We start from the raw sequence: 60,948 nt of genomic DNA, 5'->3' as shown, positions 1-60,948 counted from the left end.
GTCCTGCAGACACCACTCAGTCCTGGGAGAGAGAGAGAGAGAAACATACAAAGGGGTGAGAGACAATATAACGTGCACATCAGTGAGCAGACGAGGTGGTATGGGTTCGGCTGGGTTAAATAGTGTGACACAGGAGGTAGACACAGGTGACTTCTGTTTAGTGTTTGATTAACTTAATGGGGAACAATACTGACATAGACACACTAGGGGGAGACAAAAGCCACGGCTCAGTAATCCGGTGAGCCCGATCCCCCAGGACTGAGGTGGCCCAGATGTGACACTAATGCATTAAAATTGACGATCACTTTTAATATTAAACAGGTGGGAAACAATTTGGCAGCAATACAGCGTGTTGTTGTGCTAAACTGAAGACAAATTTTCCTTTGGCAAAACTTCAGCCTTTTTCATATTTTGCCTGAGATGGCTATTTAAAAAAAAAAAAAAACGTTTTGCCTTCCAATGCAACAGATTATGGAGCTTTTTGACCTGCTCAGACTTGCGCTTGCCAGGCCAACGCTTCGTACTTACGCTCTACGTCCCGATGTCCAGCTGCTTTTTGTTTAAAATATGTTTCATTGATCATTAGCCATCATTCATGACTGGATGCGCTTTTCTTTTAACACGTTTTATTTTATAAAATTTTATTTATTTAAATAAGAAAATAAACTTGGGAGTTTCAAACCCCGCATCCATTAATTTTTCTGAGTGATTGTAATGCATAATACCCCTATGTCACCTATGCGGTTTGACTCGCTGTGAGATACGGTGTTATATCTCTATATCACCTACGCGGTTTCGCGCAGTGGCCATAAGTAGGGTTCATCATGATTCACCACGTGTTTTAGCGCTGTGATTACGTTTCCATCTTTCCGCGTGAATAAATTAAACATGTTGGTTAAAAAACATGTTTAATTTTTTTGACAGGCCTCGCGGAAGCTTCTGGACCTTGCAGAACTTCGCAGAACATTAGCGGAACATCGGCGGGCAATCGCGGCAGCTCACGGTGCCTAAAATCGCATCTCACCGTGAGTCAAACAGCATAGGTGACATAGGGGTATTAGGCACCGTGAGCCACCTCGATTGCCCGCCCGACGTTCCGCGAATGTCGCATGTTAAACATGTTTAATATTTTGCGTGGTAAGGTGGAAATGTAATCACGGCACCAAAACTCGCGCTGAATCATGATGAACCGTACTTACGGCCACCGCACGAAACCGCATAGGTGAGATGCGGTGTTATTAAACCTCTAGTCTGGCATCTCATCGTATTAATTCCAAGTGCGCTAATGCAAAAAAAGTTCACATAAGTGCGCTATACAACCCCAACCACTGGCATGCTTCACATTGTTTCTGAAGCTGGTGAAGAGTGTTATCAGCTGTTTGTCAATCAACTATGATTGTATACCCGGTTCGTTTCACTGCCACTACAGGTTACATGAAAATATTAGCGACAGTTTGGTGATTTAATTTATATATTTGTCTATTATGGCATGTTATTGAGAAGTTAACCCATGTCGAAATAAATGCTATTAAAAGAATTTAGTGCAATGTTTAATTTGCAATGTCATGCAAAAGGAGTCCAAAATCGATTCCTGAGCAATCGATATCAGCTAATTCAGGACCTTCACTGTACTGTAGACAGCGCCTTGTAACGTCGGACGTAAGAGGCAGCGACTTAAAAAGACTCCTAAGGGACAGTTCGAGTAATCACTTTACGTAAGATATATCTTAAGAGTCTTCTTAGCGCGCGAAGAGTGTGTGTTATCGAGAAACCGGGCCCTGTTCTTTTAATTTTTTAGTCTAATCTAATAAACTTTTAATCTACAAAAATAAAATGGACAGTAACATTACTGCAACAATGTTCTGGATTTGTGTTATCAAAGTTTTCATAAGTTCTCAAGATTTTTCTAATCAAGGAAATAATTTATTTTTCTGATCATTTTTGACACCCCATAAATGCAGTATTTAAATTTTACTAGAGATCATGTGTGTTGATGAATCTGATGCTTATTACAACTGCGTCATCATAGCCCCAGAGAACAAATATTACAATCGACAGTTCAAGCATTTAAGTGGCACCGGCACTGTGGCAAATGATGCACCGAAATTTGCGTCTGGTACATACCAGTTATAGAGGTTTTCGGTACACAACCCTATTTTTAACCAATACCAGGTTTTTTTCTTTCCCTAACCAGTCTTTGGTACCATAATGTTGACGCGCATGTTGGAGCTCAAAACAACCCTTGTTCCAATGCCTTGGTAGTACTTACAGTTTCCTGAAGTTCTTACCACCTTTAGCGACCATATTTCTATAGCGATGGAGAAACAAATCCAGCGGCTGTATCCACGTGTATAACCATCCAGCAGATTCCTGTAACAGCAGGAAATCCTCAAGTGTGATTCGTTCATGTTCTACTGGGCGCGCATTCGCAAATCATCGCAAAACCTCCGTAGGTTATGTACAGGAGGAAACAGAATTGGGCGATTCTTTCTCAATGACTCTTTTACTCCAAGTAGTTAGTTCTTTTGTCACGTGCCTCCCATTGTCACGTGCCTTCCTCACGCTATGGTACACAGGAAACAGAAAGAAACGGTCCTCGACGAATCTTCAAGTCCTGAATTGTTCGTTCATTTGTCACCTGCCTCCCATAGACGCTATGTGGTGTAATAGAAAGAATGAACTCAGACTATACGATATGAGGTGAGCTACTCGTTCTGTTTATTATAATATGTCCTTAGCTGCATTGTAATATTTTCATTACTGGAACTATAGCCAAAATTTGTGTATGTAGACATATTGGGGGTCTGTTTATTGAAAATGCAACATTTTATTTCTTATCAAAAGAACGAAATGAACTAAATGACTCAAAAAAGATTCGTTAATTTTAATGAACAAGATTCAAAGAACCGAGTCACTAAAATGATTCAAACTTCCCATCACTAAAACAAATCCTGAGGCTTTGCTCCTCAAAAACAGACTCCGCTTCTTTTTTAGCACAGCAGCTTACTATTTCTCTCTTAAATGGAACTCGAAAGTGTTCAAAATGAAATAAATAAATAGGATATGATGAAATAAATACCCTTTATAAATAAATAAGACACAGATATGTAATATGAGAATGATATTGTAAAATAATGGAACACATTTAGAAAAAAGCTTATTATTGTGAAATATATTGTTCTTTGCTATATAAATTTACTTATTATTATAAAATAATATTTCATGGTCATTATTTTTCCTAATAACAGAGATTATTGCAGAGGCATTTTATTTAATTCCAGCTGTTTTTATTTCAAAATGTAATTTTTTCAAAGTCAGTTTTTATTTCAAAATCCCGTTTTTCCCAATGGCCTATATATTTCATAATGCGACTTTTGCATACATGTAGTTAAAAGCAAGTATATTTCTGCCATAAACCGTAAAAAGGTTTTAAATGTGATTTTACACTGCCAGTTCTATGCACTACCTGGCCAAAAAAGTCATTTCAGAATGGTTAAATTATTGGCTTGCATCAAGCACTAAAAACAATTAAGGAGATTTTAAATAACTGAAATTGAGTTAAGAACTGTCCAATACATTATTTAAACTTGTAAGGATTGTGCTGAACCTTCAACTTCTAGAAAGAAATGTGATCAGAAAAAAATAATAATAATAATTAGCGATCACTTAAATGGCAGAGAATTGTTTTAATGTATGTAGTTCACTGGAAATGTTTAATAGTTAACTTTATTAGTAATGTTTCAAGTTTACTTAAAGTCCAGTTAAAGGTAAATTTTTACTATAAGAAGTTAAATAGAAGCTAAATAGAAACCTAGCACTATACTTGCAGTTTTTTAAGTTTACCGAGTCACTAAAATGATTCAAACTTCCCATCACTAAGTTTTAAGTTTACTTAAAAAACTCCAAGTATATTTCCAAAGTATATCTGGTAGTTCATTGAGAGTATACTTCAAAGTATATGTTTATAGATTAAAGAGTGGACTAGAAGTACATACTGTAGCTAGTGATAAAATGGGAGGGTTGTGTCAGGAAGGGCATCTGGCGTAAAACTTGTGCCCAGCTTGTGTGCGGACCAGATTGTCTGCTATAGCGACCCATTGCCGAAAGACCAACAACAATGTATTTGATTTGCAGCAACAACAACAACAAAAAAATGATACTGTAATTGCTATTAAATAGTATGAGTTAGGCTACTCAATAATGCAAGTAAAGAACGATTAATATGAATGAGTACAACAAACTTAAAAACGGAAATAGTTCCTTTTACTTAAAACTGGAAACATCACCACTTAAAAAATATGATTACCTCAAATTGTTTGAGTTTTGCCAACTTATTCAGGTTTACAGTGCAGTATACCTCAAAATACTAGCAGTGGAAAAACTAAAACTATTTGTGTCTTTTAAGTGTACTACTCCTACTAAACTAAACTATATTTCAAATTATACTTTTATAAACTAAAACGTTAGCCTGTCTAGTCCTAAGTAGTACTAGTATATTAATATGAATAGACTAGTACTACTTAAATAATTACTATATAAAGAATGCATGTGAATTAATGTATACTTGAAGTTTACTTAGATTTTCTTTATAAAATAATCTTGAGGGATACTTTTTTTTCATACATCTCTTTGTTGCAACACTCACTCTGACAGGTATTTGCAGCTTATTAAACCGCATCTACATGCATAACCAACATTCTTATGGTACTTTTAGCCATTGTGAACCACTCAGCATGTCAGAGTGACCACATCATTGTGTCCAGGGCATCATGAGAACTGATGCGTGAATGACTACATCCTCTTTCTCACAGCACCAGTTAACCAATATTGCTCCATATTCATACATACCATGTAATACTCCACACTTAACAAGCACGCTGTGATGTCCCTTAACAAACTATAAGGAGAATTAGAATAATTTCACAAAGACTATTCTCAGAAAACCCATTCAGTCCAGGCAGACTTTCCCATGACACAAACAGGAACTTCTATAATTATCTTACACAAAACAGGGTGATGACAAAAGCCATTTATAATTTTTTTTAATACTGCTATAAGAATTTAACACAAAAAATATAAGATGACATGTACACCCCAATATTATGTGCAACAATCCATAAGCACATAAAATATAATTAAAAGACATACATATGATTTAAAAAACAAGTATAATTAACAAAGAAAATATTGTAAATCATGTGCTCACCATGGCATGTATTTAATATACTGTATGTTTTAAGCATTATTCTATATATTTACTGTGCATTAGTTTGTTATAATCCTGGCATATTCAGTTTCCTCTCCAGCATTGATCTGGACCCGTGCTGCTCCGGCTGTGTTAATGTGAGTTACAGTAGAGTACATGACATCCGGTACAGTCTGTAGATAGACAAACACGGACATTATGCACACAACAATCATATCAGATTTTGGATTAATTATTCCTCTTCAAAGATAGAGGATGCGTGCTGGAGTGGCCAGGAGAGAAAGAGGACAAGGTGTGTGTAAGGGTGGGAAAGACTGCAAAGAAGGTGACTACAAACATTCAACTCTCATAAGATTAGAGCTACTATACTGTAATTGTTATTGTGTAAATCATGGTCTCTCTGTGAAAATGATGGATTGCATTTGCAGCCAAATCTATCAGAATTAACAGTGGCATCTATTGTGTGAATATTCCAACAAAACAGCTGGAATTATTTGACATTATGCAAGGGCATGTGACTGAATTGCATTTTACAGTAGTACTGTAAACTGAGTTAAACAGATGCTGCCTGCTGATAAAAACACAACTGGGTTCAGGCCTTGTTCACTAACCTGATCGTTCTGTTTTCTCTTACAGTCCTGACGTCCTTCAATAATCACATTCTCTCCACATCTTCCTCCTAAAGACAAAAGACCTTAAAGGTCACACCTCTAGTGCTAACTACAAAATGTAATCAATTTAATGATGAAACAATTTATTGTGTGTGTGTGTGTGTGTGTGTGTGTGTGTGTACAGTATGTGAGTGTGTGAGCGTGTGTGTACCTCTGCATCTCCAACAAATAAATGTCACTACACCAGATATGACCAACAGCAAAACTCCCAGAATGATAAAAACTGTGTAATAAAACACATACAGTAGAATAAAAACGAGTTTTTTTTCTGCTGAATTTTTTTTTGTGATTAATAACAAGTATTTTTCATTACTTAATACTTAACATAATCTTCATAGTGTTAACACAACAGCATTTCATGTAGACTTGAAATGTTGTAAATTATTGTCATTACTTAGACACAAAATGCATTCAATCTGGATACATTTCGATCACATTAAAGGATATGGGAAATCTCAACAAAAAAGAGCAAATAAAAATAGCCCAGCCATTCTCTTTTAGCTACAATCCTTCCCTGGTGCTATGTCTTCGCCTTTATCATCTTTACACAAGGGCAAGGGGACAACTTTGGTTTGACTCATTTTTATCCAAACATGGACCCTCCCATAGATTCTCTTAAAATACTTTATTACATTGAGTCATGTAGTGAGGACATGATATGTTTTTTAGATCATTCTGTTGTGAGTGACAAAGTGACCTTGTTGGGAGACACATCTTGACTCAATTGTATTTTAGAAATTATGAATTGTATTGTTACACTTAGTACCATTTTGCATGCAGGACTGTTGTGCTGATCTGCATTTTGGTTAAGAGAACAGGGTTTATAAAAAGTTTAGAAAGAGTTTTTTAAAAGTGTTCTCAGGAATGAGAGCTGGATATAAATCAAACTGTAAAATTTGAAAGTTTTGGCACCTGGCAGGAGGTGTGTTTGCTGTGTATCTTGTTCCAGTGTTGTTGATGATGATGATGATGATGCAGATGGAGAGTGTGTTGTTTTACTCTGAGGCTGTTCTAATGGAGGTGTTGTACCTGTTTTCCTTGAGTGTGTTGAAGTTTCTTTTTTTCCTACAGAAGACAAAACCTATTAAAACTGCTAGTAATACGTCACATTAAAATGTTCAGCGTGTTCATCGTCATTAATGAAAAATTTAAACTTAAAAATTATTCATTTAATAGAATATTATGTTTGCATTTCCTTCTTTAGTAGTTTTTATCCCTCATGTCACTTTATCTTTGACTTCACAGTAGAATGTGTGTATAGATTTTTTATCTGTTTATTTCTGTTTTTATTTTGTGACTTGATTCTGAGCTTCGGCAGTACGAGTGTATGCAGGAGCCGTCAAACATTACACATACTATTTTGTGTGGTTTGTAGAATTCTCTCTTAATGTGTTAACCCCTGAATGTTGTCATTAATATAAATAGTGATGTACAGTGTTGAGTATAAAACTCAATGCAGATATGGTAATTTCCGCTGTCCTCCTAAAATACACAGAACCTGAGCCATGCAGGGTGAGTATGTGCAGTGGAGGCGTCACATGAGTGTACGCAAAGAAAACAATGCTCTTATTTAAAATCTCACTCCAAGCTTTTGTGAAAAGTTGGCAGCTATCCAAGTACATTTTAGGAATAAAACTATATGGTATATTTGTCATCAGAAATGATTAAACCAAAAACATCTAAGATTAAAACATTTCTATTGTGGATCGGATTTTAACATTAATTAGAATATTTTTCTTAAAATATCACTTTTTTTCATCATTACTTCCATTCACTATGAGGAAGTATTATTTTTGGCTGCCAAATGCTGCCGAACAGGTCAGGAGGCAAAAAAAAATTATAATGACTCCATAAATGCAGTTAAAAATTGATAACTCAATAATGGCGCTTAATTTATACCAAGGCATTATTGAGACATTAATGCTGCGAGGGGGGGCAGAAATTTTTCAACAGTGGAATGGAGATATAACACAGTAATATGACCACAGGATGTGTCTTCCAACACGGCTGTTTATGAAATGAGAAGCTTTTTACTGCATCAGTTGGGGTTAAAAGAGTTGTTGTGAGATGAAACATATTAATCACTGCAGTAATTACAAAATTAATGGCTCTGAAATATTTGCTTATTTAAATCTATTTTTATCCATGGCAGTGTAGTGTGACAAGGAAGGGTAAAATCATGGAGAAATGTACAAAGGTGACATTTTTGTAACGTGTTTTAAACATGACAACTTCTCTAAAAAGAGATTTTAATATGCAGTGTTTCATTATCGTATTAATTCTTTGTATCAGATATAAAATTACCATAAAAATTAATTAAACAACTTGACACTAATACCTTATCTAATAATATCTTGGCTGATGTGAGCTGTAATGAAATCGACTCTTTACCTTGTTCCAGTGTTGTTGTTGAGTGTGTTGTTTTACTCTGAGGCTGTTCTTTTGAAGGTTTTGTTTCTGTTTTCCTCGACTGTGTTGAAGTTTCTCTTCTTCTTACTGAAAAGAAACAAAATGTATTAAAAATAAAAAATTTTTAAAAAAATTATTTTTTATTTGATTATTATTTTGTTAATCAATTTGATAATATAGCAGAAAACGCTGGAGTAAAGCATGCTCACAGTCATTAATAAACAAGTGTACCTTTAACATATAGTCTGATTTTTTCTTTATTATTCTGTACAGAACATGTGTATTCTCCCTGGTCCTCTTCAGTCAGGTCTGATATAAGTAGAGAAAGGTTTCCTGGAGAGTTGTTACTGACCAGTTTGACTCTGTTTCTGTGATGTCCAGTCTGTTTATGGTAAATTTCCTGATTGTGACTGTTTCTAATAAACTCCCATTTTAGATCCTGTGGTTTGTCCTGTATGTCAGTGCAGACGCAGGGCAGAACTACAGACTCTCCTGTGAACACAGTCACACGCTCTACCTCTGTCTTCTTCACCAGCTCGCAGCCTGTAAACATAACATTTACAGTTAATAACAGAAGTACTGTGATTATTAATATTCCCTGCTTGTAAATCACAACATTTTCTGCTGCAAACCAGAAGAGATTTTTAAAGGATGGTATTTATCTGTTAATGCTCTTATATTTGGAAATAACAATTTTAATTTAGATATAGATCTTAGGTAAAAAAATATATATATATTTATTTACATTGATGTTCATGGCATGTACCTTATGAATAGAGTATAAATAAAAGTAACACTCTGATGTACAGACAGTGTTTATCAATGTTAATGTTAAGTTGATATAACACCGAGTCTAGTGACAGATTTCTGTAGACATTAAATGGTGTTATGACACTTTCCAGGTTCACTTACTTTAGATCATTATATAAAGTGTGTTATGTTGATTTTTCTTTGACTGTAAATTTGGTTTAAAGTTGCGTGTCACAATAATGTATAATTTTGATGTATCAGGTATTAAATTAAAATGAAGAAAACATGGTGACTGTGACACCTACTGAAGGCTTTATTAATGTTTATGTAGGATTATGTCAGGTGTCATGAAGGGATTATACAGGTGCACAATAGCTCTATAAACACTACAAAGTTACAAAAAATATTGATTTTAAATATTTCAAATCTAATATGATAACAGACCAAAGTTTCAAATCAGTCTGATACACATAATCAAAATGTATTGCCATTTATAACTTGATACTGACATTCACAATATGACAGAGATTCTTCCCCCTTTAGTTATTGTAAATGGAGTAGACATGTTTGTAATAAATGTGACTTTAATTAACAAAATTTGAAGAGTATTCATTCACATTAAATATCATGTTTTTTGTGTATTTAAATACTTTACCATCAACATAAAGCCAGATGTCTCTGTGTTCCTTCTCAGTGCTGCACCTGTAGTCTCCCTGATCCTCTACTCTCAGGTCAGATATGAACAGAGACAGATTAGCAGGAGAAATGTTATTAAACAGCTGAACTCTGCCACGGTAGTGCTCATCATTTAACACTTCTGTCAGACGTCCTGTTCTTCCAGTCTCCCAGGTGAGTTTCTGAGGTTTGGTGTTCAGGTCAGAGCAGGAGCAGGGTAACAGCACTGAATCACCTCTGTGTCGTGTGATTTCTTTCTGATTATCACCAGAGAGAGCGCAGCCTACAGGAACAAAGATACAAAACACCCAGAATCTACTGAATAGAACATAATTACAACATTTTAAAATTAAAATGGATTAAAATTATTAAGCTTCAGTACATTTAATTCCAATCTCTTATTTTTTAGTTCAGTTTCGAAATGATGTGTGTGTTACTGTATCTGGTGATGTGTGTATTTTACCCAGAGAGCCACTTATAGTTAGACAGCTGTGGTTAGACACCATGTTACAACTACATCTAAAAATAAAGACCACATGGAAAGAGAATTTCTTCAATCTTCAAACAGTTTCTAGTTTTTATTTATTTACTTTTGTTATAAAGACACACACACACTGGTTCAATATATACCAATATAAAGTCATGCACTGAGTTGATTCAGATGAGTAGATCATGCAGACATGAAGAGGAAATGTACAGTGGTAGTGGGAGCTCAGTGGTTAAGGCACATTGGGCTACTGCTCAGAAGGTAATGAGTTTAAGTCCCAGCATCATCAAGCTGACATTTAACCTTCATCTGCTCAGGTGTATCCTGCTGCTTTGAAAAACTGCATCAGACAAATGTACATAAAACACTCTTCGGTTTAGTTACTTTAGTATATACAGTAGTTATGTTTATATAATGTTTTATATTGTACCTCAGGTCTTCTCAACACACAAACACATTTTACATTTATTAATATTTTTGGTGTGCCTTATTGTAGGGATATTGGAAGTGTTATTGTTGATGATGCCCATTATAGGGGCATCTATTTGTTTGAAATGCAGAAGTACACACACACACACACACACACACACAGAGTTTACGTGGACCACTGCTGTGAGATAAAAAATTTAAATGTTTTGAATGGTTCAACTAAAAGTTCATGCTGGTGTTGAAATTTGCCATTTTAGTTACGATACATTTATAAAATATAATTAACCGCTATACCGTTAGCATGCTAGCTAGGTTACCCTGAGGTATCCCACTGCTAGCATTTGATTCAGTTGTAAATGTATAGCCCAGTTTAACTAAGTGCAAGTTGATTTCTTAATGTGTAACACTACACAATGTGAGAGGTATTAAGAAATAGGGTTGGGTACCGAAAACCGGTGCCAATATGGCCTATTTATACCTATATATCCAGTATGTACTGGACCGAAATAGAACGCGAATTTCTGTGCCTCATTTCGGTGCCACTTAAATGCCTGAACTGTCGATTGAAATATTTGTTCTCTGGGGTTATGATGACACAGTTGTAATAAGCATCAGATTCATTAACACACATGATCGCTAGTAAAATTTTAATACTGCATTCATTGGGTGATCATTCAGACATGAAGAGGAAATGTACAGTGGTAGTGTGAACTCAGTGGTTAAGGCACATTGGGCTACTGCTTAGAAGGTTATAAGTTTAAATCTCAGCATCACCAAGATGACATTTAACCTTCATCTGCTTTAGATAACTGCATCAGGTGAATGTACACAAAACACTGTTCTGTCTTTCAGTTTAGTTACCTTATTATATACTGTAGCTATGTTAATGTAATGTTTTATTGATGTTTTATATTGTGTCTTACAGTATGTGTTCTGTAATCGTTTAATCCAGATTAATATAGATTAGTCAAATCGCCCCCAACACACACACACACACACACACACACACACACACACACACACACACACACACACAGGCTGCTGAGTTTTAAAAAGGTGAACACGGTATGGATAAAAGAATGTAACTGACTGTTATGAATGATTAATGATGTATGATGTATTGCATAGGAAGTGAAGATGGTGGTCACTGACAGAGAGAGCAGAAAAAGGTGTGAAATTCACACACATCTATTTACAGTCAAGAACAGAATGAAGGAGTGACGTACAAGTTACAGGAAATGTACTTTTCCATTACACTTTATATATGTTATTATAGATACATTTAATAGTACAGAGATCGTGAGAGATGTAATTCAGTAAATGTGTTAAAACATTAGTATTATAGGTTTACACAGGCTGCTGATGTGAGTTTTGAACAGTTTAATTAGAAGTGCATGCTGCTCTTGATCTGTAGCATTTTAATAACATTACATTTATAAAATCAAATATTTCCATTGAATGTGTTCATCTCTGTTGGTCCTATTAATATTATAACACTGTAGTAAGTTAAGTTGTTGTTAATTAAAACTCTAAATGATAAACATTTGACAGTGTTTGGTTTGGTTGTTCAGGAAAACACACTCAACCAAAATGCACTAAAACTACCAAAACACTTATTTTCTAAGATACAAACAAACAAAAAGAAAAGTAATCCCTCTGTGCTTGAGTCGATGTTTTGGACAGAGAAGAGAAAATTAAAACACTAAGAAGGTACTGTAACATAGTTGCATGCTCGGCATGTTTAAGTGGCTAGCGGGACTAAGGCCTTGTTCACGCGGGCGTTAAATTTTTGGATAAACGAACGCGCTCTGAACGTCCTAGACATTTATGTTGCGTAGTGGCCCGCGATTAACTTCTACACTGGCGTTCGTTTGGCTCTGTCTAACGCCAGCCTGCAGCCCAGATTGTAGTTTGTGTGTTAACCTGTGGAGGCAGTGTCGGGAACTTGATATGAAAGCCCTTGTCGTTTAATTTAAGGGTGCCTCCTTCCAATATGGACCATTTTGCTATATTAGACATTAATCTTCTTGTTTTAAAAATGTAAATTAAAAGTTAAAGCAGGCGTTTCAGAACACTTAATGGAATACGATTACAATACATTCACATGCACACAAACTGTGTCGCTTTGCGCCGCATAGCCGGGGAAAAAAGAGCTCAGAGTCAACAGTAGCGTTCAGCACAAAACCTTTATCAGCCTTTTTCAGCGTCAAAAAATTATAATACAAAACATCCAGTAAAAGTAGAGAAAAGAGTAAAACAATATAGCGTTTCGGGGGGGAGCAGCAGAACTGAGCTCCTGCTCTGTTCTCTCTTCCTCACGTGCACACATACCTCCTCACGCGCAGCAACTCATAAAGGGCAACATACTGTACATACATAATGTGATATACAACATAGTTTTGGCCATTATAAAACACACGCTCTTTATCGGCGGCGCCCGTACGATTAATGCACTCATCTATATGCGTAAAAAAGGAGATGCAATATTATAGTTTCCGTCATTTTAAAAATAAATTTACGTACTGACTGGGCCGGCCACATTGACCAGTGGCCCACTGGGAAAAAGCCCGGTGCTTCAGACGGCCAGTCCACCACTGACTAGCACGTTATTGCTAGCTGTAGCGGCGGTCCGCAGAGCAGGTATTCAGGGAAACTAATCGATGTTAAAGAATCAGCCAATAGTCGCGCGGGTCCAACCCACTGGCGCTGATTGACAGAACAACTTTCTGCTGAAAAGTTGCATTAGGAAATAAATAGGCCATTGGGAAAAACGGGATTTTGAAACAAAATTTGACTTCAAAATGACATTTTGAAATAAAAACAGCTGGAATTAAATAAAATGCCTCTGCAATAATCTCTGTTATTGGGAAAAATAATGACCATGAAATATTATTTTATAATAATAAGTAAATTTATATAGCAAAGAGCAATATGTTTTACAATAATAAGCTTTTTTTCTAAATATGTTCCATTATTTCACAATATCATTCTCATATTACATATCTGTGTCTTATTTATCCATAGAGTTATTTATTTCATCATGTCCTATTTATTTATTTAATTTTGAACACTTTGGAGTTCCATATAAGAGAGAAATAGTAAGCTGCTGTGCTAAAAGAAGGAGCGGAGTCTGTTTTTGAGGAGCACAGCCTCAGGATTTGTTTTAGTGATGGGAAGTTTGAATCATTTTAGTGACTCGGTTCTTTGAATCTTGTTCATCAAAATGAACAAATGTTTTTTTGAGTCATTTAGTTCATTTCTTTCTTTTGATAAGAAATTAAATAAAATGTTGCATTTTCAATAAACAGACCCCCAATATGTCTACATACACAAATTTTGGCAAAAGTTCCAGTAATGAAAATATTACAATGTAGCTAAGGACATATTATTATAAACAGAACGAGTAGCTCACCTCATATCAATCAGTTGTTCGTTCTTTCTATTGCACCACATAGCGTCTATGGGAGTCACGTGACAAATGAACAAACAGTTCGGTGTAAAAGAGTCATTGAGAAAGAATCGCCCAATTTTGTTTCCTGTACATACTGTAACCTACGGAGGTTTTGCGATGATTTGCGCATGCGCGCCCAGTAGAATATGAACGAATCACACACCGAGACTACTCGTTCTTCTGAGTCACGTTAAAGATTTATTCAAAAAGAACTAAACGTTCATGAACGACCCATCACTAGCAGAGTCTGTGAGGAGCATGTGGGGCTCCAAACTTCTGTGTGCTTGGAATCCTGCTGCAGTGACGTGCTCGAGGACTTCCTGCTGTTACAGGAATCTGCTGGATGGTTATACACGTGGATACAGCCTCTGGATTTGTTTCTCCATTGCTATAGAAATATGGTCGCTAAAGATGGTAAGAACTTCAGGAAACTGTAAGTACTATCAAGGCATTGGAACAAGGTTTGTTTTGAGCTCCAACATGCGCGTCAACGTTATGGTACCAAAGACTGGTTAGGGAAAGAAAAAAAGGCGCTGTCTACAGTGAAGGTCCTGAATTAGCTGACATCGGTTGCTCAGGAATCGATTTTGGACTCCTTTTGCATGACAGCGTTAAGAAAGACTGCACTTTCTATGCAAATTAAACAGTGCACTAAATTATTTTATTAGCGTTTATTTCGACATGGTTTAACTTATCAATAGCATGCGATAATAGACAAATATATAAATTAAATCACCAAACTGTCGCTAATATTTTCATGTAACCTGTAGTGGCGGTGAAACGAACCGAGTATACAATCATAGTTGATTGACAAACAGCTGATAACACTCTTCACTAGCTTCAGAAACAATGTGAAGCATGCCAGTGGTTGGGGTTGTATAGCGCACTTATGGAATGAATACAATGAGATGCCAGAGTAGAGGTTTAATACCCCTATCTCACCTACGCGGTTTCACACGGTGGCAGTAAGTCCAGTTCATCATGATTCAGCGTGAGTTTTAACCACACAAAAAATTAAACATGTTTAACATGCGAAAGCTCGCGGACCTTGCAGATCTTCGCGGAACATCAGGCAGCACTCGAGGCGGCTCACGGTGCCTAATACCCCTATCTCACCTATGCTGTTTGACTCACGGTGAGATGCGATGTTAGGCACCGTGAGCTGCCGCGATTGCCCGCCGATGTCCTGCTATTGTTTCATGAAGTTCTGCAAGGTCCAAAAGCCTATGTTTTTTTAATTAACATGTTTAATTTTTTCACGCGGAAAGATGGAAACGTAATCACAGTGCAAAAACTCGTGGTAAATCATGATGAACCCTACTTACGGCCACTGCGCAAAACTGCGTAGGTGATATAGGGATATAACACTGCACACAAACCACAAACACAAAAAATAAAGTAAAAATAAAACAAATTAACCTGCACGTTACCTTAAAAATAAGTAAAAATAAATTCTGAAAGATAAGTGTTTCCATTTATGCGCACAGGCGCTGTTTTTCTCTCTCCTGCGCTGCTGAGTGTGTGTTATGTGTGTGCACGAGCATAATTTGACACCATGCCAGTTGTGTGTAAATGAAGCACCCCCTCTCTGTTTTACACACGCACACACACAAACACATTAAAGGCGAGAGAGAGAAAGAGAGAAGGAGAGAGAAAGAGTGAATCGGCACGGTGTCAAATTACTTGTGCGCACACACATAACACACACACACCCAAACACTGACACACACTAATGACGAGAAAGAGTGTGTGTGTGTGTGAACACTAGTAAGAGACGAGCACTAAGACCCAGCAGGGGAGATGAATACCCGCAGCGTAAGAGAGAGAAAAATCGTTGGCTCAGTTGTGATCACGTGACACTTGGCATCAAATCAAGAAGTGCATGCATGATACATGATACTCTGTGCTCGTAAACCAAGACAATGCTTGTTTTCCAAGTCAAAATTTATTAAAAATCTTTGCTCGTCTTGCGGAACACTTGTAAACCGAGGTATTTAATTTTAAGCCACTAAGGATTTGGGGTACAGGGGTGCTGCTTGTGTGGGCTGCTTGTAAGAAATAATTATGGGATCAGTCATTTTTTGTGACATTAAACTTAATTAAAATGTATGAACTATAAACATTATCAAGTTCATTTTAATGTGTATGCACTGAACTTTTAGCTACTGTAGCTCTTGTTAAGTGTGAACTTACACATCACTAGTGAGATATTACGTTACCAAGTGCTAAGGATTTCCTGAAGCTATAGATACACAGAGTTTTGTTGAATTTAGAGTTTAGGGAAGAAATTAATTTTGAGCTAAAGTTTTTTTTATGTCAATGTAATAAAAGTCAGTTCATTCCACATAGACTGTTGATGTAAGTTTGGAAAATTTGAGTATTGACAAATGCTAAATTGCTGATTGTTAAAAAAGATAAGTGAAGATGGAGGTGACTGACAGAGGGGCATCAGAAGAAGGTGTGAAATTTACACGTCCACTTATAGCTAAGACTACAATAGAGAAGTGACGTACAAGTTACAAGAAGAATTATTTTTCTATTACACTTTATAAGTTGTAGATACATTCAATAAAACATAATGTGAGAGATGTAATTCAGTAAATGTGTAAAAACATACACTGTAATATTATAGGGATGTAAAATAATCTGAGTGTAGAATCCTCCTTATTTATTAGCCCACCTCTCTTCATCAGTACATTTTAGACTGAAATTAATCAGGAACAAAAAATCCACATGATCAAAGCTGAACCGCTCTAAATAAGGACATTATAACCCGAGGCATGACGTGTATGTTTACCCTGCATGTAAAGATTACTGCTGTCTTTGGACAGTTTAACTAGAAGTACATGCTGGTACTGAAATGTAGCATTTTAGTAACATTACATTTATAAAATATAAAGCCATAATCAACTATTTCCATTGGATGTGTTCATTTCTGTTGGTCCTATTAATATTATAACACTGTAGTAAGTAAAGTTGTTGTTGATTAAAACTCTAAATGATAAACATTTGTCAGTGTTTGGTTTGGTTGTTCAGGAACAGGGCTGAACTACGGCCTACTGTAAACCCAGTCTGGACAGAAAGCACATGAACTAAACACAAAGCAGCTGAACTAAGAACTGGCTAATATTCTCTCTCCTTTCTGTAATAGAATATAGAAAATAACTTAACTCACCTGCCGCCATGTGAAACACGACAGACACAAGATACAAGCACTTCATCATTACTGAATCTTCTACATACACACTAGTATCTCAAAGTGCAAAGCAACACAGACGCACACAGACAGACTGCCTCAGTGTCTCTTTTAAACAGTTTTGTTTTCAGGAAACCTCAACAACCACTGCATCATTTCTTTTTTTGAGAATCGCCTTCATCACTCTTTCCATGACCTAATTTACATTTTATATGTATTATTAAGATTGATTCAAATGTTTTATGTCATGCTTTTATCATTCTTCATCATTATTGTAGTTTGCATTACGTGCCATTTTGAGCAATATTTGCATGAAGATTTTTTCTTTTGATGAAAACATGAATTAACAAATGAATATATTAAAAATGCTGTTTAAATTTTATATTTTGATCTCAGTTTGATGTCAAAATGTTATTTTTAATTGTCTAGCCTTCTAAAATGCATAACGTAATAATAAATAAACAAACTGTATAATGGTCTTTATTATATATGACTGTATAAGACTTTATTGGTTATATTAAATTAATTGTCAATAAAATGAACCATTAATTTCACTTTTCAGCACACAGTTCTAGTGTTTGGGACAAAGCTGTATTGTCTATCAGTATATTCACCAGCAGGTGTGTTTCTCTAGACTTACAGGAAGTAATGACGACACATTTACACTGTGTGAGCTGAGGAGCACTTTAGAGGCGGGTCATGAGTGATGAGCGTGACACATTTTGGGAAGTAAAAATAATCAAACATGTATCTTTGTAGTTAATAACATGATTTATTGGAGTTTTATTATTATTATTATTGTTGTTGTTGTATTATGGTTATTATAATAATAATAAAAAGATAATTATTATCTACAAAAAGTTTTGTGACAAGAATGTTATGGCAATTAAGGCAGTTTGTAAAGATGGAGAAACTACATTATTATTGTTTTAAAAGCTCCTTTTTACTTGCAGCAAAATAAAAAATAGACAGTGGCTGATCCATGCTGAATTTCTGTCGGCACCTGTTTCTACTGAGAAAACAGAAAAAATGCGCAGCGCACTCGTCACACAATTATAAACGGCCATCATTTGACCGAAAAGAGGTTCTGCACAGGCCAGTGTAGATGGTGGTCATGTGACCTTGACAAGAATGTATAAATGGGAACCAATAAATCACAAGACAGGTCTATTCAGGAAATCAATTAAACAAGCAAGGAAGAGGTTCATACAAGGGAGGACGCCCTCTGCTGGTCTGGCAGGGAATGAATATAAAGTGATAATTTCCATTTTTTTTGTGTGTCACAGTATCTGTGTAAATTGTATAGAACATAAAACTCTTTTACATTTTGCTTCATTTGTTTCTATTTTTAGAACTCAGTTATTTCTTTTAAACGCTGTGAAGCACATTAAAATATTTGATTCCACACTCCAGAAATATTGCAAGTTAAAAAAACACTGTATAGACAATAGGTTTTCAAATATTCAGAAAAAATAATTCTTTAACTTGTGAGAATGGATGGGACTTGGAAAAACATGGCTGTAATTTTTTAATGGCAATTTTGTTAACCCTTTAAAGCTGAAAGTATACACTTTACATCACAATAGCTTCATTTCAAATCCTTCTTTGAGTTGAAAAAAATGTCACTATTCAAATAACTACAGTATGGACCAGACTGTGTCTTGTGTTCATAAAAACACATTGCAAACATATCTACTGTTCTCAAAGTACTTCAGAGCCCCTGTGAGACACTCAGCATGTCCGAGAGATGTGATGTCATGATTGTGGTCAGGGCAGCATATGGGCTGGTTGGAGAATGATGCTTCATTTAACAGTTGATGTTAAAGTTTGAGAGTGAAAAGAATCCATACATTTTGAAGCTGAGGTTATTCAATCAGTTTTGTGTAAAAGCAATAAAAAGTCACCCACAGTCCAGTCCACGTAGATCACTAATGTGAGTTTTGAAAATTAGAACACAGTATTGTTAAATGCAAGGAGCTACAGACTCGTTTAAAAAAAGGAAGTGAAGATGGAGGTCACTGAGGGGAAGAAAAAACCAACATGCATTTCACACAGATCTTTTCAGATAAAATCAAAATGAAGAGTTGACTGATGACATCACTCGCCTGCAGCTACATGAAACACAACAGGCAAACAATACAAGCAGTTCTTCATTACTGAGTCTTCAACACACACACACACACACACACACACACACACACACACACACGTGTGCGTGCACACATACTCCGCCTGAGTGTTTCTCTCTATTGACCGAATTTAAATTTAATATGCAGTATTAAGATGTATTCAAATATTTCGTCTCATGTTATTCTTTTATCATACTTTATAGTATCATAATTGTAATCTGTCTTAGGTGCCATTTTTGTCAATATTTGCATGACAATTTAGTTTTTCTTCAGAGTAAATTTTACCATAAATAAATAAATGTATTTTTTTTCTTTTTTACATCTCTTTACGTTACCAGTGTGCAGCTCAGTACAGCAATTAACCTCACATTCACAGTGTACTATAACTGTCATAAGACTTCAACACCAACTCATTCTCATACTCACACTTGCAACGTGTCTCTCTCTCTTTCTCCCTCTCTCTTGCACACACACACACACACACACACACTCAACAAAAACCCTTTATCTCTCACAACACAATTAGTTTTTGCAGGGAATAAATCCAAAATACAACTAAAATGCAAACCATGAAAATTCTGAGATAAGATAAAAAAAGTACATTTTCTACACACACACACACACACACACACACATCACATTGTTGAAATTTGAGTTCGTAGGAGACACTCTCTTTGAGATGCAGTATTTAATCCACACTAATGAGAAGTGACGATCTCAGCACACACAAGATTGTTAAAGTACAGTTAATGGCCCTGCCAAGGACAATGGACTTACGGCAGGTAGATACCCATCTTACACCTGATGCACAACTGAAGTATGGTGAAGATCTCAGTAAAGCTGTTAGCTCTGGACAACAGTGTGTTCTGGTGGTAAGTAATTTACATTTAAATGATTTGCACTGAAATGATCACACAACAGTGAGTGTTAGATGGTAGTGTGTATTAAGCAGTGTTACACTGTGTGTAACATAAATATCTGTCTCAGTAGCTGCATCACTATCATCTGGGCTTGTTGCTATTACATAGACATCTGTAAATTTGACACATATACTTACCTGTACGCCTTTCTGCTTCTGCTTCCACATTTCCTGTCTGCTGTCCTTCAATTTAAATGTACACTTGTACATTTTTTTAAATTGTCTCAAATCATCAGCGGTTAAGGATTTCATTGAGGGGACTTTCATTGAGAGAAAAAGACGAAGGCAGAGAGAGAGAGAGAAAGTATCTTGAGATCTATACAGTCAAGTGTAGGGTAAACACGCATGCAGACATACGCACACAGGGTCAAAAGTAGGAGAATGTTTTTAGGTTTTTAGAAAGTGGAAGGAAACTGGAAGACCCAGGGGAGCCCGTATAGACTTGGGCAAAACAACCTAACCTGCATGTCTTTGAACTGGGTGAGGAAACCTAAGTACCCAGATGAAACCCACCAAGCATGGGTAGAACATTCAAACTGCATGCACATAGAGACAGGAATCAAACCTGTCCGGTAATCGAACCCGGACCTTGGAGGTGCAAGGCGACGCAAAACAAACGCTAAGCAACTTAAAAGAAAAAACACAACGTGTAAATAGAAATCAATCAGGGTAAACACAAAAAATGTGTAGAAAAGAATCATACTTCAGAGGAGGATGCCCTCTGCTGGTCTGGCAGGTAATTTTTCTGTTGCATCAAATATAAAGTGATTGAATTTTTTTAGGAGACCTTTGTCACAGTATATAAATTATACTTTGCCAAACATAATACTCTTGCATCTTCTGCTTGGTCATTGTGGTTTCTGTTTTAGAGCAAAGTGATGCAACAGTCAGTGCAGTAGTGTTTTAATTATACCACATCAATCTGGCAACAATGTTGTTGCACATTTGCTACACTGGTGTAGTCCAACACAGTCAGAGCGTATCAAATTCGTTTGTGGTTAAAGTAGTCCTGTGATATTTACAGCCAGCACTACTGTCAGAGCAACTTCTGACTAATCAGATTAGAGAATTCATCACATACCCTAACCACAAAACAGCAACATAATAAAAACCTGCATTCCTTTAATGTTTGATGAATGATTGACTGAAAGAAAAAAAAGAAAAGCATGCATTCAATAGCAAATATTCTGGCTCATACTTGTACTCGTTCTGCTCCTGTCAATTACCAAAAGACAAAAAAAAAAAGTCTGAATTGCTGTAAATGTAAATGTTTAAAAATATTTTCTTTGTATTTGTCTAATGTAAAACTGCATGTTTAACCACTAGGTGCAGGGACATCACTTATAATGATTATGTGCATAATTCAGAAGCTTTTTGGAATGACTCTCCTTTGCTCGTTGCTTATAGGCATCAAATATTCACTCTTACTGCAGTTAGCAAAAGTACCATCTACCCCTGGTTGCAGCTATTGTTGCAATTCTGTACTGACACTATAGAAAGCAAAATTACTTCTGCCATCACTATATGGTTCCTCCAGCATCCTCCAGAGAAAAGAGGATATCAAGCTATCTTGAATTTTTTCAAGTTTTTCAATTCAATTCAATTTTATTTGTATAGTGCTTTTAGCAATTTTCATTGCCGCAAAGCAGCTTTACACAGTCAAAAGAATTATTTAAGTTTGTATGAAATGTGAATTTGTATGAATCAAAATGGTCAGTTTGTCCCTGGTGAGCTAGCCGAGGGCGACAGTGGCAAGGAAAAACTCCCTGAGATGGTAATAGGAAGAAACCTTGAGAGGAACCAGACTCAACAGGGAACCCATCCTCATTTGGGTAAAACAGAAAGCAGTAAATGATCTGCATTTATACAGTGTGTAGGGTTTGAGGCAGTTCAGCTATAATAGCTGATGTTAATTGATGTTAATATGGAGTCCAGGTAGTTATTGAAGACCCAGGTAGACTTGTAAGAAGTTCCAGTCCTGAACTATCGAACTGTCAAGTCCCCAGAGAAACAGTTGCCAACACCAGTCAAGGCCAGAACCATTTTCTAGGTAGAGAGAATCATTCCCAGACACCAGACGCATCCCAGAGAGACACACGGTGCATCCATGTGACGAGATCTTCAGCCAGAAGCGGGGCACCAGGATGGGTCATACAGGTCCGGAGGGCAGAGGGAGTCTGGATCACTGGGTTTTTGTTGTTATTCTTTCAGCTGCTACCATTGAGGGGTCGACACAGTGGATCAACTGATCCACACACAGCTTGGCATAGGTTTTATGCCTGATGCCCTTCCTAACACAACCCTCACATTTTATTCATGCTTGAGACCAGCACTGCATCCAGCGGCTGGGGTTTGGGCATTCCTTTTTCCAAGACCACTGAGTAAACCATCAGTCTGTCATCAGTTGATGCAGCTTCTTTCCACTTGTAGTTTCTGTCATTTGCCAAGCTGGTTAAGCAGCATTCAGAATGATGGATATATGAGGCAGGGATCATGCCTTTACATACATGTAGTTAAAAGCAAGTATATTTCTGCCATAAACAGTAATTTTTTTTAAATGGGCCATGAGCCAGTCTGGTCAACCCAGCACATCTAAGTCATAACTTCTGCTAATACACTTTGCGCCAATGGCAAGAGCACACCTGTTACCAATTTGGCAAACAGCCAGGGACTTTAAAAGTAATGCAGAGAGCTCCTCACCTTGCCTCTCGTCTTGTTCCTTCGTGAAATTTTCTAGTGTCCTGGATTTGTGTTTTCGACCGTGCCTGTTTTGGATTTCGCTTTTGTGCTTCGCCCTCCGGATTTGCTCGCTTTGGATTCTTCTATGTGTATGACCTCGTCTGTTTATCTACTCCGAGTTTGGATCACGTTTTGGATCATGTAACTTTTCTCACGGCTGGATAACTGGTCACCAATTTCGCCTGCCTCTCCGACCTCGACTTGCACTATTCCTGTAGGGAATATTTGATTTTTAGTGTGTTTCATTATATTCTGTGTGCATGAGAACAGAGTGATTTTCTTCCTTTTCTCACGACACAAGCTGCACTTTCAATAAACACATTCTATAGTAGTTTATGTTAAAGGTCGTAAAACTGTTAAACGCTCGTAAATGTAGAGCTACTCCTAAATTTATGTTCTTCCTTACCTTATCTTTTAAAAGCATTCCGGACTGGATGTAAACACTCCTGCATCCACCTTTTCTTTGGTTCTTTGTGCGTGTGCGTATATATACTCCTGTCTCCCACAATAAACTTTGAACGTCTCACTGAGCACTGACTTGTGTGTATCATTGAGGGGTTCCCTGGTACCAGGCGGGACAAGCAGAATACAGGCTGAGCACTGAGTAGACAAAAGGAGGTCTACCAAAATTCAAGAAATCCTTACACTTTGGGGGCTCTGTCCGGGATACCTCTAATCAGGTGAGTGCTGCTTTTAAATATTTTTTTTTTCCCTATAAGCATAGAGCAAGGACGCTCCCTGGTTTTTGGTATCTGGACCATATACAGTACGGGGTAGGATTGTCTTGGGGCTTTTACGCCTGTTTAGCGCGCGCTCGCTTCTGAAAGGTTCCTTGAACTGAAGCATAGTGTGGAAGCTGTATTCTGTTGCCCGCTCTTTGTTATTGTCTTTGTTGAGCTCTTTGTTATTGTCTTTGTTGAGCTCTTTATTGTTGTCTTTGTTGAAGTATTGTGTGTTGTTTGTTGAAGATATTGTTTTTTTCTGTCGCGGGTTAATTCACATTTATAAAATGGGTAATAAGAACACAACTACTTATCCAAAGCCTGACCCAGAAGAGGTTCCGCGTGACTGGATGAATAGGTGTGGACTTACTTACTTTACCACACCTTGGCTTGCTAATTTATCAGGGTGGACTGAACCACAATCTCAATTTTTAACCTATCCTCGAGGAGGTACTTTTAAGCCTGAATATCTAGCCTCTGCTTACTCTCAGATATATGAGGGTATGGGTGATCCAGGTTGGGATTATCCTTACATGGGTTCATGTTATCAAAAATGGGTAGAAATGAAAGCTCTTTGGGATAAATCTTTAGACATAAAATAAACAAAAATACAGAAGAAAAAGATTCCAAAGGTCACATCTGAAACTAAATTCAAGCCGCCTGTTCACTCAACCTTTCCGATCCCTCCTCCATATCATGCTGACATAGTAACATCAGCATCTAACCAACTAATTATTGAGAAAATCTATCCTTATTTGAATCCCACTAATCCTTTTGTGAGCTGCCCATTTGTGCCTGTCTCCCCCGTACCCACAAAACCGTGCTCACCTTCGTCGGAAGTGTGTGCCTCAGGAAAGGGAAAGACTCCCAAGAAGGTGTCAGGACGAACTCCTGACAGCCCTCTATCGGATGATCCCGAGGATACTGATGGTGAGGATGATGATAACTCGGACGATGAAGGTCCGGATGAGAGGTCTCGCCCCAAACCTCGACAAGAAAACACTGCGTTTGTTTTCTCTATGGGACCAAAGGGTCCAAAAATCCTTCCACCATCCGTAAGCACGCTGAAGGACATTATTAAGATGCTCCCTTCTCCCAACAAACCTTTGCATTTTGTTGATATGCTGATAAAGGCTTCTAGGCACTGTCAGCTCGTGGGTGCGGATTACCGCTTTATTTTGCAATCGGTTTTGGGAGATGGGTACGATGAGGCTGATTTGATAAAAACAGTAAAATGCTTAGACCCTGAAAAAGACACATGGACTGTAGTGGTGAAACAGGAAGACGTAGAGGGTGGGGAAAGACGGAAAAAGAAGGAATATGACCTTTATTGGGGTAATTCTAATGAGGCTATAAAACTTTTAAAAGATGAGCTAACTACTTATCTTCTTGCACGTTAACAAGTTAGTCAAGATCTGTCACAGGTAACTAATTGTAGACAAGAAAAGAGTGAGACTACATCCAGGTTTCTTGAGCGGTTTCGAGAGACCTGGACCCTTTTGGGTGGTATGCCCCTTCCTGAAGAAAACCCTAACCCACTTTTCCTTACCACCTTCTTGAATAATTGTCGACCAGAAATCGTGAAAATTTTAAAGTTTCAATTGTCAGATCGTTCTACAATGACTATTAAAAAATTAGGTAAGCATGTGAGAACACTAGAAGGAGATGGTATTTTAGAAAATAAACAAGTGTCATGTTTGTTTGTGGAAAGTGAAGGATACAGAGGTGGAAAAAAGGGAGGTAAAGGAGGCCGAGGAGGCCGGAAAGAGGTAGAGGAGGTCTGCAGGGTCAGAGTGTACCCCGTAGATCTGGTTATTGTTATTATTGTTATAAAGAAGGTCATTGGGCTCGTGAATGTCACAAGAAGGCCCGAGATAAGGGACGTAGTGGACAAAATGTGTATAATCAATTGAATGATGCTAATGAGGTGTTTTCTCCTAACCCTTCCTAGCAGCCACCACAGCGAGTACAACAACAACAACAACAGCAATATAGACCCAATCCCTTCTCAGGGATGCAGGTAGGAGCATATGATGCATAGGGATGCCCACAGAGTTCCAGCCCCGCGATGTTACTTTGTACTTTCGAGTCACCTCAGGTTTATGAGTTGCCCTTTATAGAATTATGTATAGATGGTTCTGTATTCTCTTTCTTGGTTGATACGGGAGCCACAATGTCGTCTTTGGGTCGTGATTACGAGGGGCCGCTCTCGAATAAAAGTATCAGCTCTGTGGGAATTGAAGGGGTTGCTCAACGAAATTATTTTACTCCCCAGTTAACTGTAACATGTCCTTTAGATAAGGGAATTCATCTTTCTCATCGTTTTGTTTGCATGCCTGATTGTCCTTTTAATCTGTTAGGTCGTGATTTAATGAGCAGGCTACAGCATGTCCCTGACTTTTTCTGGCGCGAAACTCACTGTTGAAGTGCCTGATTCAGTTTCTTTCTCCCACCTTACAAATATGCGTGTTAATAATTGTTTCCTTTTTTCACAGAACAGCTCTCTTCCTGCTGCCCTTGAATGTGTGCCAAGCAGTCTGTGGGCTGAACATAAGGATGAGGTGGGGTTAGTTCACTGTGTGCCTTATAAAGCTAAATTAAAACACTTGCAACCTGTGTACATCAAACAATATCCACTCTCCGAGGCCAAGGCTTCAGGAATAGATGAGATTTTAAGCTCACTGCTCAAGCAGGGTGTTGTTAAACCATGTGTAAGTTCTTATAACACACTTGTTAACCCAGTCTTGAAACCTGATGGTACGTGGAGATTTACACAAGATCTGAGAAAAATAAATGACATAATTATCCCTGTAGCACCTGTTGTGCCTGATGTGCTTTCTTATCTAAAACTTTAGATGCTGTGGCACAAGGTTTGCCTGCCTGTCTCAGGGCTGTGGCCGCCTGTGCAGTGATGGTACAAGATGCTGAGAAGATTGTTCTCTCTCATCCTTTAATTTTGTATTCTCCACATCAGGTTAAACAAGTGCTACAAAACCTTCAAACACAACATATGACGGCTCAGAGATGGTCAGGGTATGAGATTATCCTTTGTTCTACAAGTAACTTAGAGATAAAATCCACCTCTTCTTTTGACACCCTTGGATATGCTCTGGCACGCTTGATAAATGCACAGGACGACACGTTAGTAGATACAGATCATGACTGCTGTTCAGAGATCATTCACTTCACTAGTATACGCCCTGATCTGTCTTCTACTCCATTACCAACTGGTGACACTCTGTTTGTAGATGGTTCCTGTTCAAAACCATATGATGGGAAATTTCTCTGTGGTTATGCTGTGTGTGCATTGCCAGATATAACTATTGAAGCTTACTCTCTCTTACTCTATTGCTAAAAAAGCAGCTCAAAAACAGATTTTCTTTCCTGACTCTGGTTCTGATTTGATCAATACATCCTTTCTTGCTAGCTCTTTGATTCCCGATGTAGATTTATGGTCTTTGCAAGCTTCAGCCACGCCAAATGATTCCTCTTTTTGGCAAGCTCAAGGTGCCTACGTTGCTTCTGATGGTTTATGGTATTTTGCTGATGGTCGTTTGTGCCTGCCATCTCATTGTCTTCCGTTCCTCGTGCGCGAGTTCCACAGTGTTACACATCGCGCGCAAAGGGGGGTTAAGGAAGATATGAAAAAACTCTTTTGCATAGCCAACATGCTTGGAACAATTGATTCATTAATATCTAGATGTTTGGTGTGTGCTCAGAATAACGTGACAAAGGGTTTAGGTAAACACGAAAGTCTTCCATTACCTACTGCCCCGTTTGCAGAGTGGCAAATTGATTTTACACATATGCCTGCATGTGGCACATTCAAATATCTTCTGGTTTTGGTCGACAAGTTTTCTAGGTTGGTGGAAGCTTTCCCGTGTGCTCGTGAGAATGCAAAGGTGGTGACCCGAGTCTATATAAAGAAATAATACCTCGTTATGGCGTGCCTCATGCTATTGACTAACACTAAAAGAAACACCTTTTACATCTCAAGTAACACAGAATTTGTGTAAATATCTTTCACTTTCCTGGTATTTTCACATTCCTTATCATCCACAGTCATCAGGTATAGTAGAAAGAACAAATACTGTAGGACACTGAAAGAAAAATTGACTAAAGCAATGCAAACCATGGGGAGTAAAAACTGGGTTGATCTGTTACCTGCTGTTCTAGCTGAAATGAGAATGACACCAAGAAAACACGTGCACATGTCCCCACATAAAATTATATTTGGCAGACCCTTTCCCGTGCCATGGAGGAAAGGTAAACCCGCGATAGGAACAACTGATCTTGATGTACATATTGCTGAATATTCTGCTGCTCTAATAGATACTCTAACTAAACATGAACAAATTGCTGATGTGACTCCAATACCCTCAACCAAACCCACACATCCTTTTAATGTGGGAGATACTGTTCTGGTAAAATCTTTGACCCCCAGAAAACTGGGAGATTGTAAATATGATGGACCAGCAGAAATAATCGCAATTACTCGTACTGCTGTCTTAACTGATCTTTTTCCACAGTGGATCCATGCTACTAGGCTGAAGAGATGTCCGTGAGACCATGAATGAATATGAAAGATGAATAAATGCGTGTGTATTATTATCTTTCTGTCTCTGTGATTTTTGTTTCCTAGACTAAAGACGTGCTGCAGTGATGTCCAACCCGTGGTGTGACATAGAAAGAGTGACGTGACACAGAGGGATCGCCTGGGGTTGCCACTGAACGACTTTACGTCTGCTATTAGTGTAGCATTTCTGTTGGTGTCTTAGCGCCTCGTAAGGTGGGACGAGTACAGATTGGGCGTGTCCGCACTCTGACCACTGTATCGTCAAGAAAGGCAATAGTTCACCACTAGTAGTTATTTATGAGTTTGCACTCAACCTGTTATATTTCTGTGTATTCCTTTGGTCACACTCCATCGTGTAGAGTTTGTAGAACAGCACTAGGAGTAGAGTGGAAACCTCTCCTGCCTTAGGATGAAGTTTCTTTTTGTCCTCCTAATCCTGAACAAGGGATTGTTGTACATAGTGCAACCTCATTCACATGATAATGTTTTTTGGAGATTCGCTAATTGGACCGCTAAGCAATATACCAATGAGTCTTGTTATGTGTGCCAACATTTCCTTTCCGCTGTAGGACAGACGTCACTGAGACCCATACCTGGTAATGAATCAGCTCTCTTAGTAGGCTGGGGAGTTTGGTATACTTTGTTTGGTCAATGGGCTCCTTATCTCTCCCTTGTCGTACCGGTTTTGTTTATTTTATTGTTGTTGTGTCTTTTAGGTCCATGCATTTTTCGCTGTGTGCAAATTCTTTTGTATAAGTATGTTTCAGGTTATGTTCCTGCGCCACGTCCGATGACCTATTATCCGCCGGCGACTTCTTGAAAGCTCTGAGTTTTATTCAACGATATTTCTTATGAATAAAAGGGGGGAATTGTAGGGAATATTTATTTTTTAGTATGTTTCATTGTATTCTGTGTGCATGAGAACAGAGTGATTTTCTTCCTTTTCTCACGACACAAGCTGTACTTTCAATAAACACACTCTATAGTAGTTTATGTTAAAGGTCCTAAAACTGTTAAATGCTCGTAAATGTAGAGCTACTCCTAAATTTATGTTCTTCCTTACCTTATCTTTTAAAAGCATTTCAGACTGGATGTAAACACTCCTGCATCCACCTTTTCTTTGGTTCTTTGTGTGCGTGCGTATATATTCTCCTGTCTCCCACAATAAACTTTGAACGTCTCAATGAGCACTGACTTGTGTATCATTGAGGGGTTCCCTGGATCCAGGCGGGACAAGCAGAATACAGGCTGAGCACTGAGTAGACAAAAGGAGGTCTACCAAAATTCAAGAAATCCTTACATATAGTAAAGAATGAGATTAATCAGTTTATAATTACATTTAATGCTGTTGCACATTTGAAAAACAAATTTTATCACTTACATTATACCTACACTGGTGTAGTCCAACACATTCAGAGCAGTTCAAACTGGTATGGGGTTAACGTAGTCCTGTGATATTTACAGCCAGCACTACTGTCAGAGCAACTTCTGACTAATCAGTTTAGAGAATTCATCACATACCCTAACCACAAAACAGCAACATCATAAAAATCTGCATTACTTTGATGTTTGATGAATGATTTATATTTTTATATTTTCATTAATATTTTCAATAATATTTTCATATTTTTATATATGGACCACTACACAAATTTATCTTATTTATCATATTTATATTTTCATCTATGGACCGCTGCACAAATCACTTTAAATAAGACACTTACAAAGTCACTTCTAATGCATATTTGCACACCAGAGCCATTTCAAACTTCTATACTTCTAAATTTCTGTTTTGACAAATTTCTATTTCTATATTTATATATCTGTTATATTGATATTTTATTCTTATTTCACTAGTTAATCTTATTTTCTAACATATTTCTTTTATTACAGTATATTTTTTTGTACAGCATATTTTACTAGTTAATTTTTGTTTTTAACGTATTTTTTTTTATTCATATTTATTTTCTTATGTATAAGCTTTTTACTTATGGCAGTCGTGTAAGCATTTCACTGCATATCGTACTGTGTATGACTGTGATTGGATTTGATTAACTGGAAGATAAAAAAGAAAAACATGCATTTAATACCAAATATCCTGGCTTATACTTGTACTCTTTTCACTCCTGTCAGTTACCAAAAGACAAAAAAAAAAGTATGTGAATTGCTGTAAATGTAAACATTTTAAATATTATTTTTGTATTTTTCTAATGTTAAACTGCATGTTTAACCACTAGGTGCAGGAAGATCGCTTATAATGATTATGTGCATAATTCAGAAGCTTTTTGGAATAACTCTCATTTGCTCATTGCTTATAGGCATCAACTATTCACTCTTACTGCAGTTAGCAAAATTACCATCTACCCCTGGTTGCAGCTATTGCAATTCTGTACATTATGGAAAGCAAAATTACTTCTGCCATCACTATATGGTTCCTCCAGCATCCTCCAGAGAAAAGAGGATATCAAGTTATCTTAATTTTTTTCAAGTTTTTGTTGTTATTATTTCAGCTGCTACTATTGAGGGGTCGCCATAGTGGACCAACTGATCCACACACAGCTTGGCATAGGTTTTATGCCTGATGCCCTTTCTAACACAACCCTTACATTTTATCCATGCTTGAGACCAGCACTGCATCCAGCAGCCGGGGTTTGGGCATTCTTTTTTTCAAGACCACTGAGTAAACCGAGTAAACAGTGAGATCGCGAGAGCACGCAGACATTCTTTATGCTGATTGGTCAGAAGCTCTGACTAATGACACTGACTATATTTTAATTTGTAGATCATTAATTTAATGTTATGATAATCAGTACTAACACAGAAATGCCTTGGACACAAAGTCAAAAGCTTGGGCGCACCTTTTAGTTCCGGGATCTTTCCTGATTTTTATTGTAAAACAACGCTAAAGACATCCAAAATGCATCATAATCGACTACTCATGCTTTGCAAAGTCGTTATAACATTTCTAATCTGAGGTGCTGTTTGTTAATTGGTGATTTTTGAGACTGTCACTTTAAATGAACTACTACTCTGCAGCAGAGGTAAGTTTTGGTCCTGAGAGGGTCTGCAAATACGGTTCTTAACAAAAACCGTTCCAGAACAGCTGACCTTCATGTCTTCGTTGTTATGTAATTACCTAATACCATACGAGTCGTTTGATAGACTTGAAATCTCCAGTATTGTTTTAGAATGTATAGTCGTGGCCAAAAGTTTTGAGAATGTAGAAAATAAAGCAGTAAACCAAAAAAGTAGTTCTGGAATCTGTCCAGAGTTTTGACTGGTACTGTAGCTGTTCTAAGTTGTTTGTTTACTAGGATGTTACATTTAATTTAACTGTAATTTAACTGTAAATCAATCAAAAATATTATATATTATTTTATAATAAAAATGTTATGTTTGGCAAATTTCTCTGGGATGAGCAGAGAGGTTGGCAAATTACACAAATCCTGTATTTGACTCAAAGTGGTTTAAAAGTAGAAGTTCTTCATTTATTTGTGTGACTAAGTAAAAGTACAAAATTACCCACCTTTAAATTTACTTAAGTATCAAAAGTTCACCCTGAGTTAGGGCTTGTTCTAGCTGACACAAGCTTTTTTCATATATTATATTTCATATAGTATACATATTACATAATATTGTCTCTCTGTCTGTCTCTCTCTCTGCGCTGTCGCCCTCAGCTTGCTCACCAGGGACAAACTGACCATTTTGATTTATACACATTCACATTTCATACAAACTTAAATAACTCTCTTGATTGTGTAAAGCTGTTTTGCGGCAATGACAATTGCTAAAAGCGCTATACAAATAAAATTGAATTGAATTGAATTAAACCATCAGCTGCAGTCTGTCATCACTTGATGCAGCTTCTTTACACTTGTAATTTCTGTCATTTGCCAAGCTGGTTAAGCAGCATTCAGAACGATGGATATATAAGGCAGGGATCATGCTTTTGCATACATGTGTGGCAGGTTGAGGTTCCACCTACTGGCACTTAATTGGCTACTTAGTGGTTGGTTGTCCAATGGGAGGGCAGGGGGAAGATATATAGGTTTGGTGGCAGCTTGGTTACGGGTCCCGCCCCTGCGTCATCCCTGCTTCACTCGGGTAGGTGGAGTGAAGCTGGTTGGGTTGCTTGTGGTAGACTGTAGCTCATGGTAGGGTGTTTCTCCCTTAGTGTGACACATTCAATGAAGTGACATTGCTGGCAGTGGCCTGAGATTATCCCTCTACAGGTAAGAAAGTTCATTCTAAGTACCGTAGTTCTCATATTTGCTTAAATGTTAAGCTGTGTTTGTCTGTTTATTCAGGTTTAGAGGCCTCTTGATAGTACAGTTGTTTTCCCAGATAGTGTTTTCTGTTCTCCGGCAAGTTGTTGGCTTGCTTGATTGGGTTCTAAGAGATTCTACTCGCATGGTATGTATTTTATTTTGGTTGGTACGCGTGGAATGTAGGCTGAGCGGCCTAGATTGTAATTTGGTCATAGACATTCTATGTGTAACTATTTTCTGTGCAGTGAGGGTTACTTTGCCTGGGGCCTAACTGTTAGCCGGGGCCTAGCCGCGGCTTTGCCTGGGGCCTAGCCGCGGCTTTGCCTGGGGCCTAGCCGCGGCTTTGCCTGGGGCCTAGCCGCGGCTTTGCCTTTGTTACAGGAGCTGAGTGCCTGAGGCGGGGTGTAGTCCTCATGGCGGTCTCCGCTTCATGTTTATGTTCCGCTTTATGTTTGTGTGTGCATGTGAGTGTCTCTACACAGGTGTAAGGATTGGTGAGGTGCTGTGGAGGCCTAGTGCCCCTTGTTGCCCGCTGTCACGCCTCAGCTGTTGTATTCTGAGCTTAGTTTCTTTTTGGGATATCTCAGTCATTCCTGTATGATGTTTATGATGTGCTTGCATGTTGTATGTTAAAGTGGAATTGCTCTTTTTCGTTTGTTGTTTTACTTCTTGTAATAAAATTTTTTATTTGTTTCTATACATGTCTCCTGCCACCTTACTGAGAACGAACCTGTGCTGTTTCTAAGAACAAATATTCTCTAATATTCCCTGGTGAAATTCCAAGGTGGCGTAATTGATAGGTAGCACTTCTTTACACCTTCTGTGTCCCGCCACACATGTAGTTAAAAGCAAGTATATTTCTGCCATAAACAGTAACAAAGATTTAAATGTGATCTTACACTGCCAGTTCTATGCATTACCTGGCCAAAACGGTCATCAGTTCAGAATGGTCAAATTATTGGCTTGCATCAAGCACTGAAAACAATTAAGGAGATTTTAAATAACTGAAATTGGGTTAAAAACTGTCCAATACATTATTTAAACTTGTAAGCATTGTGCTGAACCTTCAACGTCTTGGGAAGAAATGTGAGCAGAAAAAAAAATCATAATTAGAGATCACTTAAATTGCAGATAATTATTTTAATGTATTTGGTCCCCTGGAAATGTTTATTAGTTAACTTTATTAGTAATGTTTCAAGTCTACTAAAAGTACAGTTAAAGGTATATTTTTACTATAAGAAGTTAAATAGAAGCTAAATAGAAACCTAGTACTATACTGTAAAGAATAATATAGAGGTTTTTAACTACAAGTATGATAACTGCAAGTATCTCTCCAATATATAACTGGTAGTTTATTGGGAGTATACTTCAAAATCTATGTTTATAGACTAAAGAGTGGACTAGAAGTACATACTGTAGCTAGTGCCTAAAAGTTTACTTTATACCTTGTAACGCTTGGATTTAATTAAACCACTAGTTATCTTGCTACGGGGTTGAGAATCAAAATACGGGTTTTTAAACAACACTTCCGGTATTGCGCAATCGAGGCAGGACAAGTAAAGACGCGATACAATAACTATGTATAAACCAAACCAACGTGTATTAAACAAAACAAACCAACAAACAAACAAACAAGGTGCACCAAAACCAATATATACAAAATATATACAAATATAAACAATGTGTGATATGTATGCGAGTGTATGAGTGCGTGTATGATTGTCCAGAGTCAATGTTATTGCAGTGTGTGAACTGATGCACAAGAGAGATTGGCTCGGCCTCACCGGTATAGATGACAAATCCGGGAGCTCGAGTAACGGAACGAGAGGTGAATTGTTAGTGTCTACGAGGAATAATCCAACCAGGGAAAAGTACTCCTTTAGAACCATCCAACAAACTCTCTCTCAGAAAAAGCAGCGCGCTGTGATAAATCTCTCCGTGTCGGGCCGCTGGCTGGTTCCGGCTTTATACCGACACACGTGACCCGACGCCGCTTCCGGGTTCTCTCACGGTGCAATTGCGCATGCTCGCGAGAGCTTACCCTGTGACCAACACTGTCTATGGGGACAAGTAAAACCAGATCGGGCATATTTCCGTACACAGGTGAGCAGCATCAGCTCCTTAATCCATTTCCCTGTTATTTAAAATGCCCCTTTATGTGGCTGCGCTACAACCTCACACTACTGCAGTGGAAAAAATAAAACTTTGTGTCTTTTTAAGTGTACTACTCCTACTTAACTAAACTATATTTCACAATATTCTTTTATAAACTGTTAGCCTGTTAGTATATTAATATGAATAGACTAAAACTACTTAAATAATTACTATATAAAGAAAACATGTGAAATCTACTTAAAGTTTACTTAGATTTTCTTTATAAAATAATCTTTTGTGATTTAAAATAAAAGCTTTTTTATGGTCATGCAAGAGGCCAAATTACAATCATCTTTTTCTGACTTTCTCATGGTACTTTTAGCCACTGTGAACCACTCAGTGTCAGAGTGACCACATCATTGTTGCCAGGGCATCATGAGAACTGATGCGTGAATGACTACATCCTCTTTCTCACAGCAGCAGTTAACCAATATTGCACCATATTCATACCATGCAATACTCAGTACTTGACAAGCACGCTGTGATGTCCCTTAACAAACTATAAGGAGAATTAGAATAATTTCACAAAGACTATTTTCAGAAAACCCATTCAGTCCAGGCAGACTTTCCCATGACACAAACAGGAACTTCTATAATTATCTTACACAAAACAGGGTGATGACAAAAGCCATTTATAACATTATTTTTTTTAATACTGACATACATAAAATGACATGTACACCCCAATATAATTTGCAACAATCCATAAGATATGATTTTAAAAATATTATAATTAAAAAAGAAAATATTGTAAATCATGTGCTCACCATGGCATGTATTTAATATACTGTATGTTTTCAGCATTATTCTAAATATTCACTGTGTATTAGTTTGTTATAATCCTGGCATATTCAGATTTCTCTCCAGCATTGATCTGGACCCGTGCTGCTCCGGCTGTGTTAATGTGATTTACAGTAAAGTACATGACATCCGGTACAGTCTGCGGATAGACAAACAGGGACATTTTGCAGACAACAAACATATCAGATTTTATATGAATTTAATTTTTATGTTGTTAACAACCGATGTTAACTACGATATTCAGAGGTTGCAATGAATTTGCATTAGTGTAGATTTGGTATCAAATATGGCTCAGTGGAATGGAGATATAACACAGTAATGTGACCACAGGATGTGTCTTCCAACACGGCTGTTTATGAAATGAGAAGCTTTTCACTGCATCAGTTGGGGTTAAAAGAGTTGTTGTGAGATGAAACATATTAATCACTGCAGTAATTACAAAATTAATGGCTCTTAAGTATTTGCTTATTTAAATCTATTGTTTGTCTAGGCAGTGTAGTGTGACAAGGAAGGGTAAAATCATGGAGAAATGTACAAAGGTGACATTTTTGTAACGTGTTTTAAACATGACAACTTCTCTAAAAAGAGATTTTAATATGCAGTGTTTCATTATCGTATACATTCTTTGTATCGGATATAAAATTACCATAAAAATTAATTAAACAACTTGACACTAATACCTTATCTAATAATATCTTGGCTTATGTGAGCTGTAATGAAATCGACTCTTTACCTTGTTCCAGTGTTGTTGTTGAGTGTGTTGTTTTACTCTGAGGCTGTTCTTTTGAAGGTTTTGTTTCTGTTTTCCTCGACTGTGTTGAAGTTTCTCTTCTTCCTACTGAAAAGAAACAAAACATATTAAAACTAAGAGCTTTTTATAAATATTTATTTCATTTTATTATTATTTTGTTAATCAATTTGGTTATATAGCAGAAAACGCTGGAGTAAAGCATGCTCACAGTTAATAAACCAGTGTACCTTTAACAGATATTCTGATGTTTCTTAAATTATTCTGTACAGAACATGTGTATTCTCCCTGGTCCTCTTCAGTCAGGTCTGATATGAGTAGAGAGAGGTTTCCTGAAAAGTTGTTACTGACCAGTTTGACTCTGTTTCTGTGATGTCCAGTCTGTTCAGGGTAAATTTTCTGATAGTAATTGTTTCTGTAAAACTCCCATTTTAGATCCTGTGGTTTGTCCTGTATGTCAGTGCAGACGCAGGGCAGAACTACAGACTCTCCTGTGAACACAGTCACACGCTCTACCTCTGTCTTCTTCACCAGCTCACAGCCTGTAAACATAACATTTACAGTTAATAATTGAAGTACTGCGATTATTAATATTCCCTGCTTGTAAATCACAACATTTTCTGCTGCAAACCAGAAGAGATTTTTAAAGGATGGTATTTATTTGTTAATGCTCTTATATTTAGAAATAACAATTTTAATTTAGATATACTGTAGATCTTAGTTTAAAACATTGAAATATTTATTTACATTGATGTTCATGGCATGTACCTTATGAATAGAGTATAAATAAAAGTAACACTCTGATGTACAGACAGTGTTTATCAATGTTAATGTTAAGTTGATATAACACCGAGTCTAGTGACAGATTTCTGTAGACATTAAATGGTGTTATGACACTTTCCAGGTTCACTTACTTTAGATCATTATATAAAGTGTGTTATGTTGATTTTTCTTTGGCTGTAAATTTGGTTTAAAGTTGCGTGTCACAATAATGTATAATTTTGATGTATCAGGTATTAAATTAAAATGAAGAAAACATGGTGACTGTGACACCTACTGAAGGCTTTATTAATGTTTATGTAGGATTATGTCAGGTGTCATGAAGGGATTATACAGGTGCACAATAGCTCTATAAACACTACAAAGTTACAAAAGATATTGATTTAAAATATTTCAAATTAAATCTGATAAGAGACCAAAGTTTCAAGTCAGTCTGATACGCATAATCAGAATTTATTGCCATTTATAACTTGATACTGACATTCACAATATGACAGAGATTCTTCCCCCTTTAGTTATTGTAAATGGAGTAGACATGTTTGTAATAAATGTGACTTAAATTAACAAAATTTGAAGAGGATTCATTCACATTAAATATCATGTTTTTTTTGTGTATTTAAATACTTTACCATCAACAAAAAGATTGATGTCTCTGTGTTCCTTCTCAGTGCTGCACCTGTAGTCTCCCTGATCCTCTACTCTCAGGTCAGATATGAACAGCGACAGATTAGCAGAAGAAATGTTATTAAACAACTGAAGTCTGCCACGGTAGTGCTCATCATTTAACACTTCTGTGTAAGGTCCTGTTCTTCCAGTCTCCCAGGTGAGTTTCTGAGGTTTGGTGTTCGGGTCAGAGCAGGAGCAGGGTAACAGCACTGAATCACCTCTGTGTCGTGTGATTCCTGTCAGATTATCAGCAGAGAGAGCGCAGCCTACAGGAACAAAGATACAAAACACCCAGAATCTACTGAATAGAACATAATTACAACATTTTAAAATGAAAATGGATTAAAATTATTAAGCTTCAGTACATTTAATTCCAATCTTTTATTTTTCAGTCCAGTATTGAAATGATGTGTGTGTTATCTGGTGATGTGTGTATTTTTCCCAGAGAGCCACTTATAGTTAGACAGCTGTGGTTAGACACCATGTTACAACTACATCTAAAAATAAAGACCACATGGAAAGAGAATTTCTTCAATCTTTAAACAGTTTCTAGTTTTTATTTATTTACTTTTGTTATAAAGACACACACACACACACACACACACACACTAGATATCGCCAAGTGCAAAAGATTTTCTTTCAATATATAACAATATAAAGTCATGCACTGAGTTGATTCAGATGAGTAGATCATTCAGACATGAAGAGGAAATGTACAGTGGTAGTGGGAGCTCAGTGGTTAAGGCACATTGGGCTACTGCTCAGAAGGTAATGAGTTTAAGTCCCAGCATCATCAAGCTGACATTTAACCTTCATCTGCTCAGGTGTATCCTGCTGCTTTGGCGCAGCCTACAGGAACAAAGATACAAAACACCCAGAATCTACTGAATAGAACATAATTACAACATTTTAAAATGAAAATGGATTAAATTTAATAAGCTTCAGTACATTTAATTTCAATCTCTTATTTTTCAGTCCAGTATTGAAATGATGTGTGTGTTATCTAGTGATGTGTGTATTTTTCCCAGAGAGCCACTGTGGTGGAAATGTACAGTGGTAGTGGGAGCTCAGTGGTTAAGGCACATTGGGCTGTGTGCTAAAGTGTGTTTAAGTCCCAGCATCATCAAGCTGAAATTTAACCTTCATCTGCTCAGGTGTATCCTGCTGCTTTGGAAAACTGCATCAGACAAATGTACATAAAACACTGTTCGGTTTAGTTACTTTAGTAAATAGTTATGTTTATATGTTTTATATTGTACCTCAGGTCTTCTCAACACACACACACAGACACATTTTACATTTATTAATATTTTTGGTGTCCCTTATTGCAGGGATATTGGAAGTGTTATTGTTGATGTCCATTATAGTGGCATCTATTTGTTAGAAATGAAGAAGTACACACACAGGCACAGACACATACGGGCACACACACATACATATGCACACACATATAGATGCAAACATACTGTAGGAACACATACACGCATGCAGACAGAGTTTACACAGATCACTGCTGTGAGATTTGAAAATGTAAATATTTTAAATAATTTAACTAAAAGTTCATGCTGGTGTTGAAATTTGCCATTTGAGTTACACGACATTCATAAAATATAATTATTAAATATTTCTATTCAATGTGTTCATCCTTGAAAGAACTGACTAAAATTCTCTCTCCTTTCTGTAATAGAAAATAGAAGTGCGCCAGGCAAATGCAGTTTTACTGCAGTTTTTATGAAATTCAATGCAGTACAATGCCATTGTATTGAAATATAATTCTGTAATGTTGCCCATTATTAAAAAATAGGGAATAAAAACTGCACTTATACTGCAGCTTTCTAAAGTACAATAAAATAGTCTTCATTCAGTATTAATTTAGTTAAATGCAGTTGGAATGCAGTTTTAAATACTTAATTTTAATTAAAATATGATTCTGTAACTTTAGTTATTGAACAGTTCATTATAATAGTCTTATATTAAGGTAATTACCTGCAGTAACGGCAGTTATCCTGCACTGAGTCCTGCAGTTTTGTACTGCAGTAGCTGTTGACCTAACTATGTTGTTGTTGTTGTTATTATTATTATTATTATAATTATAATTATTATTATTATTATTATTATCATAATAATATGTTTATTGTTTGGCTCAAGAAATGTAGAATCCTACTAATTGCCTAAATTCATTAAATTGAAGTGATGGGTGTCTCAATTGTAGTTTGTGATTCTGAATCGTTGGTTTATTAAACAATGCCAGGATCATCTTATTTTCAGGCACAGGCAAACAGAAACCAGTTGGAAGCAGGTAGAAGCAAATAGCGTGTGTGCAAGAAAAACAATAATCTCTTCCTCTTATACTCTTCCATTGTAAAACTGAGATGTGCTTAAATACTGTATGCACAACTGTACGATTTGTCTTCACCAACCAATAAGACTGCATCTAATCCTCAGCCAGAGATTGAACTATAGAGCGCGAAAACCATATAAACGACAGCTCATAAACGGTCACAGTAACGGTTTGTGTATCTTTGACTGGACATATTCCCCGGACTTCTCACCCTCTGTCATCGGCCTCTCGGACTTCATTAACCCCGGTGAGACTGAACCATACTCCTCTAACACACATACAATAAACACGGATTTCAGACATTTTCCACTCACTCGCAAACATACACATACAGTTTATTATATGAAGTTTGTAAATATTGTTTACATCTTCGTTTGATTGTGGTGCACCTTTTTTTGTTTACTTTATTTAGTTTTGTATATTACACATTTTACACATAAGAATCATTTAGAAATGGGGTGAAATTAAATCTATTTTTGGAGAAAACTAAAGTGTTTTTGACCTTGCATACATGTAAACCTGTTTTAAGAAACTCATTAAGCAATATTAACAACCTTTAAAATGGCATAATTGGGGCACTTTAGGGCACATTGGGCTACTGCTCTGAAGGTTATAAGTTTAAATCCCAGCATCACCAAGATGACATTTAACCTTCATCTGCTTTGGATAACTGCATCAGGTAAATGTGCAAAAAACACTGTTCTGTCTTTCAGTTTAGTTACCTTATTATATACTGTACCTATGTTGATGTAATGTTTTATTGATGTTTTATATTGTGTCTTATGTGTTCTGTAATCGTTTAATCCAGATTAATCTAGACTGGTCAAATCAAGTAGTTTTTTGTTGTCATTTTAACCAGTTGAGTACAGCATTAAATGAGACAATGTTCCTCTAGGACCAAAGTGCTACATACAGCATAAATTAACAACATAAAGTATGTAACAAAACTAACTAGCTAAAAAAGACACATAATTAGCTGACTGGCTAAGACAAAACAAATTAACACCATAATATAACCATGAAACTATCTACTGTAAGAAATGTACAAAAAACAATGAAAAAGGAAACAAAGTACACATGCAAATGTGCAACCAATACAACACACAATTTACATTTAGGCATTTGGCAGACGCTCTTATCCAGAGCAACCTACATTTTTATCTCATTATACATCTGAGCAGTTGAGGGTTAAGCGCCTTGCTTAATGGCCCAACAGTGGCAACTTGGCGGTTGTGGGGTTTGAACCTGGGATCTTCCGAACCATAATCCAATGCCTAAACCACTGAGCTATCTGGCCCAATTAATCCAGAGCCCCCACAGTCCTGTTCACACAGGCTGCTGAGTTTTGAAAATGTGAACACGGTATGGATAAAAGAATGTAACTGACTGTTATAAATGATTAATGATGTATGATGTATTGCATAGGAAGTGAACCTGGTGGTCACTGACACAGAAAGCAAAATAAGGTGTGAAATTCACACACATCTATTTACAGTCAAGAACAGAATGAAGTAGTGTCGTACAAGTTACTTTTCCATTACACTTTATATATGTTATTATAGATACATTTAACAAGCCAGAGATCTTGAGAGATGTAATTCAGTAAATTTGTTAAAACATACACTGTTAGTATTATAGGTTTACACAGGCTGCTGATGTGAGTTTTAAACAGTTTAATTAGAAGTGCATGCTGCTCTTGATCGGTAGCATTTTAATAACATTACATTTATAAAATCAAATATTTCCATTGAATGTGTTCATCTCTGTTGGTCCTAGTAATATTATAACACTGTAGTAAGTTGAGTTGTTGTTAATAAAAACTTTAAATAATCAATATTTGACAGTCTTTGGTTTGGTTGTTCAGGAACACACACACAACCAAAATGCACTAAAACACACATTTATGTAAGGTATCAAAATAAGGACACTAAAAGTTTTGAAGTTTTTGGCTTTGAAAAGTTTAACATTTATACTAAACATTTGGCATTTAGCAAACTTCCGTCTTTAAAGTGTGTTTTCAAGGTTAGGTGTGAGGGGAAAATCAATTATTTTATTAATAATTATATGAATTTTGTATTTTGAGCTTATTCAATGCTTTTTGCATCAAAACAAATTAAGTGACCCAATGTTCAGTCATACTCAGACTGTTATATGAGTTTTGGAAAAGGTAAATAATAAAAACAAGTAACTAATAAAAAAAAAAAATCATAAGAAGTAGAGTCAGTGTTTCCCACATGTCTGAAATATACTTGCAGTGATAGCCCTCGGAATGGGGGAGAGACGTCATCTTTTTTTCAGCACAACCTAGGAAATTCGCAAACCCAAGAACCCGTTGAAGCTTGCCCGCTTCGAGCTTCATGGCCACACCTTGGGGCGAGATGACGAAACCCAGGAACGTGGTGGAGTGTTCGTGAAAAGCACATTTTTCCAGCTTGCAGTACAGTTGGTGAGCAAGCAATCTCTTAAGAACAGCCCGAACATGTTGAATGTGTTCTTTGAGGTTGTGGGAGTATGAGGATGTCGTCCAGGTAGACGAACACCCATCGGCCCAGCATGTCCCTGAGGACATCATTAATAAACTGTTGGAAGGCCGAGGGTGCGTTGCAGAGTCCGAAGGGTATGACCAGGCTCTCGTAGTGTCCGGTGGGTGTGATGAATGCTGTCTTCCACCCATCGCCCTCCCTGATACGCACCAAGTTGTAGGCGCTCCGGAGGTCCAACTTCGTGAAGATGGTGGCACCAGAGTGGGCGTCCAGGCTGAGTTGGTGAGTGGCAGTGGGTGTCGGTTTTTTATGGTGATCTTGTTTAGCCCCCGATAGTCGACACATGAGCGAAGTTCGTCCCCTTTCTTCTTTACGAAGAAGAAGAACCCCGCGGGCGCTGGTGAAGAGGAGTGCCGGATGGTGCCTTGGCGCAGGTCGTTGGCGACATACTCTTCCATGGCTTATGTCTCGGCGGCCGACAGGGAGTAGAGGTGACCGCGGGGGGGAACAGAGCTCGGCTGAAGTTCTATCGCCAGGTCGTATGGGTGATGAGGTGGCTGGTGGGTGGCTTTTCTCTTGCAGAAAACTTTAGCCAGGTCTCAATATTCCGATGGAATGGCATCTGTGTCGACGATAGGGGCCTCGGACTCCTTGGAACATGCCCAGTCTGTGCCCGTAGGCAAAGTTCAGTGCAGGTTGGCCCCCACTGGAGGATCCGGTTTTGTGCCCACGAAATGAGAGGGTCGTGCTGTAGCAGCCATGGATAACTGAGTATTACAGGAGGCGAAGCGATGGGAGTGAGGTAAAACTGCAGCTGTTCCTGGTGTTGGTCGATGGGGAAGGTAAGAAGTTGGGTCTGGTTAGTGATGGGGCTGGAAGAAAGGGGCCGACCGTCAACGGATGTAATGTGAATCGGCTGGGATAATGCCTAAATCTTCACCCCCATTTCTTTGGCATAAGTGGAGTCAATGAAGTTACCCGCGACACCAGAATCGATGAACACGTACTTCAGGCCCGTTTGTGGGCAAACTGGAGGGTTACCTGCACCGTGAGGCAGGAGATGGTGGCGTTGGTAGCGGTGGAGTGGTAGATGGTGCCCGGTGAGTCTCTCCTCCTGCTCACCGGGAATCGCCTGCTGGGCTTTTCCCGGGCGTAGTGGGCAGATCGCCCGGTGATGGGCCGCTAACCCACAGTAAGCACACAGGCCCTCTTGAAACCGGCATTCTCGTTCGGCCATAGTCAGGGAGGCGTGCCCTAGTTGCATGGGTTCCCTGGCTCCAGTGTTAACCACGGCAGGATGTGGAGATCTGACCTGTTCAGTGATGGCGGAAGTGAAGGTGATCGGTAGTTGAGGTGACGAGTGGGCGTAGGTAGGAGCAGGCGGCAGGGTCCTCGGGGCTGGTCGATGCAAAGGGCGAGCTGAATGAGCCCCTCCAATGCGGCGGGAAGCTCTCATCCGGCTAGATTATTCTTCACTGCGTGAAGCCAGTCCCTTGTAGTAGGATGTCCGGAGCGTGCCGTTTCCCCAAGATGTCTGTACCGCGAGGGTGCGAAATTCTGCGGTGTAGCGGCTCACGGACAATCCTCCCTGCCGCAGATGGTAGAGCTTGGTGTCGGTCTCCACCTCGCCCGCAGGGTGTTCAAAAGTGAGTCTGAGCTGACCGGTGAACTCATTGTAGGAAAGGGCGGTGTCGGTGTCTGATCGAAGAACTGCCGTGGCCCACTCAGCTGCCTGCCCGGATAGCAACGATAAGAGAAGAGCAATGCGAAGTCAATCGGTGGAGTTAAACTCAAATACCAGATCTAGCACTGTCAAAAACACACTACATCTTCCGTCCGTGCCATCCTATTTATCTAGTAGTGCAAGAAAGACATCTAAAGTGCGGCAGGCGGTGCTGCAGCCGCAATGTCTTGGACGTTCCGGCGCAGAGTATCGAGCTCTCCGGTTAGCTGATTGATAAGCGCGGCATTCTGATCCACCACATCGCAGAGGCACGCATACTCCGCTGGGTTCACCGCGGAAGGCTCAGTCATTTTGTCAAGAACTAACCCGAGGAGAACAGAAGACGTAGCTTTAGCGGTTAGCCCAGTGTAGCGTGAATGGTAAACCCAAACACGGAGTGCAACGAATAGGCAGGATAATCACGCTCTTTAGTCTAAGGACTCTCACGATTGGGGAGTAAGGGAAAGACACAATCTAACCCGCGTCCCATAAACACACTCAATACGAAAGCAAAACCATAAAGTGAGTACTCACAAATTGATGAACGCACCCGAGGCAATATCGGTGAACTCAATGACTGAGCGTTGTGCTGTGGTTTGTTTACTCCTCTTATACTTCCTGATTCGCGACCGCATTACTTCCGGGTCCTAGTGCCAGTCGCGGATTGAGTGTGCATGACAGAAATATGATGAACTGAATTTTACAAACATGACTTAATTAAAAAATGTTAAACAAGAGCGGGTCGCATAGGTAAAGAAAGCACAGATTCATAAGATCACGTGTTTTTATGGTTGTTTTTGGTTGTTTTTGTGACCAATAATAATACTAATGTAGTGCCCTGATTTAGGGCTTAAATATTGTTTATTTAAAGTGTTCTATGTTCTAGTACAGTAGGTATTATTCAAAGGTTTAACTTGAGGTACAAATTCAGTTTATAATATCTCGAGCATTGTAAACTAGTTAACGTTTCTGGAAAACAGAAAGGTAATGGGTTTGTGATTAACTGAAAAAAAATGTAGACCCTTCTGGAGTACATCTTTTTTTTTTTTTTTTCTTGTGCTGTGAGTGGTCTAGACAAATGTCAGTCTTTTGTGCTATTAGTAACCGCTAGGGTAGCCTTTCAGATTTGAGTGGAGGCGGGGTTAAACGGAAGCGTACTGCTGGAGCTTTTCACAAAACAAACCAAAAAAAAAACCAATCCCTCCGTGCTTGAGTCAATGTTTTGAAAAGACAAGAGAAAATTAAAATACTAAGATGGTACTGTAACATAGTTGCATGCTCGGCATGTTTACATGTGCTAGCGGGACAAAGAGAGAAAGAATGAGCTGCTGCTGTGCTAAGAGAAGGAGCGGAGTCTGTTTGTGAGGAGCACGTGCGGCTCCAAACTTCTGTGTGCTTCGAATCCTGCTGCAGTCACGTGCTTGAGGACCTCGTGCTGTTATACACGTGAATACAGCCTAAGGATTTGTTTCTGCATCAAGAAAAATGGTCGCTAAAGGTGGTAAGAACTTCAGGAAACTGTACCAAAGCATTTAAACAACGTTTTTTTTTTTTTTTTTTTTTAGGGTTTAGGTTTTTTTTTAAGTGTGTTTCTTTTAGTATTGGTATGAGTGAAGTCATGACATTTTGAAACCCAGAGAACTGAGAGGGTGGGCTACATTATTATAACTATTATTATTATTATTATTTAATTTTTTAAAAATTTTATTATATATATATATATATATATATATATATATATATATATATATATATATTTTTTTTTTTTTTGATGTACAGTATGGGCAAACAGAAGCTCTACTCAAAATGCTTTCTGCTGCTTGTTTAAAAAGGGGGAAAATAAAGAAATACATATGGGATCAGTAATTTTTTGTGATATTGAACTTAATTTAACTATAAACATGATCAAGTTCATTTTAATGTGTGTGCACTGAACTCTTAGCTAGCTCTTGTTAAGTGTGAACTTGCACATCACTAGTGAGATATCGCACGTCACCAAGTGCTAAGGATTTCCTGAAGCTAGAGACACACAGAGTTTTGTTAAAGTTAGAGTTTGAGGAAGAAAATTTAATTTTGAGCTGAGGTTATACAATTATTTTTGTGTCAAAGTAATAAAAGTCAGTTCATTCCTCATAGACTGTTGATGTAAGTTTTAAAAATTTGAGTATTGACAAATGCTAAATTGCTGATTAAAAAAAAAAAGTAAGTGAAGATGGTGGTGACTGACAGAGTGTGAAATTTACACACATCCACTTATAGCTAAGACCACAATAGAGAAGTGACGTACAAGTTACAAGAAAAATTACTTTTCTATTACACTTTATAAGTTGTAGATACATTCAATAAAACATATTGTGAGAGATGTAATTCAGTAAATGTGTAAGTATTATAGGGATGTAAAATAATCTGAGTGTAGAATCCTCCTTATTCATTAGCCCACCTCTCTTCATCAGTACATTTTAGACTGAAGTTATTGAGGAAGAAAAAATCCACATGATCAAAGCTGAACCGTGCATGTAAAGATTACTGCTGTCTTTGGACAGTGAATTGAAATGGTATTGAAATGTAGCATTGAAATGTAATTACATTTATAAAATATAAAGCCATAATCAAATATTTTCATTGAATGTGTTTATTTCTGTTGGTCCTATTAATATTATAACACTGTAGTAAGTAAAGTTGTTGTTGATTGAAACTCTAAATGATAATCATTTGACAGTGTTTGGTTTGGTTGTTCAGGAACAGGGCTGAACTACAACCTACTGTAAACCCAGTCTGGACAGAAAGTACATGAACTAAACACAAAGCAGCTGATCTAAGAACTGGTTAATATTCTCTCTTCTTTCTGTAATAGAAAATAACTTCACTCACCTGCCGCCACGTGAAACACGACAGACACAAGATAAAAGCACTTCATCATTACTGAGACTTCTGCATTCACACACCAGTATCTCAAAGTGCAAAGCAACACAGACGCAGACATGCGCACACAGAATGCTTCAGTGTCTCTTTTAAATAGTTTTGTTTTCAGGAAGCCGCAACAACCACTGCATCATTTCTCTTTTTGAGAATCTCTTTTATTACTCTTTCCATGACTTTCTTCTTCTTTGTCTTTCAGCTGTTCCCCTTCAGGGGTCGCCATAGCGAATCATCTGCCTCCATCTAACCCTTTCCTGCATCCTTTCCTCTCACACCAACTAATTTCAAGTCCTCTCTCATTACATCCATAAATCTCCTCTTTGGTCTTCCTCTAGACCTCCTACCTTGCAGTACAACCTCAGCACCCTTCTACCGATATATTCACAATCTCTCCTCTGAACATGTCCAAACCACCTCAATCTGGCCTCTCTGACTTCATCTCCAAAACATCTAACATGGGTTGTCCCTCTAAAGAAGTCATTTTTAATCCTATTCATCCTTGTCACTCCCAAAGAGAACCTTAACATCAGCTCTGCTAAATCTAGCTCTACTTTCTGTCTTCAGTGTTCTTCAGTGCCACTGCCGTAGCGCATCGCTGGTCTCACCACTGTCCTGTACACCTTTCCTTTTATTCTTGCTGATATTCTTTTATCGCACAACACACCTGACACTTTTCTTCACTCATTTTAACCTGCCTGTACCCACCTCTTCACCTCCTTTCCACACTCTCCGTTGCCCTGGACCATTGACCCTAAGTACTTAAAGTCCTGCACCTTCTTTACCTCTGCTCCCTGTAGCCTTACTGTTCCACTTGGGTCCCTCTCATTTACACACATGTATTCCGTCTTACTGCGGCTAACCTTCATTCCTCTGCTTTCCAGAGCATACCTCCACCTCTCCAAATTTTCCTCCACCTGGTCCCTTCTCTCACTAAAAAGCACAATATCATCTGCAAACAATCATAGTCCATGGAGACTCCTGTCTAACCTCATCTGTCATCCTGTCAATTACAAGAGCAAACAAAAAGGGGCTTAGAGCCGATCTTTGATGCAGACCTACCTCCACCTTGGACTCTTCTGTCACACCTACAGCACATCTTACCACTGTCTTAAAGCTCTCATACATGTCCTGCACCACTCTAACATCCTTTCCTCCACTCCAGACTTACTCATACAACACCGCAGCTCCTCTCTTGGGACCCTGTCATACGCTGTCTCTAAATTTACAAACACACCATACAACTTTTTATTGGAGCATATTGAAAAAGAAAGAGAGTCTAACGCCTTAGTATTCACCAACTCAAAATCCTGTCTATAAGCTTTGGAATCTATGAAAACAAATCACCCAATAATCACTGATATATTAATCAAGGCAAACCAACTACAGAGGAACGATCACAATATTATCTTCTACTGGATTCCAGGACACAGTGGAATAATGGGAAATTAACAAGCTGACATGGCAGCAAGACAAGCTCTTTCAGAAACAATTAGCGTATGCCAAATACCACCCTCTGACCTGAAATCACTGATAAATCAATATATATCAAATAAATGGCAAGCAGAATGGGAACAGTACAAAAACAACAAATCATTTTAAATAAACCCAGTGGTAGGAAAAAAAAGTTATCACCCATTCGAATCAAGACACGGCCAGGTAGTATATACAAGGTGCCGTATAGGCCATACAAATATTACCCATCACTTATTCTTATTTATTAAAGAATGAAGAAACCCCAAAATGTCAGCGCTGCAGAACTACCCTAACCATAAAACACATACTTTTGGCCTGCCCAAGTTTTAACACCTTAAGGAAACAATTTCTACCAGAACAAGATTAAAAAAAAACTCTTTCTGTCTAAAGTACACGTAAAGAACCAAATGTAAAATCTTGTTCTTCTGACCAAGTTTATGCTTTTATGTGATCTATTATCATTATATGCTTTTTTTACCTTCCCAGTACTCTCTTAATCACTTACATTATAACATAATAAATCAGCTTAATATTTGATGTGAATTTTGCAATGAAATAGCCTGAGAAGCTGATATGGCAATAAATTCAAATACAAACAAAACAAAAATACTCTAGGCATGAAACCATATTGCTGCTCACAAATGCTCACCTCTGCCCTTAACCTAGCTTCCACTACTCTTACCCACAGATTTATGGTATGGCAAATGAGCTTTATGCCTCTGTAATTGCTCTGCACATCTCCCTTGTTATTAAAAATCTGTACCAATCCTCTTCTCCTCCATTCCTCTGGAATCCTCTCACTCTCCAAGATCTTGTTAAACAAACTAGTCAGAAACTCTACTGCCACTTGTCCTAAGCACTTCCATACCTCCACAGGTATGTCATCAGGACCAACAGTCTTTCCACTCTTCATCCTTTTCAACTCCTTTCTAACCTCACTATTATTAATATTTGGTACTATATATAATAAGTCACCGCTTTTACTCTTTGTTCACTTTTGTTTTCCTCATTCATCAACTCTTTGAAGTCCTTCTTCCATCTTCCCATCACCCTCCTGGCATCTGTCAGTACATTTCCATCTCTATCTTTAATCAGTCTAACCTGCTGCACATCCCTCCAATCTCTATCGCTCTGCCTCACCAACCTGTACAGATTCACCTCTCCCTCCTTACTGTCCAATCTAGCCGACAAGTCCTCATATGCTCTTTGTTTGGCCTTTGCCACCTCTACCCTTACCCTGCAGCTCCCTGTACTCATGTCTACTACTTTCAGTTCTCTCAGTGTCCCACTTATTTTTTGCTAACCTCTTCCTCTGTCAGAAACACTTCTATACTTTCTTGTTCCACCATCAAGTCTCCATGTACACTTTGCCCTTGTCAAGAACTAACCTGAGGTGACCAGAAGACGTAGCATTAGCGGTTAGCTCTTTGTTGCGTGAATGGTAAACCCAAACGAGGAAGAACAGGAATAGGCAGGATAATCACGCTATTTGATCTAAGGACTCTCACAAATGGGGAGCAAGGGAAAGACACAATTTAACCCGCATCCTATAAATACACACTCGTTCAGGAAATAAAGCCAAGAAAGTGAGTACTCACGATTCGATGAATGATTCCGACGTAGCATCGGCTAGACTCAATGACTGAGCGAGGTGCTATGGTTTGTTTACTCCTTTTATACTTCCTGGTTTGCGACCACTTAACTTTCGGGTCCTAGTGCCAGTCGCGGACCGAGTGTGCATGACAGTACCCCCCTGTCCAGGACCGGCTCCAGACAGTCCTGTGGTGGAGGATACCCTGTGACGGTAGTCCTGGATGAGCTCGGGGTCGAGGATGAACCGTGCTGGAACCCAAGATCGCTCCTAGGGGCCGTAGCCTTCCCAATCGACCAGGTACTGTGTGCCTCTGCCCCGAGGGCGCGAGTCAAGGATCCGTTGCACGGTGTAGGGAGTGCTGGTGGAAAGCACAGTTCTCCAACTTACAGTACAGTTGGTGAGCGAGCAATCTCTTTAGAACAGCCCGGACATGTTTAATGTGTTCTGTGATGGTGCGGGAGTATATGAGAATATCGTCTAAGTAGACGAACACCCATCGGCCTAACATGTCTCTCAGGACATCGTTGATGAATTGTTGGAAGGCCGAGGGTGCGTTATACAATCCAAATGGGATGACCAGGCTTTCATAATGTCCTATGGGGGTGATGAAGGCCGTCTTCCACTCATCGCCCTCTCTGATGCGCACCAAGTTGTAGGCACTCCGGAGGTCCAACTTAGTGAACACAGTGGCACCGGAGAGGGCGTCCAGGGCTGAGTTGGTGAGCGGCAATGGGTGTCGGTTCTTGATGGTTATCTTATTTAACCCCCGATAGTCAACACATGGGCGAAGTTCCCCCCTTTTTTTTCACAAAAAAAAGCCCGTCTCGGCTGCGGACAGGGAGTAGAGGTGGCCGCAGGGGGGAACGGAACCCGGCTGGAGCTCTATCGCCAGATCGTAAGGGCGATGGGGTGAAAGGTGGGTGGCTCTTCTTTTACAAAAGACTCCAGCCAGGCCACGATAGACAGGAGGAATGGCGTTGATGTCGACAACGGGGGGATTGGAGAGGGCTGTGCGTTTCCCAGGCGAATTGGACCGATCGCCCGGTGATGTGCCGCCGACCCACAATAGGCACATAAACCCTCTCTGTACCGTCGTTCGTGTTCCGCCATGGTCAGGGAGGCGCATCCTAGGTGCATGGGTTCCCCGGCTCCGGTGTCAACCACGGCAGGAGGTGGAAATCCGACAGGTCCAGTAGTTGTGGTGGTAAGAGCGGTAAGTGGTCGTGGTGTGGTGTAGGAGAAGGTTGGTGCAGGCGGCAGGGTCCTCGGGGCTGGCTTTGGGCGAGAGAGGAGGCGCTGATCGATATAAAGGGCGAGCTGGATCATCCCCTCCAGTGTAGCAGGAAGCTCTCGCCCGGCGAGCTCGTCCTTTATGCGTGGAGCCAGTCCCTCGTAGAAGGATGTCCGGAGCGCGGCATCTCCCCAGTCGGTCTGCACGGTGAGGGTCCGGAACTTTTATGAACTCAGTTCATAAAAGAAAAGCAAACATATCCACTGTTCTCAAAGTACTTCAGAGCCCCTGTGAGACACTCAGCATGTCAGAGAGATGTGATGTCATGATTGTGGCCAGGGCAGCATATGGGCTGGTTGGAGAATGACTGCTTCATTTTTGTCACAGTATCAGTTAATCATCAATGCACCATGCACAGGGAACACTGTCTAATACTCTATATGCAACAGACACACACAATCTTCTTTTCTCTACCAACATGCAGCTCAGTACAATCAGGTGATCTCATAACCAAAAATCCATCTTATCTGGGATCACTTCAGGAATATATCCTGAAACACACAATTATACACACTCAGTTACAGTTTAGTGTATGCAGGACACTGTCAGGTTTTTGGAAGGTGACATCCTACTGTACATCCTACATTCTACTGTACCTACTGTAACAATCTGGGAAGCATCAGAGATGCTGGCTTTTAAACAGAACACTGATGAAATGCCGGAAGGTCTCCCTCCTCTTTAGCACAAAGGACGGCGTCCATGATTTCCAACAAGAATATTAAATTTATACTTGTCTGACCATACTGAACACTTTTCCACTTTGAAACAGTCCATTTTAAATGTGTGTGTGTGTGTGTGTGTGTGTGTGTGTTTGTACCTCTGTGTCTCCAACAAATAAATGCTGCCACTACACTGGGTCTCACCAACAGTAAAACTTCAAGAAAGACTGTAAAATAAAACATATCAAAATATTAATTAATCTAATAATACAGATGTGTTGTAACACTGATGAATAAATTGAAAGGTGTTGGCACATGGAGGGAGGTTGCTGTGTGTTTGCTGTATACCTTGTTCCAGTGTTGTTGAGGATGATGCAGTTGAAGAGTGAATTGTTTTACTCTGAGGCTGTACCTATGGAGGTGTTGTGCATGTTTTTCTTTTAATGCAACCACAGGGGGCACAATTGAGTGTCTTCTTGTCACTGCCCATAATCAGTATTTATTGGCTTTTATAACTTGATACTGATGTGTCACAATATGACACAGATATTATTTGCCCTTTATTTGTGGTAAACAGAGTAGATATTCTTTTTATATACTATGCGAGACAAATTCATGTCAAGTCTTTTTTTCAGACAGAATAATCTATTTTATGTATTTAAATGCTTTACCATTAACATGAAGCCTGATCTCTCTGTTTTTTTTTCTCAGTGCTGTATCTGTAGTCTACATCATCCTCTACTCTCAGGTCAGATATAAACAGAGACAGATTAGCAGGAGAAATGTTATTAAACAGGTTAAGTCTGCCACGGTAGTGCTCATCATTTAACACTTCTGTGTAAGGTCCTGTTCTGAATCCACCAGGTGGGTGGCTGAGGTTTGTCGTGCAGGTCAAAGCAGAAGAAGGATAACAGCACTGAATCACTGCTGTGTTCATCAATCTGTATCTCTTTATTACCAGAGAGAGCAGAGCCTACAGAAACACACATACAAATTGTTGCCTGGAGGGTCAGGCGTGAAGCTCCGCCACCAACAGGTTGCCATTGTAAGGCCTTTGGGTCTAACCCTACGCTTATACAATATCCAATCACTGGCAATACAGAGCATCCTCAGAGCCGGACCCAAGCCCAGAGGAGAGGGCGGGTTGAGGCAGAAAAGGCATCCAGCAAAACATCTGTTCTAAAAAAAAAAAAAAACATTGCAAATCAATTAATTTAATCTGACAACCCCTAGAACATGGGCCAAGGTCTGAATAAAATAAAATAAATAAATAATAACTCTACATTTCATAGGGCTCATGAAGCTGACAGTCTTCATACAGTAGGGCTCCATTTAATCTTAAGGCATTGTGAATCTATTAAAGCATATATTCAGAAAGGCTTAACAAAAATTACAGGATATCTTTAAGGGAACCTGGAAAATGGTGTAAATATTGAAATACAAATCTGCAACTGTGCACATGTATAGCACCATCAGTTTACATGTTTAAAGTTAACAGGCATATATACTAAATTAATGGAACTGGGTTGAGACCAGTACAATATATGAAACATATGGAAGAACACATTGTGAACTTGCATGATAAAAACATCAAACCACAGTAAAAAACACAGTTTAATAGTAAAACAATGTAATTTCCATACACACACAATGTGGCAACAAAATGAAGTCAGCTGATGACCTAGATTTACTGAATGACCTGATTGTCACAGCTATGGAGTTTTTTCTCCCTGACGGAGCAGGTATATTCCAGGACTCAAATTGTGAAAGAGTTGTTTTGGGAGCATGAAGAAACATTTTCACACATAAACTGGATACCACATTGTGTGCTGTATTTAAGGTTAAAGCTGATTAAATGCAATATTATAGTGTTTTTTTTTTTTGGCCAAGCAGTGTATAAGGATTATATACATAATTAACTTTTAAAAGCCATGTAATAAGTGTCTCAGTCAGTTTGGGGCAGTCCTCCTACCTTTGGCAGTGCTAGGGATATTTTTATTTTTATGGGGAATGTGCTCCAGAACTGATCTGCTGTGACACATTCGAGTTTTAAAAAGCTTGTGCAATGAAACCTTGGATTACAAGTATAATTGGTTCCAGGAGCGGGCTCATATTCTTAAACACTCACCAAATTTAATTTTCTCATTAGAAATAATATAAACTCGAATTATTCACCTCACACACATACAACACTCTCACACACATATTTTGCACATCTCAGGACTGCAACGTTTACTTTTTAGTCTGACACGCACATGGGACATTTGCACATTTTGCACTGGGAACTTAAACTGCAATCTTGGACATGGCTCTACACTGCACTACATTACATTTCTATTATATGTACATTTCTATTATAATTTATTTTACTATAGGCCTATACTTTTTTCTATTTTGATTATATATTCTTTAGCTTCTTTATATTTCTCTTATTCTAATATTTTATTTTCGTTTTTATTTTATTATTATTATTGCTGTATATATTGTCAATTAATTAAAAATTTTTTTTTATTCTCTTATTTTTTTTTAATATTGATGTCAACAGCAGTTGTATAGGCATTTTACTTTATATCATACTGTGTATGACTGTGTATGTGACAAATAAATTTGAATTTGATTTGAATTTAAAAGAAAAACCATTGGCTCAGTTGTGATCATGTGACGCTCGGCATCAAAACAAGAAGCGCATGCGTAATACATGATAGTCGGTACTCATAAACCAAGATTTGTTTGGATCAAAATTCATTAAAAGTCATTGCTCGTCTTGCGGAACACTCACAAACTCGCAATCTGAGGTTTCACTGTATATTTTGCATATATTTTGTATATTTTATTTAAAAAATAATATTTCTACTAAATTTAATGTCCAATAATACATAAAATATTTCTCCATCCTAGAAAAAAATAATTTGTATTAAGTTGTCATTTTATTTATATTTTAAAATTTACATAAATTCTTTAATTTTTGGGAGGAATGTAAACCTAAACCAAACTGGTTAACTATAATGATGAGTAAGTAAATGTTAATGTGTGTGAGCTGTACTTTCAGCTAGGTTTCGTAAACTTGCACACAACTGTTGAAATATCCCGTCACCAAGTGCTAAGGATTTCACAGAATACACAGAATTTTGTTGATGTTAAAGTTTGAGAGTGAAAAGAATCCATACATTTTGAAGCTGAGGTTATTTAATCAGTTTTGTGTAAAAGCAATACAATTTGACACACAGTTCAGTCCACATAGATCACTAATGTGAGTTTTGAAAATTAGAACACAGTATTGTTAAATGCAAGGAGCTAAAGTACTGTACTTTTTTTAAAAAAAGGAAGTGAAGATGGAGGTCACTGACTGAAGACATGCATTTCACACAGATCTTTCCAGATAAAACCAAAATGAAGAGTTGACCAGATGACATCACTCGCCTGCAGCTACATGAAACACAACAGACAAACAAACAGTTCTTCATGACTGAATCTTCTACACACACACACACACACACACACACACCTGAGTGTAGCCTGAGTGTTTCTCTCTCTTGACCTAATTTAAATTTTATATGCACTATTAAGGATTATTTAAATATATCTTCTTATTTTTATGCTTTTATCATACTTTATAGTATCATAATTGTAATCTGTCTTAGGTGCCATTGTTGTCACAATGTACTATAACCGTCATAAGACCTCAACATCAACTCATTCTCATAGTCACATTAGCAACGTGTCTCTCTCTCACATGCACACGCACACTCAACAAGAACTTTTATCTCTCACAACACAATTAGTTTTCACAGGGAATAAGTCCAAAATACAACTAAAATTCAAACCATAAAAATTCTGAGATTATAAGATAAAAAGGTACATTTTCCACACACACACACACACACACACACATACATACATAGTTTTGTTGGAATTTGAGTTTGTAGGAGAAAATAATTTATCAGTTGTCAGAGCTGATTTTTTTATCAGTTCTTTTAGTTTAAAAGCAAAGAACAAAAATACAGTTTAATCCACATAGTTTAATCCACAGTGCTGATAAGTGCATGTAACTCATTGTAAAGTAACTCATTGTAAAGGAAGTCAAGAAGTGAGATAAAGGTCGCTGGCAGACGGAGAGCATGAAAAAGGTGTGAAATTCACATACTGTAGTTCAGTGAAGACAGAAATGTGTTGATGGTCTCCTGAAACCACTCATGACTTTGTGAACAGCACTGAGTGCTGATGTAAAACTGGTGATTGTAAACAAGGCAGAAACAAGTTTATAAAGGAATATTCCCAGCTTTGAGCTCACGTGTTTATGCTATATACTGGATATGACTTTGGTTACATCTCTGATATATTTGTGAGTCGTGCCCCTGTTGTTTAGTGGGTTGACAGTTTATAACTTTACTTACACAAGATGCTGCTGATTTTAAAGCCTGACTAGTGTAATGCACATGATTTAATCAACAACTAATGCAGTAAACACTCAGTCTGTTCTTTGAGATGCAGTATTCAATCCACACTAATGAGAAGTGACGATCTCAGCCCACACAGGATTGTTAAAGTACAGTTAATGACCCTGCCAAGGACAATGGACTTACGGCAGGTAGATACCCATCTAGAAGGAAACTGGAGGACCCAGGGGAAGCCCATATAGACATGGGCAAAACAAGTCAAGACACTCTACACAGACAGAACCACAAAGTCAGGACAGAACCAGGGACACTGGAGCTGTTAGGAGACAACTCTACCCACTGCATCACCACACTGCACAAAGGTCTTGACTCACTCATTCACTCACATATTGTATATACTGCTTCATCCTGTTTTTTTTAGGGCTGTGGAGGGCCTGGAGCATATCCCAGGAGACTTAGGGCAAGAAACGGGGTACAAGCTGGACAGGTTGCCAATCCATCGCAAGGCACACATACATACACACACTCATTCACACACTACGGCAATTTGGGAACACCATTTAGCCTAATCTGCATCTCTTTGAACTGTGAAAGAAAACCGGAGTACCCAGAGGAAACCCACCAAGCACGGGGAGAACATTCAAACTCCATGCACACACAGACAGGAATCAAACCTGGCCGGGATTCGAACCTGCAAAACAAACGGTAAGCAAGGGGAAACACAGGGGATCAGGGGAAACACAAAACATCTGTCGAAAAAAATCATACTACAAAGAAGGATGCCCTCTGCTAGAGGATGCCCTCTGCTGGTCACTATATTGTATTTATTGTATTTTTTGTGTTTTTGAACTCCATATCTCAGAATGCACCTCAGTCACCAAGGTAGCTCATTAGTTAAGGATAAATAATCATGTGTTCAGTTTAATTATGGTGTTGTGTTTGACCGAATGTCCTTGCATCATGGTGATTTCCTTAGCTCCTGTTCAGCTCCTGTCCTCTTTTAAGTTGTTGTATAACACAAGTTTTCCACTGAAGCCACTGTCGAGCTGGACGAGTTGATTCTGGAGCAGTGCACCCATCTCCAGCAGGGTTTGCATTCTATTTAGATCATTTGTGACCCGGAACAGGCTGATCTGTTAGATGAGCTTGCCTGCTAGCTGTTGGAGCTCTAGCCACCACCATTGATACTCCTCGCTCTCCACTCTCCGATGACACAGCGACTGGGGTTACTTCTCACCCTGGTTGCTGCCTTGACTAGACCTCCTGGTCCGTTCCTCTTGGTCCGTGCGGGGAGGTATGTCACCCCGAGTTCCATCGTCCTGTGTCCTTGGGGGCCACGAGTCGTATCACCAGCCGAGACCCTTTCCAGTTCGGCTGCGTTGCTCGATCACCCTCTCCAGTCTCTCTCTAATAAGCTACCTCGGTGACTGAGGTGCATTCTGGGATATGGAGTTAAAAAATACAAAAAACACAAATGAGCAGTCTCTGGGAACATAGCGCCCTCTAGGGCTTATCCCTTACAATAATAAGGATGACTTTTTTTGGTGTTTAAATTCTGATTATGCAGCGAGAGAGTTTGGTGCTCAATTGTCAATATAAAACATTTTGGATTTCCAAACAACATTAAAAAAATAAATTGTATGGTGTGACAAAGACCTGCAGTGGTTGGTTCTGCAGGTTGTTTAGTAAAACTTACTGTACTAACACCTCCACTGCAGATATCACAGCTTGCAAACGCTTTTTAAAGCCAGCTAAAAGTCTTTCATTTCTTGTACTTGGGATTTTCCCATTCTTTCTTGTAAAAGGCTTCTAGTTTTGTAATATTCTTTGGGCGTCTTGAATGCACAGCTCTTTTAAGATCTACCCACAAATTTTTAATGATGTTTAAATCAGGGGACTGTAATGGCCGTTCCAAAACCTTCAGCTTGCGTCTCTTGAAGTATTACATAGTGAATTTAGACACATGTTTAGGATTACTGTCCTGTTGTAGAAGCCACCCTCTTTTCAGCTTCAGCTTTTTTACAGATGGTGTGATGTTTGCTTCCAGAATTTGCTGGTATTTAGTGGAATCCATTCTTTCCTCCACCTGTGCAATGTTTCTGCAACACAACCCCAAAGCATGATAGATCAACCCTCATGCTTAATAGTTGGCAAGGTGTTCTTTTCATTAAATGCTGCTCCTTTTTTTCTTCAAACTGTGGCCAAAAAGTTCTATTTTTGTTTCCAAAATGCATCAGGCTTCTGTAGATGTTCTGTTGCATACTTCTGACATTGGATTTTATAATGGAGATGCAGGTAAGGTTTTCTTCTGCTGACTCTTCCATGAAGGGTTTGTAAAGCGGTGCACCACCACTCCAGAGTCTGCTAAATCTACCTGCAGTCTTTTTGCAGTCAAATAGGGGTTTTGATTTGTCTTTCTTCCAGCATACAAGCAGTCCTCTCCAAGACTTTTCTTGGTCTTTCAGATCTTATCTCGACCTTCACAGATCCCCTGAACTGCCATCTCTTAATTACTGTACATTTCTCTCTGTGGAAACTGCAATCTTTCTATCTTTTTGTACAGTAGCCTTATCCTGCATTGTGGGCATTAAAAACTTTCATTTTTTGAGTCTTAAACAGCTGCTTAGAAGAACCTATGGTTGTTGAGTGTCCACAAGTGTGTGCACAAGGTTTGACGAGTCAAAGTATTTTTTAAAGCTTTAAAATTGTCATTTACTAATGACAGCTGTTGCCATGCATTAGATCTAAAGCAGATAAAGGTCTGAAACCTTCTAAAAAGAATCTGAGACTCTGGAACTCTTAGGGTGCCCAGTACGTAGATATCCGCCTCAAGTTTAACCTGTGCCATAAGTAAAATCTATCAATTTCTATTGGGATTACTTAATATTTACTTAATGTTTGAACTGCTGAAATAACAGCGCTGAAGTGGTGTAATTGATTTTTAACATGCAGGAGTTATTTTAAGGCAAAACTTGATCTTTATCTGATCTACTTTTCAATTTCTCATCTGTGATTTACTCTTTGATTACTAAACAGGAAGTGTACTTGGCTGACGACATAAAAAGTACAACTTATTAACAATAAACAATGTGTAAACATACATTTTTATATAACCTCTCTTTTCCATTGATTGTAAGAAGATGAGATGAAACTTTTGCAGCAGTCACATTAAACAAACAGAATGATGGAAATATATTTAAAAACTTTTTAATTGTAATGAAATATACAATACGCGAAAAATGACAAATGCTCTCAAATATATTATTTACAAGATTAAATCTGCTATTTATGGTAATAAACAAAGCCAATATTGTGAACCCTGTGCTCATTATGGTGTATTACTGTAAATATACTGAATGTTTTCAGCATTACAGTGGTACCTTGTACATCCGGTTGTGTGTACTACAAGTAGACCATTAAAACTGGTTTGCATCAGTGGAAGAGCAATTTTTGGATTTTCATTTTTTTGCATTTTGAGCAAGATTAAGTGATGACATAGCACCCTGGGACCTAAAAACTCACATCAGCACTATCAGAGCATGATGATGAGAAAATTATGTCCTGTGATAATGTCCCAATAGTGAGTAATCCAACTTTAATGTGTCCGCAAAGTGATCCACAGTCTTAGCCAACGCTGGGAAAAAATGCAACCAATTGTAAGTGCATAAACAACAAAGTGTTGGCCTCTTGGCATATTTGTAACATTTTCATTAGGCATGGTCAGCTGACCTTCTTGCATCAATGGGATTCCACTCATGATTTGGAGAGAAAGTCTCACTAGAGTAAAAATACGGAACCAAAACACAACTGACCGGTGTCAAGAGGAATCATAAATTAGGGTTAAGTGTAGTTTAATGTAATTCTTAATTTACTGTCTTTTCTATTGTTTTGATGGTTTTCATATGTATTATATGAAAGTGGTAATATTGGTAATTTTTATTGGGTGGCTGAAACGGATTATCTGTATTTACAGTATTTCCTTTGGGAAATGCCTTGAGAACTCGCCTCCGTAAGGGATTATATTTGTATGCTGAGGTACCGCTGTACTCTGTTTATTTACTTTTTTTTTGCTGTTGTTTTTTTAATGCAGGCATATTCAGTTTCCTCTCCAGTGTTGATCTGGACCTGTGCTGCTCCGGCTTTGTTATTGTGGGATACATTAGCATAAACAGCATCAGTCTGTGGATAAAAAAAGCATGAACATTATACACATAACACATACTAATTTCTGGTGCTTTTACTGTTGACCTGACAAACTTATATTTATAGTTCTGAACAGTTCAGGGACTTGT

At 38.2% G+C, this 60,948-nt stretch overlaps 3 protein-coding genes across 3 annotated transcripts in view; all 3 read right to left on the bottom strand.

Annotated features, from left to right (window-relative positions):
• Positions 1-5,098: 5,098 nt before the first annotated feature.
• Positions 5,099-17,309, bottom strand: LOC128517127 (junctional adhesion molecule-like). Its single transcript, XM_053490936.1, has 7 exons — positions 17,254-17,309; positions 9,692-9,994; positions 8,518-8,829; positions 6,790-6,942; positions 6,029-6,100; positions 5,818-5,885; positions 5,099-5,379 (listed from the first exon to the last, which is right to left on the bottom strand). The coding sequence occupies exons 1-7, from the start codon at positions 17,300-17,302 to the stop codon at positions 5,266-5,268; spliced, it is 1,071 nt and encodes a 356-aa protein (XP_053346911.1). The 5' UTR covers positions 17,303-17,309; the 3' UTR covers positions 5,099-5,265.
• An 18,305-nt stretch (positions 17,310-35,614) lies between these two features.
• Positions 35,615-47,243, bottom strand: LOC128539029 (junctional adhesion molecule-like). The gene is made up of 5 exons (XM_053510649.1): positions 47,195-47,243; positions 37,740-38,042; positions 36,561-36,872; positions 36,316-36,420; positions 35,615-35,721 (listed from the first exon to the last, which is right to left on the bottom strand). The coding sequence occupies exons 1-5, from the start codon at positions 47,241-47,243 to the stop codon at positions 35,681-35,683; spliced, it is 810 nt and encodes a 269-aa protein (XP_053366624.1). The 3' UTR covers positions 35,615-35,680.
• Positions 47,244-60,936: 13,693 nt separating this feature from the next.
• LOC128518093 (junctional adhesion molecule-like) overlaps positions 60,937-60,948 on the bottom strand; it is a 4,850-nt gene continuing 4,838 nt past the window's right edge. Inside the window, exon 6 of the mRNA XM_053491238.1 lies at positions 60,937-60,948. This exon is cut by the window's right edge and continues 62 nt beyond it. Within this exon, the coding sequence (XP_053347213.1) occupies positions 60,937-60,948 (12 nt within the window).

Source organism: Clarias gariepinus, chromosome 2 (genome assembly GCF_024256425.1).
Source record: "Clarias gariepinus isolate MV-2021 ecotype Netherlands chromosome 2, CGAR_prim_01v2, whole genome shotgun sequence".
Taxonomy (NCBI): Eukaryota; Metazoa; Chordata; class Actinopteri; order Siluriformes; family Clariidae; genus Clarias; species Clarias gariepinus.
The sequence above is the reverse complement of the archived record's forward strand: the minus strand, read 5'-3'. Positions and strand labels throughout refer to the sequence as shown.

Excerpts from the sequence above, each read along its gene's own strand:
- LOC128539029 (XM_053510649.1), bottom strand. The coding sequence starts at position 47,243 with ATGATGAAGTGCTTTTATCTTGTGTCTGTCGTGTTTCACGTGGCGGCA. Across the intron at positions 36,873-37,739 it reads CATCAATCTTTTTGTTGATG|GCTGTGAGCTGGTGAAGAAG; the intron begins GTAAAGTATTTA and ends TTATGTTTACAG. Across the intron at positions 35,722-36,315 it reads AACAACAACACTGGAACAAG|ACTGTACCGGATGTCATGTA; the intron begins GTAAAGAGTCGA and ends GTCTATCCGCAG.
- LOC128517127 (XM_053490936.1), bottom strand. The coding sequence starts at position 17,302 with ATGATGAAGTGCTTGTATCTTGTGTCTGTCGTGTTTCACATGGCGGCA. Across the intron at positions 9,995-17,253 it reads CGTGTTTCACATGGCGGCAG|GCTGCGCTCTCTCTGGTGAT; the intron begins GTGAGTTAAGTT and ends TTGTTCCTGTAG. Across the intron at positions 6,101-6,789 it reads GCAAACACACCTCCTGCCAG|TTTTTATCATTCTGGGAGTT; the intron begins GTGCCAAAACTT and ends TTTATTACACAG.